The 72,089-nt window shown below is 36.9% G+C and overlaps 1 long non-coding RNA gene, 2 other non-coding genes and 3 pseudogenes across 5 annotated transcripts; 2 read left to right on the top strand and 4 right to left on the bottom strand.

Annotated features, from left to right (window-relative positions):
• Positions 1–25,465: 25,465 nt before the first annotated feature.
• Positions 25,466–25,572, top strand: LOC145096675 (small nucleolar RNA R71). The gene has a single exon (XR_013704046.1). It is a non-coding gene; the product is annotated as a small nucleolar RNA R71 (small nucleolar RNA).
• A 9,593-nt stretch (positions 25,573–35,165) lies between these two features.
• Positions 35,166–36,822, top strand: LOC145095987 (pentatricopeptide repeat-containing protein At2g25580 pseudogene; annotated as a pseudogene).
• Positions 36,823–38,619: 1,797 nt separating this feature from the next.
• Positions 38,620–39,111, bottom strand: LOC145093528 (pentatricopeptide repeat-containing protein At2g25580 pseudogene; annotated as a pseudogene).
• On the bottom strand, positions 39,108–40,036 carry LOC145095986 (pentatricopeptide repeat-containing protein At2g34370, mitochondrial-like; annotated as a pseudogene).
• Positions 40,037–40,466: 430 nt separating this feature from the next.
• On the bottom strand, positions 40,467–41,507 carry LOC145093529 (uncharacterized). Of its 3 annotated transcripts, none has more exons than XR_013702906.1 (2): positions 40,963–41,507; positions 40,467–40,894 (listed from the first exon to the last, which is right to left on the bottom strand). It is a non-coding gene; the product is annotated as an uncharacterized LOC145093529 (long non-coding RNA). The 3 variants fall into 3 exon arrangements; XR_013702905.1 differs by having other exon boundaries at positions 40,987–41,507; XR_013702908.1 differs by having other exon boundaries at positions 41,019–41,507.
• Positions 41,508–56,566: 15,059 nt separating this feature from the next.
• LOC145096583 (small nucleolar RNA R71) lies at positions 56,567–56,673 on the bottom strand. Its single transcript, XR_013703958.1, has one exon. It is a non-coding gene; the product is annotated as a small nucleolar RNA R71 (small nucleolar RNA).
• Between the last annotated feature and the right edge of the window lie 15,416 nt (positions 56,674–72,089).

Genomic DNA, 72,089 nt, shown 5'->3' with positions numbered 1-72,089 from the left:
GAAATATTTAAAGAAGTGGAAATGGGAGTTTTCACAAATTTTCAATCAGAGAATGAGAACTTATTGATCATATCAGCAATATAATTTCTTTGGTTTATAAAAATCCCTTTCGGAAACTGCTTGACTTGAAGGCCCAAAAAAGAAGATCAGTTCACCCATCATACTCATCTCGAACCTTTTGGACATGACATCAATGAAATACTTGATCAAATCTTCACCAGTTGATCCAACTATAATATCATCGATGTACACTTGAGCGAGAATGAGATCACTTCCAGATTCCTTGATGAACAATTTGCTGTCAATAGCTCATCTTTTGTACCTATTTTAATAAGATACAACGTCAGTGTATCATACCATACCAAGGGAGCATGTTGCAGACCATAGACAACTTTATCCAACCTATAAATGTGATGAGGCAATTCTTTGGTTTCAAAGAGGTTGTTTAAGAAAACCTTTATGCTTGAGATCTCCATGTAGAAAAGTAGTTTTAACATCCATCTAAAAAAATTTAAAATTCATGACGAGGCATGAGCTAGAAAGAGCCTAAGGGCTTCAAGACGTGCTACTGGGGAAAAAGTTTCATCATAATCCAGTCCCTCCGATTGGGTAAAACCTTGAGCAACAAGTCTAGATTTGTTTCTAGTAATGATGTCATCTTCATCCATCTTGTTACCAAATACCCAACATGTTCTGATAATTGTTTTTCCATGTGGATGAGGAACAAGAGTCCATACATTATGTCTTTTGAATTCATCTTGCAAAGTTCTAATCCAATCAACACCATTTAAAGCTTCACCAATCTTCTTGGGTTCCATTAGAGAAATAAATTTTATGAACTTAAAAGAGTTGGAGAATGCTTGACGACGAGTACGAACACTAGCAATAGGATCTCCAATGACTTAAGATATATATATATATATATATATATATATATATAGAGAGAGAGAGAGAGAGAGAGAGTGTGTGTGTGTGTGTGTATGTGTGTGTAACCATGGACACCATGAAGATTAAATTGATCAGATGAATGAGTGTTTCAGGGTGAGGAGAATCATCATCAACAAGAAATTCATAATTAGGACAAGGAGTAAAATATTATTTTAATCAGGGTTTAATGAAACAAATGGAATACAAGCAACTAAATCTTCAGAATCATGGGATTCGAGAGATGGGAAGGAGATAAGCTCATCCAAAATTGACTCAGAAGGATTGACAGAATCTTTAGAGAAGTTGCCTTCATCAAACTTAACATATATGGATTCTTCAACAATTTTCTTTTTTAAATTGAACACCCTGAAGGCCTTAAAAAATTATGAGCAACGTAAGAATATTCCTTTGTCATCTGTAGCTTGAAACAAACACAACCAAAAACATGAAAATAAGAAATGTTAGACTTTCTACCTTTAATTAGCTCGTATGAAGTTTTTCCATCACGCTTCACAATTATAGATTGATTCTAAGTGTAGCAAGTAGTATTAATAGCTTCAACCCAAAACGAAAGAGAATGACCAACATCAACAACCATAGTTCTCCCAACTTTAATAAGAGTCATGTTGGGCGTTCAATACTCCATTTTGTTCGACAGTTGTAATAACAAAGAAGTTTTGAACAATTCATTTATCTTCATAAAAACTTTCAAGAGTTGCATTTCACAACTCAATTCGATGATCACTCCTGAGTTTCTTGACTTTGAGATCATATTAGCAACATCACTTTTGTTGTGTAAAAACATAACCCATGTAAACCTTGAAAACTCATCAACAATGATTAATGAGTATATTTTACCAGCACATGACTCACTTGGAACAAGACCACATAAATCGATATGCAAAAGATGAAATAGATCATTTATAGAGGAACATAACTTTAGCTTGAAAGAAGACATGGTTTGTTTCCCTTTTCACATGAAACACAAATTTTATATTTGATGGATATTATCTTAGGCAAACCTCTCACAAGCTGATCATTAGAAATCTTAGACATATATTTGAAGTTAAGGTTCGTCTATCGTGTCGCAACATGTTTATATGAGATTGTGAACGAGAAAATGCAGTGCCAAAGAGATTTATCAGTAGTGGATATGTCCATGATTTGGATGTCACTACGACGATTCGTTGATAGAGAAGTAACCTTTTTTTATTCAATAACCTTTCCTTCATGCTTGTTGAAATGAACTTCATAGTCAACATCACATAACTGACTGATTGAGATGATATTGTGATTTAAACCCTTTACATATAATACATTTGATAACTAAACAAACCTTCACTTGATTATACCAAAAAAAAATTTTATTCCTTTGTCATTGTCTCCAAGACTACAAGTCCATCTTTCTTCACATAATCCTCTAGAAGAGACTTAATTCCTGTCATATGTAGAGAGCATCCACTATCGAGATACCTTATATGCTCTTGACCATACACCACTTACAAATAGTTAACTCACTTTATTTACCCATTTTACAACGAGTTTAACAATGGAGGACTTAGAAGAACTAAAGATGTTATTTAACAAGAAGACAATTTAAGGAATTTTCTTTCTTCAACCATTTTTTGTTACCGATTAAAATATTGTCACCCCTTATTGTGTTTTCCTCAAATGAACATTTTTCAACTTTATGAGATGGATCACCACATCTATAACATTTTCTTATTCCAAAATAGTTTTTCTTTTGAAAATATGGTTTTCATTTTTCAAAAGATTTAGATTTCAATATAGAAGAAACATTTTCATTTAAAAACTCTTTCTTTTGTTCGAGAAACATGAGAGGGATTACTGTTACAAGATATGGTTCTAGTGGTATGATCCCCCTAAAGATGAACATTCAAAATCATCAATTTTAGAAGTCACTAATTGGTCATGAGTATCATAGTCACTGGTGGCGCATTCAGGAATTTCACAAAGAATATCCTTGACAGTATGAATGTGACCATTATAATAGTAGAAGTGTTAGGACTTTCGTAAACATGATCAAGGGGTTTAACAAAAGGTTCAATAGTAGTTAGAGGAGACACACATGAGGTATGATCATCAGGGTTAGTAACACAATGTTTGTCTACTACGTCTTGATGGTTTATAATGTCGCTACTTATAAATTTAGTTTTGTATTCATGAATAAGTTCATATTTTGAAGGAACAAATTTATCAAGGTTTCCTCCAATGATCTTTTCACACTGATTAGGAATTGATCATTCATAATCTTAATGGTTGAAATGAGAAAGAGCCTAGTTTTTAGTAATACTTTGGAATTTTTGAGCAAGTTGAATTGCAAAGTCCTTCTCGCTGATGAATCATGATTTATAAGAGATACATTATGAAATTGTAAGCTCATCAGTGAAAAGGACTTTTCATTGTTGGATAACTTAGTTTTTAAAGATTCAATCTGATTTCGTAGTTTAAAAATTTCTTGATCAGATTTTAAAGATTAAGACGCAGATACTCAAACACTATGGATTTTTCATTTTCGGAATAAGTTACTGATGTGCACAAAAGTACTCACTAATTTTAATATTTATAACCTAACAAACTTAACTAACTATGCACTTATAGGCAGTGTACCTAGTCAGATTACAGTATAGCTTGGGTAAGTCGGGTGTCGATTACAGGGAACGGTGTTACTAATTAATTTACTTACTATTAAATTAACCTAATTATTAACAAGTTTAAAAGGGGTTTTACTTGATTTTACAAGATCAGATGAACTTAAATTCAAATTCACTAATTAAAAACACACTCTTGTTTAGTTTGAATCCACTTCTCACTTATGGCTAGCTAATGATTACGGATTATTAAGTTGGTTTTTAGTTGTATTAGTAATTTAGTTCTAACTTTACCAATAATTAACTAATTCATGTCAAACCATGTATGTTCACACATAATTAAACACAGAACTAATTATGAATGTAAATATGCTATGTAAGATTTGTTATATAAATGCAATTATGATCACAATACACGTTCTCTAGCACAGCTAAGCTTATTTATTCTAATTACTAACTAAGATTGGTCAATCCTAGCTCTAACAATTCAATGTTCACTAAATCATTAGGTAAACAAGTTCATTCAATTTAATGGTCACTAAGCTACACAGAACATGCAATCAAGCAATTAGATAAACAAACAGTAGCATGCTAGGTTATACAAATCAAACACAAGCAATTTTTACCAACTAAAAATTAATCCATAAACATTGAACTATTCATAAGTTTAAAGCTTCATCTAGCTAAACAAGAGTAGCTAGATTCAGCTGCTCATCATAGCAACTAAACCAACACAGCTAAAAATAATGAAAGACATATTCTTATTTAACTACAATATAGACCTTTATTCTTTTCGATGTTGAAAACCTTCTTCCAGAACCTTTCTTTCGCTCCAAATCGTCTTCTGAAACACCTTCCTTCTGCCCAAGGGTGCCTCTATTCGTAATGGTCAAGGATTTATATAGTTGCTGATATCCATAAATTCACGTCGTGAATAGTAAGAAATTCACGTCGTGAGTTGTAGATAACCGTGCCCGTCAAGGATTCCTTCACCCGCGTACATATCTTCTAGAACCAACGATTCACGTCGTGAATCCTTTAAGTCTCACGTCGTGAATAATCTTTTTCCAGATTTTCTTCACTTTTACTCTTTTAATTCCCAAAGTTTCTTTCTTTAACGCTTTCAGTCCCCTTTTCTTCAAAATGTCTTCTTTTTGGCTGTAAATAACATTTAAGCTCATAAGTACCATTATTCTAAACAAATTACCAACTTTTTAATAAAAATGTACTTAAATATTGCCTAGAAATAGGTATAAATATGGCAATATCAAAATACCCCACACTTAGACTTTGCTTGCCCTCAAGCAAATTTAAACTTAACCCTTGATTACTAACATCACATGGAACAATCCGACTCTAGCTCAGCCATTATGTCAAGACCTCAACGCATGCATTTGTGTCTAAAATTTTCCTAAAGTCCCCCCATACTTTAAATACTCACAATCTTCATAAACACTCGCCTACTTTTTCCGAACAATGCTCATTTTATGCAACCCTCCGAATCCATCCGCAGAAAACCTCCTTATCCTCAAGGTATTTTTAGTTGAGCAACCTAAGCATACATAATCTAGAATTACAATCATTGATACCACTATGGAGCTCTTTAGGAATTCTTCACTTTCTTTGACATTTGATCTTTGATTTCTTTGAATTCACCACCTTATTTGATTTGATTTCTGGTATCTTCAACTTTTTGAATTTCTTGGAATTTTTGATCTTTTGATCTTCATTTTATTTGCTCCAAAACTCCTCAAACTTTACTCGTAATTCTCTCTTTTTTATTATTTTTTTAACATGTACCTCTCTTTTTTCACTCAAAACCTACATGCTTAAGCAGAGGCGCTCAACCTCAACCTTTATTGGTTAATGATAATAATTTTCCTGGATACATTTCAGGTTTAGGCTGCTAAACATATTGCATCCCTCAAACCAAGCGGGGTTATGTTTTTGTTCCATGATTTCACTAAAATAAGGGAGGCCACAAATGCACTATAACGTGTATTGACTCAACTAAACATTTGAACTTTCATCGGATCATCCCACATAACACTAGCAATTATAACTCAACTTATTATTACTAGATTTAATTATTAAATATTTCAATTTCAAAATTTTCAATTTTTACTATCAAATTCTATAATTCTATGATTTTCTAGCAATTTACTTTTTCTATCCCTACCCCACACTTATTTCATACAATGCCCTCATTGTATGCATCAAATTTAAAGAAACTTAAAGAAAAGGGAGAAAAAGGAACAGAATCCCCTGGGATAGTGGCGTGAACATCTCCAAAAGTGTGGAAAACGTGCATCTTGAATATGGACTCCAAAAATAGAAACTTGGTTCTTGAACTCACGAAATAAGGAGTGTATCGGCAAAACACGAAATCGAGCCTTCAATCGTCTTCAAATATGGTGTAAGTATCCAAAAGTAGAATGACCAATGTGGGAAAGCATACGCCACATTGCATGGTGGTAAAAATGAGCCAAAATAATCTTGAATATATTGACAAGAAGAATAGCATTAACCCATAGAAGACTAAAATGTCAAGGGCCTTGAATCTTGTAAAAATCTAATATTCACGACGTGAGTGTGAAACAATTCACGACGTGAGATCGAAACTGAGCGTATTCTAAGAATCTCCGGATAACTGACTCACGACGTGAATAATAAAAGTTCACGTCGTGAAAACTAGACAAGCAGAAAACATTGCCCAATTCTTCTTCTAATGTTTTAATGTATTAAGACTCTTCCAAAGTCATCAGTTTATGACTCTTTCGCTGACGCTCCACTCTCTTAACTTACCCCACACTTATTTTGAAAATATGGGTCTCGACTCTCGGCATTAAACACTCCCGGCTAAAAACGTACACATTCATAACTCGCTATCCTTTCTAGGCGCTCCTTAGCAATTTTTGAGAAACAATCAACAACGAAGAATAAAGGTAACATAATATTCAAAGTAGTTCTTACAATTCCATAAAAACAAACTAAAAACAAATCAAACAAAATAAATAACGATCAATCATCCTCCTCATTATCATGCGCTCCACTGGTACCAGCTCCATTACCTCCACGACCACCATACTCCGACCATCGTGGGCAAATCAGGTAATGATACCCTAAATGAGGCGGCTGCTCCACCCCAAGATGTCGAACAACATTCTCCATCGTGCCGCCTATCCAATTCACACTCAACGATAACTGGTCAAAGTAACCAGCCATATCACCCCCAAAAGGCGCACCAGCCATGGAAGCATATGGGTGTATCGGCTGCCCGCGGTCTCCCCTTCCTCTCACGTTCCTGCGCCTCGGTCTTGGCTCTGGCGCAGGTTGGTCGACTGGCTGATCATCCTCATCATCACCCTCAACATCTGATGGAACTATGCCCCAATGCGATCCAAAATTTCTGACCACCCGCATAGTTTCCAAATATCCCATACCAAATTCATGCTCGTCCACACACGTCATGGATCTAGTAATATCGGGAACAACCAAATGATAAGAACGGGCCAAACGAGTAACAAAATGCCCCCCACAAATGGGGCTCCCAAGGCGCGAACTCGCGGCAGACCCGGCCAGAAAACGGGCTAGAAAATACGGGATGTTGCAACAGACACTAGGCTGTAAGATGCACCATAAGAAAAATAAGTTTTGCTGAGTCACTTTGTCGCCATGCCTCTTATAGTTGATGGAAAAGGTGATGAACCGGTGGAGTAAACGATGGATCGGGGACCGAATACTGCTCTTGGGAGATACTCCGGAATTAAACATCCCGGAGGCAATGTTATGCCAAAAAGAATACCCCGTGACACCCTCCAAATATCCTCTAGCAGCCCCACTCAAAAACATGCCAAACTCGGGAGTCATGGCCTCCTGTCGATCATACAGTCCTACTCTCCAAGCAAACTCAACCAGGCTGCACTCCCGGTGTCACACCCCCAAACCAAGGATGGCGGAAACGTCCGGGGGTGGCAGACTTCATGTATAGTATCACAACAACGAGTATAATAGTGCTCAAAGTAAATACAACCAATCATATATATATATATATATATATATATATATATATATATATTTGAAAGAGTTACATCATTGTATGAATTACATGTTCTAAATCAGTTACAATATGTAGACAATAAGTATGAAATGTTTGACGCCTTAACGTCCCATCCTCAAAAGCACTTGGTTACCTGTTTAATGATTTCCTAAGAATACAAATAGTTTTGAATAAGTTTCAACACAAAGGTTGGTGAGTTCATAAGCTTTTGATGGTAAGAGTTTGAAAATTTATCTTTGTAAAGCGAGGTATGTTACCAAGAAAATCCAATATTTTCCTTATAAAAGTTATGTAGTCCTAAGTACCGGGACCGGAAATGAACAAGTATTTGTCATACTTAAAGATATAAAGTGGTTTTAAATTGGCGTAAAAAAACCCTTCTAAAATTGAGAAAAACCCGTAATGAATGATGTGTAGTCTTAAATACCAAGACCGAAAGTATACCACAATATCTGTAATTAATGATATAGAAAGTGATTTTAAATCGACATAAAATCCCTTTTTGATTTATACAAAAAGAAAAATCCCGTAAACTTTATGTGTTGTTAACTCCCTATGTGAGCTCTATAATCATACAATGACTAATGAACCTGCCACGACGTTTCTCAGGCGTCGCAAAGCTGATATGACATTTGTCACCCGTAGACCTGCAGGTCCCACTGTAGCTAGCAGCAAGGTGTGGGGTGTCAAACCCAATATAGATCTATACACAATTATCACGTTCTCCCTACAAGAGACTCTGATTATAACTACCAGGAATTCTAACCCGTACTCTAGGAGTACTGAGAAGGATAACTCACAATTTAAGTTAACAAGTTTACGTGTGGTGTGCGTGAGTGTAAAACCTTTTTCTATGGGAATAAAACCTTCCGAAATGTATTTGTTGTGTTAATGGAAAACATAAACCATACCTATTATAGTTTATCCGAAACGTTTGTAATGATGATGTACGTAAACTATATTCAATGTAGTTTATTCAATTGTTTGAGTAAAATGGATGTACCTTGATTTAAAACGAATGTGTTATCCTTTATATTTCAGATGTATTTCAATATATCAAATCCATTTATTAACTGATGCATGTTTATAAACTAAGGCAAAATGTCATTTATTTGCAATAACACACATTCATATAAAGATATACACCTTGCTCAACATGTTACAAGGTGATAAGAAATTGTTAGCATTTTTCTGTTATTACTACTTTCGATCGTTATTATTAGAACATTTATAAAAACTTCTTAACAGGTCCAAATCAGAATCCGTAAATTCCGGGAGTTTGGAAAATGAGTCTAGTTTATTCATAAATTTTTCCATGATTTTTAGTGACCTTTAACTTGTGTGAACAAGTCCATAATCAGAGACTGGTCCGGATTGATGTTTGAAATGATAGACAGTTTTGTAAAAATCACCATAAATTGTAGAAATATCGTATGGAGATGCGCAAGTAGTCATTTTAAATCTAAAAAATTGAACTACATGAACCTAAAACAATTTTAAAAACAAAAATGTTTAAGTTGACCAAAACAGTCCGTGAATGGAGTCCAACTTTTCTGATGAAAGCTGTTAGAAAATTTTAGTTATGTTCTTGGTGTTTTAACTTGTATTCCCCCCCCCCCCCCCCCTTAAAACTTAAGAAAACATGATAATAGAGGGGTATGAACTCACCTTGAGTGATTTTAGAAGAGGATTGGTGAATAATGGAAGTAAACAACTCTAGAACACTTGAAGACGCCTTGAAGATTTTCGAGAATCTAACATCAAAGTGATGGAGTTTGTGTAAGCAATCAATGGTTTGAGTAGAATGAAGAGCAATAATCACAAGGAGGGTGAATTATACTTACCAAGAATGTGAGAAAGCTTGATACTCAGCCTTGAATCTCGAATTTTGATGGAGAAAGTTTGAGAGAAAAGTGGAGATGGATCCTTGGTGAAATGAGAGCAAATGAGAGAAGTGAGGAGAGAGGATGGTTTGTTCCAGTTCTAAAACATGGGAAAGGGTGATAATTGAGTAGAAAGGACATTGAAGTGACCTAGGTAAGGTGGGGATGTGTGGCTGGTCATAGAGTGGGTGTGGGGGTGGTTGCTTGTGTCATAAGGTAAAGCAAAGTCAACACTCCACCTTAATTATTCACCCACTAGATTTTATTATTTAAATAAGGATTTTCATGAAAATATGATTAAATTATGAATATCTAGGGTTTATTATGTTAAAATATGATTTTAGGTGAAAATCTCGCGTTAAAATAATTAAAAACGGGCTTAAAATGTTAAAAATATCGAAAATGGGTGAAAAGTGTCGAATTTCCGAAATCTGGCCGAAGTCTGGGCTTCTGATGTTTGGAACCGAGACTAGAGTGAAGACCGAGAGGAGGAGGGGAGAGACCGAGAGTGCGAGGGAAGGGACCGAGAGTGCGAAGGAGGAGGAACCGAGAGGAGAGGCTCGGTCTCGCGAGTTTCGGCCCGAGAGATCTCGCTTCCTAGTTTCAGCCCGAGAGGCTTCTGATTCGGCTGCTGAGTCTCGGCTGCTTAAGGTTTCGGTCCTAAGAGGACTTTCGGTCCCTAAGAGGACTTTCGGGCCCTTAAGCCTATTTTGCTCGATTTTACCCCGATTCAAGCCGTTTTTGACCCGGTTAAGGGTCGGAATGATCCGAATGACTCCAAAAAGTTACGAAAACTTTTGAGAGAGATTTGGGAGAGATTTCACATACTTGGAGAGATTTGGGAGAGATTTGACATTCTTGGAGAAATTTCTCATACAAAGAGATATTTGGGAGAGATTACACATACTTGGAGAGATTTGGGACAGATTTAACATTCTTGGAGAGATTTCTCATACAAAGAGATATTTGAGAGAGATTACACATACTTGGAGAGATTTGGGAGAGATTTGACATTCTTGGAGAGATTTCTCATACAAAGAGATATTTGAGAGAGATTACACATACTTGGAGAGATTTGGGAAAGATTTGACATTCTTGGAGAGATTTCTCATAGAGAGAAATAGAGTGAAAACAATTGAGAGAGGTTTCATTTGTGAACTTTTTGAGTACCCGGCTTCGCAATGCAAGGTCCGTAAACCTTGGTAAGCCTTGTTTAAGGATCTTTCACACTCCTGATGAGTATGCAACATTGTTTTATCGGTTTGGCTCGCCACGTACCATGGTTTTAGGTTAAGGAGATCTAGATGTACGCACTTTTCGATTTATGATCTTTCATTAGAATAGCGAGTTGTATAGAAATTACATAATGTAAATTCTAGTACCCACGGGCAAAATGAGTCGAACGGTTTGACTTGTTGACTTCGGTGGACTTTGACTTGGCCGGAAATTGACGGTTGTCACATCATCCCGCCGTTAGAGGGAATTTCGTCCTGAAATTTGAATTTAGGTAAGGAGTAGGCATGAACAATCGAGTCAAGAAGTGGGGATACTTCCTAATCGACCGATTCTCGTGCTCCCAAGTGACTTCAGGTTCTTGGTTAGTACTCCAGCGAACCTTCACTAATGGGAAGCGGCGTTGCTTCGTCCGTTTGACCTCTCGGTCCATGGTCACTACGGTTCTTCCATGAAGGTGAGGCTCTTTGTGGAACTCGATCTCGTCGAGGGGGATTACAAGAGTCTCGTCAGATAGATACTTCTGCAAGTTTGGGACGGGTCGGGTAGAATGTACCTTACCAAGCTCGCGGGAGTAGATTGAAGTTGCGAGTTACAAGGTTGATTCTGACAAGTATCTTGAAAGGCCTAAATATTTGGGGTTTTAGCTTTCCACGCCTTCTGAAGCGTACTAAGCCTTCCCAGAGTGAGGCTTCCAAAGGAATTTGGTCTCTTATTCTGGAGTCCTAAAGGTTTCTCCCTCTTGCTTCTCTTCCCTATCAAGGGTTGCTCCCTTCAGGGTCAGAGTCATAAGGGGGTTCTGAAATTTACGAGAAGTTCCAAAGGAACTAAGGCGGTAAGTCAGCGAGACCTGGACCTTTGGCATATTCTTGTTGACGCCTTTGGTGCTGACTGTTTCTCAACGGTTTTTTATCAATTGAAAAGGATCCTTAAGAATTTCCACATTATTAATGATGTGCCTTAGGAATTTGACCCCTAAATTCCAAAACTCGTATCTAGAGGACTTCAGGTGAGGTTTATTTGATCATATTGTTTTTGCGGTTCGTTGCAGCTGTTCTCTTTGGTTTCCTTCTTATTACGAGGGTAGATAAGCAAGTCATTTACAATGACAATGACGAACTGATCTTAGTAAGAATGGCATTTCCTATTCATTAAGTTCATAAATATTGCGAGCAGGTTGGTCCTGTCCGAGGGATATCACTACGGACTTGCGGTGTCCATATCGAATTTGGAGGATTGTCCTTGGACATCCTTCTCCAACACTCGCGACTGGTGATATTCAGACCTCGGGTCCAATTTCTGAAGGGTACCTCGTTCCTTGCGTTGGGTCTGCCTATTCGACTATGTGAGGTAGATAGTAAAGGTTTCTATTGGGGATATTGTCGGGGCCTCTGACGTCGATGGAACTACGAGAAATTTGCCTTTCTATTTGAAAAATAAGACCGAAGCCTTCCAGGGTGAGAAGCTTGGTTCATTAATTTCATTGTTGAGTAGCTCGACATGTTTGACCTGACAGTTCTTGTAGCTCGGTAAGAGGCATGTGGGTTTGGTTTACGCGACTAGGCCTTTTCGGATGGTAGAACATTTACTCGTCCCTCTGGGCAACCTTGGCCCGAAGTTCATGGAAGGACTCGCACCTAGTCCATCTATCATTAACTTGCGCATATAGGTCGTATGTGTTTAAGATTGGTAAGACAGTTGGATGGGTGACTCTGCCCCAAATCCACAACCAGACATGGAACAGGAAATAGGGCGGAAGCACACATCCAATGTCTGTGGAATCTTAATTATACACTATCCTCGCGTATACATGTAGTAGTGGTAGACTAACCGTATCCGTCCCAAGCTTCTGTGCTTGAACCTTGCCTGCTACATGCGTGACATTCCCGAAAGTCTCCTGTACATACTTGTGGTAGGTTTTCAGGAAGTATAACACTCCTCTGGTGCGTGTTTTAGGGTCTCACCACGAGAGATGACCCGGAGGTCCGTGCTGGGTTCTTATGAGAGAAGAAGGTTACGACATTCGGAGGGTTAGGTGAAGAGCCCTTTTGTAACCATTAAATCGAGAAGATGAGGATTATACTAATTGAAACTGAATGGAGACAACCGAATCTTTTTAGATAACATGAGCCAAGCTGTACTCATAAGAAGGGATCACTAAAGTGATGAAGTATCTTGTGTTTCTTTTCCATATTCCGTTTTGTTTGATGTTATTATTACTGTAGATGATTTATACCACAATGTCTAGCACTGGTAGTGGGTGTGTTTCGATAATCAGTAATGATACTTGACTTCGTGATCCCTGACAGGTCTCCCTATGATCGAACGGTATATGAACGTCGTATGTGAGTTGATGTTGGTGAGATCGTCGAGTGGGTGGCCCCACTTAATTCTTACTGCTAGACATGGAATAGGAGTCAGGATGGAATTATTTGTTTCATGACTTCGGTAATTTGATTATAACTAACCCCGATGTATGTACAAGTCATCACATCTTACAGGTAATGATCCTAAGATCATATATGGATGTCTTTGGTTTGATTTGAACGAGGGAGTATTTTAACTACCTTTAGAAAGACATGGATTTTAGCAAGCATATAAAATTCATTACAAACATATGATACTTAAACGTTTTTGTCGTTGGGAAACATTACAAAAGTCCTAATATGGTTTCCTATTACCCTTGCTGGTTTGTTTGTCATACTCCTCCGGTTTCCCCATCATTCCCCTCAGTTGGACAGTTTCTCTTGAAGTGTCCCGTTTCGCCACATAGGAAGCACACTGGAATTACTTTGGTAATGGGGGTTGAAGTGATGTACTGAGTCGGGGTCCTACAAAAACGGGCGGTATGCCCTTTCCTGTTGTAGTTTTTACAGTGCATCTCTCGGCAAGCCCCATTGTGATGGAAGCCACATCGGTTACACTTTGGGAGTGATCTGTTATATGGTCTGACTGGCGTTTGGGCGGCAGACCCCGAGGCTAGTGTCGCGGCGTTCGTCGTGACTGCTGTTGTAACGACAGGTGTAGCTACAGATTGCTTTCTTCCAGCAAGTTTTTGAGGTAGGTTACACTTCTTTTGGCCAAGAACTTTCGCTTCTTGCTCGTAGGTTTGTGGCCTGAGGTATTTTCGCTGGCAGACCCCTGTTGGTGCTCCTGATTGTTACCACAATCTGTATTGTCAGTACCACTTCCACCCCTACTAGCGTTGTTAGCATTGAATTGCGCCATGATGGCTGTCACGACTGCCGTGACTGCAGCCTGAAAAGTAGCAGCGTCTATCTGCAGTGTTGGCGCCTTGCTAGTTGGTTGGTTGTCTCTTGGTGAAGACATAGCTCTGTTTCACGACGAAAAACGACTTCGTTAATGAAAATGATTATCTTAAGTGCATCTTTACGATTTATATATATACGCATATAAATTTTGTACATTACTGTACTATTCCTAGTGTTTTCTGCTAATGTTCTTGAGATGGAGTTATGGCAGTGGGTAGGAATAGGTTTCATACGGGCGTTAAGCTTTACTCATCTTAGAATCATGTTTGTCCGAACACACTCGGCTGAGGAGTTTTGATGGGACCCGGTGCATTAGTTCTGGTATGATCGCACCCCATAGGTCTATGAAGAAGGCATCCCCTCAATCATAAGGGTTAAGGAGAGAGACGACAATGAGTCTTTAAAATGACTATACGTCGCGAGTTTTCTAACTGAGTTTATCGATCTTAGTTCATTTTGTTGTGTATTTCGGTTGTTTTATGGTGTTCTGAAAACATTTCATAACGAGAGCCTGTAAATGGTAGACTTATGAAATTTTTTAGTAGTTATGTATTCAAGTGTGTAACGCCCGTAGATCCGGGCTAGTCAATTTAGAGATAATAGGGGTCGAAAACGACTTTTCGACAAAAGATTATCTAGAATAAATGATTTGAACCAAGTTGTAGTATATGTCACAGGGTTTCCATACATATAAAGAACGCCGAAATCCGAGTTATAACGAAGAAGTTATGACCCGTCGAAGTTTCGCGACGGAACCGGCACGGTACCGGGAAGCGTGAATAGTGAATTTATGATAGAGCAAGAATTAGCCTTAGCGATCTAAACAAAAGTCGTAGAATATGTTAAACTAAGAACATCGATAAAAAGAACGCCCAAATCTGACTTCGTATGAAGAAGTTATGATTTTTCGAAGTTTCGGACTAGCAGTGTACAACCCGAAATTCGAATATTAGATCGAGCGGTTTTTAGCCGACATGACCTGAACGAGAATCGAAGATCTCGTTAAGAGTAGAGTAACGAGAAAAAGATGGGCGAAAACGGACATCGGATGAAGAAGTTATGAGGATTTAACGGACCAATCCTGTCCCGGCCTGTTAATAATATAAAATTTAAAATCGAGCCAAAATTAGCCGACAGATTCTAAACAAAAGTTGTAGAGTACGTTCCCACCTTCGCGTGGATATAAATAACGTCGAAAACGGATCTCGTACGCGAAAGTTACGAATTTTTAAAGTTTATGATCGAATTTGCGAAGGCTGATAAGTAATTGATGACGTGGCGCGTTGTGGGCCGTCCATCGCTGATCAGATCTCGCTTCGGATCATGCCACGAAGCCTCGCTATTACGCCCCGTGTAACTTTGGTCTGATCCATCCGATGAGTGCAAGACAGCTGGGTCTGAGTTGGTGTTCTTATCCGAGGAGTACGCCCAGCGTACCCTCGGTACGCCCAGCGTAATGACCGAAGCCTGGCCCTATAAATAGATGTGTGAGGCTGCCATTGTTCTTCACTCCAAATCCACTTCTTTCTCTCACTAGTTTCTCTCTCTAGCTCATCTAAACCCCCCTAAGCCCTAGTTAAACCCCTTAGCACCCGAGGGAAGCCCCGAGGCTCCCGGAGTCCCGAGAAAAAGAGCCTTTCGGTTTCGAAACGCTGCTCCAATTAAGTTCCGATTTTCGATAAAATTCGTTGTAAGTGTGCTACGCTTACGCAATTTTTAATATAGCTTTCAAATAATTATAGGAATGTTATTAGGTCCTTAAAATAATTATTTGGGCTATTATTATGAGTTATATTGAGTGTTATTAACGCTTAATAATAGTCAGACTAATTAATTTGTCGCGGTTATCGTTAGACTAAACCCTAGTGGTATTGGTACTAGGTTTTATCGAAGGAAATTGTTTTGAGAGTATCGAAGCGCTGTCCGAGTGCTGAGTCACCACCTTTCAGGTGAGTGCATAGTCCCTTTCATCTTACACATAGATATGAAGTATTTTATATAAACTACGTGCTATGTGTGCATATTATCTGAATACTTGCTGTCTATGCTGGTTGAACGTTTTATACATGTTTTAAATGATTTAAACTGTATACGTATTTTATATATACGAATATGTTGGGTATGACATGGGTAGATGAATGATGAGAGATATAAGATGATGAGAGTATACATTGGTAGCTATAGACTTAGTGCCTATTGGACAAACACCGTTAGCTATAGATTTAGTACCTGTTAGGAATTGGTAGCTATGGATTTAGTACCTGTTAGGAGCTGGTAGCTATGGATTTAGTACCTGATAGGAACTGGTAGCTATGGATTTAGTACCTGTTAGGAGCTGGTAGCTATGGATTTAGTACCTGATAGGAACTGGTAGCTATGGATTTAGTACCTGTTAGGAGCTGGTAGCTATGGATTTAGTACTTGTTAGGAGCTGGTAGCTATGGATTTAGTACCTGTTAGACGCTGGTAGCTATGGATTTAGTACCTGTTAGGAATTGGTAGCTATGGACTTAGTACCTATTAGATGAACACTGGTAGCTATGGATTTAGTACCCGATGAGTAGACTATAGCAGCTATGGAATTAGTGCTTTACGAACGAACATTGGCTGCTATGGACTTAGTGTCAGTCCTATGACCCTAGAAATAAGGGACTTTGGAATAAATGAATGCAGGATAGATGACTCTTAGGTTAAATCCTTAAGAGTAAAGAAGATGATGCGGAATGGGTATTTGGCTGATTGTTTGATTGTTTAAACATAATAATTATATTATTGTGGGTTGAAAACCCTATGTACTCACCAGGTTTTCCAACCTGACCCACTCAGTTTATTTATATCACAGGTGTTGATACGAAGTCACATTACACTGAGAGATTAAAGAGATATAGATCACTAGTGTAAATAGTTGTAAGTTCTGTTTATGCTTATGTTTGTGTATTAACGATGACATCCCAAACGTTTTAAAATGAAATAAATATGTTTCTTCAAAAATGTTTTAATAACATATTTACCATGTTTTTCTAGGAACAAATTCCGCAACCTTTTTATGAAATGAAGTACTCTGATTTTTATAAAGCATAAACAAAATCGGTCTTTTCTAGCCGTGAAAATTGGGGATGTCACAAAGTGGAACCTTGTAATTTGGTCCAAGCAAGGCTCTTATGGTGACCAAATGATGTATGCTTAGTTATATTAGTTAAGGCTAGATAAACCTTCGAGTCTATTAGGTATGTCCTAAGCCCATCTTGTTAATATGACCCTAATAATTTTGGTTTCGGCAAAAATTCTTGGCCTAGATGAAGGTTTACCTCACATCCGTGCAAGGAAAAGTTTTGATAGCAACTAGGTCTCCTGATTCGTATAATCCCTTAAATCGCAGTGTTGTGCTGACACCTAGAATAGAGTAGCACTAACGTTCATTCATGATCTTTATTTACAGGGTCTCGTGAGTGGTATGGATTCACTTACGACGGTCCGTCCCTTGTGATGTCTGAGGAAAAGTCGATGCACCTAACAGCCTTGCCACTCGATGCTTGGTTGCGATCATCCTCTCTTTGAATGTCGTGTGTCTACCGTGTCACTCTCTTTCCTCTTTACGAGCGACGATAAGGTCCTAAAAAGAGAGTTGGCCTCCAAAATAGTAGTATCTTTCTGAGTTTCGAGTAAGCGAGACAGTAGGGTCTGTAGTAGCGCGCAGTTTCCGAATTGTAGTCAACCTGTTTTAATCCCCGATGTTCGCGATCGGCCGGTTCTTCACCGGGAGGGCTCTGTCAGTCGGTCCCCCGTGGTTGAGGTCATAGCACCCTCGTTGGTCTCCACATGCTGGTTGTTGTCATTGCTATCGACATTCAACCCTCGATCACGATTGCCCAACGGGGCACAGGTTCGATGTAGTCGAAACGGTTCGCGGAAACCCTTGCTATGCGTGGAGGATTGATTACCTCCGGTTCCACTTCTGATTCTCCTCATAACCATCCACCATTTCTCTGATTGCAAAAGTAGGGGTTGTCCGGTAAGTAGGATCTTACTATGTTGTACGTGCGAGAATAGGAGTAAGAAGATAATTATTGGACAACTATTTAGATATTTATTAGATGATCTTTATCAGTTATATCAATACTTAGGTAGTGTGTACTAGTTATATGAAATCAAGGCAGGATAGTCTTTCGAATAGGTGACTCTAACTTCAAATCCACAATCAAACAAGAACAGGAAGTAAAGTAATGGTCATAGATTTTGAGTCTATAATGCCTAAATTTCATATAACCTGAGCGTATCCACTTAACAACTATTGACCTACTTGATAGAGACATGTTTAGTTCTCATGTAAGCAATTATAGTAATACAAAATACTCCCATAGTATTTTAAACTCATATTTTGTTCTAATGTTCTCATTGTGGTAGTGTCGGTAAGTTTTTAGACTTGTCGCCATATCACAAACATTTTTGGGCATGTGCTAATCACTCTTCGGACCAGCATAGTTGATCAGGCTATGCCACTCCCAAGACAGACCATACATCCCCGAGCTTACCTGTGATATTCAACAATCATTACTTTTGTTTTGTTCTAGAATGATGCTGACCTTAGTATGTATGCATGCATGTATACTTTTAATAAGAAACTATTTATTCCTAAAAGTATAGTTGTTTTGAAAACTTTAAATCAAAGACTTTAGTCCCAATGCATTTATAGTTTGTATATCTTATGTGGTTCGATATACTGAGTTCACTATAAACAATGCTCTGATACCAATCTGTCACACCCCTAAACCAAGAATGGCGGAAACGTCCGGGGGTGGCGGACTTCATGTATAGTATCACAACAACGAGTATAATAGTGCTCAAAGTAAATACAACCAATCATATATATATATATATATATATATATATATATTTGAAAGAGTTACATCATTGTATGACTTACATGTTCTAAATCAGTTACAATATGTAGACAATAAGTATGAAATGTTTGACGCCTTAACGTCCCATCCTCAAAAGCACTTGGTTACTTGTTTAATGATTTCCTGAGAATACAAGTAGTTTTGAAAAAGTGTCAGCACAAAGGTTGGTGAGTTCATAAGCTTTTGATGGTAAGAGTTTGAAAATTTATCTTTGTAAAGCAAGGTATGTTACCAAGAAAATCCAATATTTTCCTTATAAAAGTTATGTAGTCCTAAGTACCGGGACCGGAAATGAACAAGTATTTGTCATACTTAAAGATATAAAGTGGTTTTAAATTGGCGTAAAAAAACCCTTCTAAAATTGAGAAAAACCCGTAATGAATGATGTGTAGTCTTAAATACCAAGACCGAAAGTATACCACAATATCTGTAATTAATGATATAGAAAGTGATTTTAAATCGACATAAAATCCCTTTTTGATTTATACAAAAAGAAAAATCCCGTAAACTTTATGTGTTGTTAACTCCCTATGTGAGCTCTATAATCATACAATGACTAATGAACCTGCCACGACGTTTCTCAGGCGTCGCAAAGCTGATATGACATTTGTCACCCGTAGACCTGCAGGTCCCACTGTAGCTAGCAGCAAGGTGTGGGGTGTCAAACCCAATATAGATCTATACACAATTATCACGTTCTCCCTACAAGAGACTCTGATTATAACTACCAGGAATTCTAACCCGTACTCTAGGAGTACTGAGAAGGATAACTCACAATTTAAGTTAACAAGTTTACGTGTGGTGTGCGTGAGTGTAAAACCTTTTTCTATGGGAATAAAACCTTCCGAAATGTATTTGTTGTGTTAATGGAAAACATAAACCATACCTATTATAGTTTATCCGAAACGTTTGTAATGATGATGTACGTAAACTATATTCAATGTAGTTTATTCAATTGTTTGAGTAAAATGGATGTACCTTGATTTAAAACGAATGTGTTATCCTTTATATTTCAGATGTATTTCAATATATCAAATCCATTTATTAACTGATGCATGTTTATAAACTAAGGCAAAATGTCATTTATTTGCAATAACACACATTCATATAAAGATATACACCTTGCTCAACATGTTACAAGGTGATAAGAAATTGTTAGCATTTTTCTGTTATTACTACTTTCGATCGTTATTATTAGAACATTTATAAAAACTTCTTAATAGGTCCAAATCAGAATCCGTAAATTCCGGGAGTTTGGAAAATGAGTCTAGTTTATTCATAAATTTTTCCATGATTTTTAGTGTACCTTTAACTTGTGTGAACAAGTCCATAATCACAGACTGGTCCGGATTGATGTTTGAAATGATAGACAGTTTTGTAAAAATCACCATAAATTGTAGAAATATCGTATGGAGATGTGCAAGTAGTCATTTTAAATCTAAAAACTTGAAATACATGCACCTAAAACAATTTTAAAAACAAAAATTTTTAAGTTGACCAAAACAGTCCGTGAATGGAGTCCAACTTTTCTGATGAAAGCTGTTAGAAAATTTTAGTTATGTTCTTGGTGTTTTAACTTGTATTCTCCCCCTTAAAACTTAAGAAAACATGATAATAGAGGGGTATGAACTCACCTTGAGTGATTTCAGAAGAGGATTGGTGAATAATGGAAATAAACAACTCAAGAACACTTGAAGACGCCTTGAAGATTTTCGAGAATCTAACATCAAAGTGATGGAGTTTGTGTAAGCAATCAATGGTTTGAGTAGAATGAAGAGCAATAATCACAAGGAGGGTGAATTATACTTACCAAGAATGTGAGAAAGCTTGATACTCAGCCTTGAATCTCGAATTTTGATGGAGAAAGTTTGAGAGAAAAGTGGAGATGGATCCTTGGTGAAATGAGAGCAAATGAGAGAAGTGAGGAGAGAGGATGGTTTATTCCAGTTCTAAAACGTGGGAAAGGGTGATAATTGAGTAGAAAGGACATTGAAGTGACCTAGGTAAGGTGGGGAGGTGTGGCTGGTCATAGAGTGGGTGTGGGGGTGGTTGCTTATGTCATAAGGTAAAGCAAAGTCAACACTCCACCTTAATTATTCACCCACTAGATTTTATTATTTAAATAAGGATTTTCATGAAAATATGATTAAATTATGAATATCTAGGGTTTATTATGTTAAAATATGATTTTGGGTGAAAATCCCGCGTTAAAATAATTAAAAATGGGATTAAAATGTTAAAAATATCGAAAATGGGTGAAAAGTGTCGAATTTCCGAAATCTGGCCGAAGTCTCCGCTTCTGATGTTTGGAACCGGGACTAGAGTGAAGACCGAGAGGAGGAGGGGAGGCACCGAGAGTGCGAGGGAAGGGACCGAGAGTGCGAAGCAGGAGGAACCGAGAGGAGAGGCTCGGTCTCGCGAGTTTCGGCCCGAGAGGTCTCGCTTCCTAGTTTCGGCTCGAGAGGCTTCTGATTCGGCTGCTTAAGGTTTCGGTCCTAAGAGGACTTTCGGTCCCTAAGAGGACTTTCGGGCCCTGAAGCCTATTTTGCTCGATTTTACCCCGATTCAAGCCGTTTTTGACCCGGTTAAGGGTCGGAATGACCCGAATGACTCCCAAAAGTTACAGAAACTTTTGAGAGAGATTTAGGAGAGATTTCACATACTTTGAGAGATTTGGGAGAGATTTGACATTCTTGGAGAGATTTCTCATACAAAGAGATATTTGGGAGAGATTTGACATTCTTGGAGAGATTTCTAATACAAAGAGATATTTGAGAGAGATTACACATACTTGGAGAGATTTGGGAGAGATTTGACATTCTTGGAGAGATTTCTCATACAAAGAGATATTTGAGAGAGATTACACATACTTGGAGAGATTTGGGAAAGATTTGACATTCTTGGAGAGATTTCTCATAGAGAGAAATAGAGTGAAAACAATTGAGAGAGGTTTCATTTGTGACCTTTTTGAGTACCCGGCTTCACAATGCAAGGTCTGTAAACCTTGGTAAGCCTTGTTTAAGGATCTTTCACACTCCTGATGAGTATGCAACATTGTTTTATCGGTTTGGCTCGCCACGTACCATGGTTTTAGGTTAAGGAGATCTAGATGTACGCACTTTTCGATTTATGATCTTTCATTAGAATAGCGAGTTGTATAGAAATTACATAATGTAAATTCTAGTACCCACGGGCAAAATGAGTCGAACGGTTTGACTTGTTGACTTCGGTGGACTTTGACTTGGCCAGAAATTGACGTTTGTCACACCCGGTACTCACCCCCCAATCGAAATACCAACGCCTGTGGCCAATGTGGATCTTGGACCGTTTCCTGAAATGTCACCGTTGCGAAAAACTCGACACAAAACTCCTTGTAGACCCGCTCTTGCACCCGGAACAGATTCTGCCAACCAGAACAGGTAAACAAATACCCATCTCCAATGAATATCTTTCTCAAGAACGGGCCCACACGGTCTACAAGCCCTACTTCCCTCAATCTTTTCCAATTGACTGTTGGAGCAACTGCAATTTCCCTGTTGTAAAGCCACCCCAATGTGTTGTTCCAACGGGTCAAAACATCATGGGTCGTTGTTGCGGGAAAATTGTAAAAGGGGTGCAAACCCGCAACCCCAGCTGGAACCTCTCTTCTTGGAGCCATTCCTGCAAAAACACGGAAAAAAAAAACAGCCAAAACAAATATCCACAAATTAAACATAGAGGAAAATGAATTCTGTTCAGCCCCAGAATTCACGTTGTGAATCATGTAAGATTCACGTCGTGAGTTCGCAACCGCAGAAGGTAGAATCGTACCCATCGGAAAAAAATACAGTCAAAATATCCATGGGTTTTACTCCTATACTACTTCCAAATACTTAGTATGAACATTCAAAGGTTATTTTAACGAATTAATCTCGTCATTTCACTCAATTAACAAACCCTAACCCTAAGTTCATCTATTAGGTCAGAAATTAAACTTTATAAGCAATAATTATTACCTTTGTTGGAAGTATTACGTAAGCACAAGGAAGATTAGTGGATTTTTCGGCTAAAATCGCAGCAATGGGGACCAAGGGGGGACCAATTTCTGCTTCCACTTTGTGATGAATAAAGAATTGAAGGGTGAACTGGTTTCTAGGGGTTTATTCTGTGGTCCCATACTTTTGAAAATTCACGTCGTGAATTCGGTAAGATTCACGTTGTGAATAGTGTTTGGGCTTAAATTTGGGCCATGTACTCACGGACTGATCTTAGGCTTACTAGTTCAATGGGCTAAGCCATATCATGGATTATGTGTCCGGTTCATTCACAATTCACGTCGTGAACGGCTAACTATTCACGTCGTGAATTAAGAGAAAAATCAATTTTTGACTTTGAACTAAGTTCTCAATTATTACTACTTCCATTTTAAGGTCCCTACATTTTCTTCTAATAGAGTTGGATGACTTGATCTAAGTTTTTTTTTAAACTAAAATGCAAAAAGAAAAAGAAAAAATGTTTGCAAACCAAACTCGGGTTGCCTCCCGAGAAACGCTTCTTTTTCTTGGAGTCTTGAGCCGGACTCCGTGCCTCCTACGTTGAGTCCTCGGAAGAATACACCACTAGGATCTTTTGTTCCTTGAATCGCCTCTTGTAAGCTTGAACTCGCCTTTTGTATGCCTTCTTTGAATTTTCTTTTTTAACTTTCTCCTCTTCTTCAAGCTTGCGTTTTGTGCCCTTAGTTTCTTCCTTGCACCTCATCGCATCCTCCTCCTCTTTCACCACCGGCTTTGTCACTCTTGAAGTGACCTCCTCTTCATCACTTGTCATCTCATCCTCTTTGCTCACCCAAGAAGGTGGACTTTTGTAAGCTATGACTTCAACCAAAAATGGAACAGATGCTCTAGGTTTTGTTCTTTTGACTTGATGAACTGCCTTGATCTCTTCTTCCATAAGCTTCTCCAGTTCTTCTAGTTCATTGTCTTTGTTAATTGTGAACACATCTTCTTGAACATGTTCCTTTGGGAAGCCATCTTCTATCCCAAAAACTTCTTTTTCATCTCCAACTCTCAAGGTGAGCTTAGACTCGCGGATATCAACAAGAGCTCCAGCAGTGTTAAGCAATGGCCGGCCAAGGATAATTGGAACATCGGGATCTTCCTTCATATCCATTACTACAAAATCTATTGGAAAAACAAATTTTCCAATTTTTACCAAAATATCCTCCACTATGCCCCGGGGTTGTGTCATTGAACGGTTCGCCATGTGAATCGTCATTTTTGTAGCCTTCATCTTCTGAATTTCCAATTTTTTATAAAATGAAAAATGCATCAAATTAATGCTAGCCCCAGAATCGGCTAAAGCATTAACCTTCAATTTATTACCAAACTCACACGGAAGAGTGAGACGTCTAGGATCCCCCATCTTCTCTGGTGTCTCCCCCAGCACAGCTTTTGAGCTTTGTTCACTTAGAACCACCTTAGACTGCTTCTTTAATTGCTTGCCAGTGTTTATCAAATCTTGTAGTAATTTTTTATGCTCGGGAGTTTTGGATAAGGACTCGACAAAGGGAGTATTAATCGGGATCCCCTTCACATGCTTGACAAACTCTCTATGCTCTCTCTCTCCAGTGGACTAAGGGTAGCTTGGGAAGGAAAAGGCAAAGGCAGCTAATAAACCGAACCAACTACATAATTTTTCTATTCATGATGGTCCCACGTCGTGAACATATTAGGTTCACGTCGTGAATTCTGGAACTCAGCAGCTTCATGATTTTCGAGCTTGATCTTCTTCATCTTTGGATCGGGCTGCTGTGGTTCTTCTTCCAATGCCTCTAGGAACTCAGAGATGGCTTCTTCTTCGGTGTCTATGGCCATTAAATGAGATTGGGTCTTCGTTTCGGTATTTTTCGGGGATAACTTCTCATGAACTAGAGTGGCTAGTTGACCAAATTGTACTTCAAGGTTATGGATGGAGGCTTACTGATTCTTTATCAAAGTTTGTTGTTCCAGAATGGCAGAATCAGTGGCATCGTATCTCTTTTCCGAAGCTTCCATAAACTTCATTAAAATGGTCTCTAGGTCGGGTTTCTTCTCGGCTGGTGGCTGCTCCTTTTGATAAAGGCCTCGACCTGTCTGCCTATACTTCTCTTCTTTTTTGCTTCTTATACTCCTCATATGGCAGTCACTCCTTCTTCGGTTTCCTCCAGTCCTCATCAAACTTATCCCCACTAGAGTAGCACACTTGAACCTTTCTGTTCCCATATTCATCTACATTGTAGTCCTTGGTCAAGTGTGGACCACTACATCTCTCGCAACCCACTCTTATGGCATGTATCGACTGGTCCATCTGTGTTATCCTGCGGTCCATATTATTCAGCATGGCCATGACTGCTGCTATTTCTTCAGTTTGGGCCCCTCCTCCGCCTTTGATTCCTTCTTGCCTCGGGTTGTGGTATTTGCGAGAATGCTTCGCGAATTCTTCAATTAGCTCCTTGACCTCCCTTGGATTTTTCTTTGTCAAAGGTCCTTGAGAATCAAGGAGTTGTCTTGTCATCACGTTGACCCCATCATAAAAGATTGACATCTCTTGTTGCACATTTAGGTCATGCGGAAGGCAATTTCTGAGCAAGCCCTTGTACCGCTCCCATGCTTCGTATAGTGACTCCCCCGGCTGTTGCTCAAAGTTGGCTATTGCCTTCTTGAGTTTGGCTATCTTGGATGGCGGGCAAAACTGGTCTAGGAATTGCTCACGCATTTGAGCCCAAGTGGTGATTGTACCCGGTGGGAGTGCTTTTAACCACTCCTTAGCAGCTCCTTTGAAAGTGATGGGAAGCATCCTAAGCAAGACTGTGTTTCTGTTGACATTTGGGACATTGAAGTAGTCCGCAATGTCATTGACTTCATCTAGATGCTTAAAAGCATCCTCATGATCTTTCCCGAAAAATGGGATGTCCTTCAGGGCAGTCAATATGTGTCCCTTCAGCTCGAATGTGGCAGTGGCAGGTATTGCGGGTTGGACTAAACCGGGACCCACATCTTCTCGGATCCGCTTCTTATAAGCTCCCATGGACATTTCTTCAATTGCTGCCATCTCGTTCCTTGGCTCGTTCTCGGGTTCGCTCGTGTGTTCTTCAAATTCCGGCTCGGTATCGTATTCGGACTCGGTTTGGACGGGTGTCTGATCCAAGTGCTCAATATTGCTCTTGTGCCTCACGGATGAACTTGACTCTCCTGTCTTCTTTCCCGGCTTCCTTGAAAAAGCTGACTTCAATTCTTGCAAGGGCGTCTTTTTCTTGTGAATTGTAGACTCGGGATCTTCAAGTGGTGGCACCAAGGGTGTGTTTGAGCCTCTGGTCATGAACTCCTGCAACTTGCTAAACTAAAAACGTAAAACTAGACTAAAATAATAAAAACTAAAAACTGAAATCTCAGCTTTCACGTCGTGAGTTTATTAAAACTCACGTCGTGAACTCTATGACAGAGACAGAAGAAAAAAAATTAACTAAGCTAAGCTAGCAAAAATAAATAACCAATTATCCTTTTTGCAGATTTTATTCCACAAAAAGGGGTCAATTAATGCAACTAAATAAACTAATAATCTAAGCCGTTCCCCGGCAACGGCGCCAAAAACTTGATGTGCACAAAAGTACTCACTAATTTTAATATTTATAACCTAACAAACTTAACTAACTATGCACTTATAGGCAGTGTACCTAGTCAGATTATAGTATAGTTTGGGTAAGTCGGGTGTCAATCACAGGGAACGGTGTTACTAATTAATTTACTTACTATTAAATTAACCTAATTATTAACAAGTTTAAAAGGGGTTTTACCTGATTTTACAAGATCAGATGAACTTAAATTCAAGTTCACTAATTAAAAACACACTCTTGTTTAGTTTGAATCCACTTCTCACTTATGGCTAGCTAATGATTACGGATTATTAAGTTGGTTTTTAGTTGTATTAGTAATTTAGTTCTAACTTTACCAATAATTAACTAATTCATGTCAAACCATGTATGTTCACACATAATTAAACACAGAACTAATTATGAATGTAAATATGCTATGTAAGATTTGTTATATAAACGCAATTATGATCACAATACACGTTCTCTAGCACAGCTAAGCTTATTTATTCTAATTACTAACTAAGATTGGTCAATCCTAGCTCTAACAATTCAATGTTCACTAAATCATTAGGTAAACAAGTTCATTCAGTTTAATGGTCACTAAGCTACACAGAACATGCAATCAAGCAATTAGATAAACAAACAATAGCATGCTAGGTTATACAAATCAAACACAAGCAATTTTTACCAACTAAAAATTAATCCATAAACATTGAACTATTCATAAGTTTAAAGCTTCATCTAGCTAAACAAGAGTAGCTAGATTCAGTTGCTCATCATAGCAACTAAACCAACACAGCTAAAAATAATGAAAGACATATTCTTATTTAACTACAATATAGACCTTTATTCTTTTCGATGTTGAAAACCTTCTTCCAGAACCTTTCTTTCGCTCCAAATCGTCTTCTGAAACGCCTTCCTTCTGCCCAAGGGTGCCTCTATTCGTAATAGACAAGGATTTATATAGTTGCTGATATCCATAAATTCACGTCGTGAATAGTAAGAAATTCACGTCGTGAGTTGTAGATAACCGTGCCCGTCAAGGATTCCTTCACCCGCGTACATATCTTCTAGAACCAACGATTCACGTCGTGAATCCTTTAAGTCTCACGTCGTGAATAATCTTTTTCCAGATTTTCTTCACTTTTACTCTTTTAATTCCCAAAGTTTCTTTCTTTAACGCTTTCAGTCCCCTTTTCTTCAAAATGTCTTCTTTTTGGCTGTAAATAACATTTAAGCTCATAAGTACCATTATTCTAAACAAATTACCAACTTTTTAATAAAAATGTACTTAAATATTGCCTAAAAATAGGTATATCAGTTACAAAATAATTAACATGATACAATGTGGAAGTATCCCAATTCTGAAATTTAGAGTCACTAGTAGCTTTAGCGAGATCGGATTCAAAAGTACTCAAGCTTCCACTTGCTTCATCAATAATAAAATTGTTGGAAATAGCCATCAAACACACATCCTTTTTTCTTCTTCATCAATGACTCCTCTTTATCAACCCATTGTTTACCTTCAGCACAAGAGCTGTGGACTCCAAAAAAAGTTTCTTCAAAGAATCCACCAATTTCTTGTACTTAGTATCATAAGACTATTCCTTTGGACTATACCTTTTGACTTTCCGATCACAAGCAAAATGATTAGCTCATCCACAATTGAAACATTTACCTTCATCATTCTTAAGATTTCCAAAATCACTCCTTTTAGACATTGATAGTCTATCAAACCTTTAGACACTGATGAGCCATAATTTGTATGAAACCTTCTAGGTCCTCCAAACTTCTTATTTTTTGACTTCTCATAATGCTTCACAATCATTGCAACGCTTGAATAAAGTTGATCATGATATTCTTCTTTTAAATAAGCTCAATCTGATTTGTCACTATCACTTTTAGCGACAAAGCTTGGATTTCTTGAGAAATGAGTTAAATATGTTTCCTTAAAGTTGTCTCTCATAATCTCTTTTCTCAGAACCTTGGTTTCTTCAAAAAAAAAAAAAATAGATTTACATACAAGTTGTGAAGATCTATGGAGTGAATTTTCTCATTGTTTTTTAGAACATCCACATTATGTTCCTACTTATCATCAAGAGAATCTAAAAACTTCAAAACCAAAACATATTTATGTTTGTAAATATCAAACATTCTCATGTCATTAATCAAACAATTAAAAAAATCAAAAGCTTGAGTAAGAGATTCATTCCTTTGAGCAAAGAAGTGTTCATATTTTTGGTTGAGATATTTTTCCCTGGTTGCCTCAACTTCTTTGGTTCCTTTGTATGCTACAGTCAGCGTGTCAATCATATCCTTGGTTGAAACATAGAACAAGATGGTAGGTGTCATAAGGAAGAGAGTTACCAATAGCAAGGAAGAGAGTCACCAATAGCAGCACGAGCACCAACATCAAGATTAAACAATTGATTCTCTTCTTTAGTAATTGATGTTTTCGAGTCTTCTAGTGTAAAAACCAATCTCACGTCATAACACTCCCTGTATCACATCGTGATCCACGTCTGATGCTAAATCCTAATGTCTTAAGTCCTTAATCCATTAAGTCATCCATTCCAACTTTTCAGAGGGCTTTCATACATCTAAAGCAACATAAAAATCTTTGCTTTATGGACATGCATGTCCAATGCATGTCTTGAAATTGATTAGGTCAAAATGGTGAAAATGAGATCCAAATCTCATTCATGGGACCAAACTCAACCAAACCATAGATTTAGCACACCAAACCTCAAATGGACCTCATGGATCCATAAAGTTGCCAACTTTATGGAATCTAACCACTCAAACCACCTCCAACATGAAGAAAAAGGCACAAAATTCTAGATCTTAGAAGATTAACACATAAAGGTTGGAACTTGAGGACTTACCATGGTCCAAGGTATGATCTTTAAGGTGGTGAGGGAACTTGCTTGCTAGATCTAAGCACCAAGAACTTCTTTTTCTTCTTCTTCTTCAAAGCACCAAAATCTCCATAAATGGATGGAAGAGGGGAGAGGAGGCTCAAAATGGTGAAAGGGAGGCTAGGGTTTCTCTCAAGATGATCTAGATACAATGGAGGCTTATAAAATGCCCCGAAAATACAGAACCAACCCTTATATATGATGAAAACCCTAAAAACTCGTGGGCTTAGGCTGCATAGTTCTCATGTCGTGAGCCCTTAATGCTAGTGTCGTTAGCACGGTTTAAATCAACATTTTCAATTAATCGCTTCTCATGTCCTGAGCTTTAACTGCTCATGCCGTGAGCTCAGTTTTTCCCCAAATTCTTCTCAACTTTGAACAGTCATAACTTGTTCGCTTCAACTCCGATTTTACGATCATTATATCCAAGAAAAGGTAATGAGAAGCTCTAAACTTCTATCAACTCCCCCTTGCCATAAAACTTTCCAAATTAAAATCGAAAATTCATAAAAGGCCTGAACTGCCACTTTACCGATATATAATTGGGCTCCAAAACACAAACCGAACTCCCAGATCATCTAAACCACATTACCCACACTCAAAGGGGGTCTAGGCCTCTTTCCCAAAGGCCTTAAGCCTTATGATAACCGGTCCTCGGGTCACGTCCCCGAATCACAAAACGATTCGGAAGAGGGCATTACATAAGGTGTTTAGGATATATTTTGATACTCAAAAGGACTTTTAGTCGAAATAGCTTATTTATTTATAGTGTTAGAAAAATAAGTTTTTAAAAAATTGTTTGGATTTTTTTTTTGGGGGAAAAGTCAAGTCAATAAGTTTTTTATCAAAAAAACTGTGTTTGACTTGTTTAAAGGGTATTTTAAGATAATATTAACTTTAAAGACTAACAAATCAATAAAAGATTTAGAAAAATTACAAATTTTAATTTTTTAAAATCTTATTTTTGAATGTTAAGAAGAAATTGTTTTAAAAATCTTTTTCCTTTTGCCAAACTTTTATTTATTTATTTATTTTAAAAAGTAAATAATGTATTTTAATTTATTTTGATTTTTAAGATAAAATCCAAATTCCCATTTCTCGACGTCTACTTCCTGAAAATGTCGTCTGCTGGTCAACAAGCAACAGGTGCCTGACTGCTTTCCGGTCATCCTTGCCTCTAGCTGACGCAGGAGCTTGGGGTTTCATCTTTGCCGGCGGTTCCCCCAAAGCTGCATGCCACCTCATGAATCCTCTTTTACCACCACGTCTTGGTTGATTACTCTTGAGTCATACTATCGGACTTCCTATTCACAACAATCGCATCCATCCATTGTGTGCAATTTGTTCCTATTGATTAAGAGACGAGAGAAGCTGGAAAAATCGAGAGTGATGAGGGTTTATGATTAAAGCGCTCTGTGGGTTGATTCGGTATGAGCAGCTGGCGTCGCCGCCTGTGGGGACAGCTGACATCTCCGCCTTACCTTTTGGTTTGCCAGTTTTTTGGCTGTCGATTATATGTACGTTGGTTTGAGGTATCTGGGTTTATGAAGCTGCTATCAGTTTGGATACGTTAAGGGTGATCGATGAAATGCCTGTTGGGGGTAGGTATTGATTTCCAATGTATTTTCTTTAGTTGTTTCTTTCTTGGTTTCAAATATTAGGTAGATGCAACTATGCATCAGGAAAGAAGCAAAGATATAAAATAGACAAACAGATCACCTATGTCGTTACAATTTTTTGTAGTTTATACCGGGTTATTTATATAAAATGTGCTCAAAAAGAGATGCTTATTGTTAATTTATTCATCAGTGGATTATTAATCGTAATAGATTCTTGTGGGTAATACATGCCACGCAACTCTATTATGATTTGTGAAGATCTTGTATATAGCATGCTACTTGTTTGATGAAAATCCTCAACGAATAAATGGAATGACAGTGTATTCGTGTTTTGTAACTTGTAAGCATGTTGGTGTTATGGGTAAAATATTTAACTCTTTGCTATTATGGATAAAAGTAATGTGTATTGTTGTAAGTTGTAAGTATGTTGGTATTATGGGTAAAATATTTAACTCTGCTATTATGGATAAAAGTTAAAGTGCATTGCCCATATCAGTGAAAAAGGCAAAGCATGTTGGTATCTTATTTTGGAAAATATATATGGGATAAAACCCATTATTGACTATGTATTTCAAATCTATTAGATGAAAACAAATTAGCAAATATAGAAAGGTAAGGAATGGTATTTTTACCAGGAAGTCATAACATTTTAAGGGCTTTCGTATTATTAAATAAATATTTAACATTATTTATTTAGATAATACTTTACCCATTTGACATTTAATCCCCTGTTGCATCTTCATGTTGGTGCATAAGTTCCTTTCCCTTTTTGGTGGTTGTGAACAAGAAGCTGCTCAAAAATTCCAAGAGCTAAAAAAAAAAAGTGAACTGACTTTTTACTATCATAATTAATTGTCTCCCAAGATTGGCATACTCAGATGATTTGTTAAGCTGTTGTATATATTAATTATTTTTCATTGTTTAAACACTATACTTTTGGCCTGGCATAGAAAAAGACGGAAAACAGTAGAAAAAGTCGAGAGATAAAAAGGTAGTTTATGGTTATTTCTATTGTCAAAATATATTAATTACAAATGATATAATCATGTCTAAATGAGTAAATGTGTATAGTGGGAAACTCTGTCCTATTTGAATTAGAATAATGTTGTGCCTTTGCATGAATTTTCACCACATCTGTTGATAATATTTAGTTTTCTGATACAGCATACAACCAAAAAATAAACATTAAAACCTTATTGGAGTTTTACATATGTAATCGTTTGAGAAAGTTTAAGCAATCATGAACTTTGCTAAAAAAAATTGTTTTAGACTTGTTATATATTGTAAACCGAACTCTTTCGGAAATGAAGGAATTGAATCGGTGTTTTATTTGCCATATAACTGTTAAAGCACTGGACTTATGCAAGTTTGAACCATTGAATAAGGTCCATCCAAATTGTAATCGAGTTTATAATAACATATCACATGAATAAAAATCAACCTGGTATGATTGGTTCATAGTACAATATGCACATATACATTAATCAACATTAGTCAGAGCTTTAAAGTGTTTCCTTACACCTGAACAGTATCCTGTCCAACATCTTTTCCAATCAACTATATATCTGCACTTTGTCCATATTTTTAAGCATACATTATAATTTATACATGTAGAAGCACGTGACGTGGATTGTATGTTGCATATGGATTCACGAGGGTAAGGCTTGTTGTCAATTTTTTCCTTTCTGAAAATTATTGCTTTAGTAGTGGTAGTCAATTTTTTGATTTTTTGGAGGCAGGGACTTTTGTTTTAACTTCATGATTTCAACTTGGCTACAAGAAAAAGCCCAAGAACAGGTACCTTCTGGTATCAATTTTGTTTCATCAAATCAATCCTATGTCAGTTTCTTTTTTAATTATTGAGATTTTTCCACATTCATTTGAAGGCAGAAATGTGTTGTGTTCTTGACTGAAGGTTGCTAAAGTTGTTTAGATGTTATTGTGTTGTGCACGGTTTTTTGATTGAACATGAATTGTCTGTAATTATGACGCTTCAGTTCATCAACTATGTCCATTTGTTTCGGTTTAAGGTTTTGGAAGACTTAATGTAGAATGAAGTGGTTAATATAAAAAAGTTGCAGGTTTCCAAATGGTCTAATGTCATAAAAACCCTCAAAATTTCAAGAAATTTTCGGTTATATCCTAAGTCCATTTTTATGTCCACGAAAACCGCACATTTGGAAAAAAAAAATTGTCATAATTGCCCTCTTTTCCGATTTTACCCTTCTATGGCATTAGGGGGTGTTTGGTTACAGATAGACACATGTTAGGGGATGTTTGGCATCAGGGATAATCCGGCGACCTGCAACTTCCGGTGACCCTTTGTGGTCCTTCTCTCGTCGTCGGCAACCACCAATCGAGGGGAAAAGGAAGCAGCGACAGGGTGGATCGGGAAATTATATTCGAAGAAGAAGAAGAAGAACCGTGCTCCTAACGATCACCTCCTCCTCCTTCCTGCTAAAAGAACCGATTCAACGACCACACCTCAAACTCATATTCAAATCTGAAATCTAACCTTAAAATTATATTCAAACATGAAATCAAACAGTAATCAAACCTCAAAACCAAACATAAAAGTAAAAAACACTTAAATCCAATGATTGTGTGCATTTCCAGTTAGCCCAAGGAAATCACAAACAAGTAATGGAATAGGGGTGAAAAGATTAGGGCATTTTCTTCGTTAGCTATCACGCCACCATCATCTCCTCTGTTATGTTTTTGTCAACATTGTGCAAGAACAACCATGGCATTTTAAAGATCATCAGGTCTTCTTATCTATCTGGTCATCATCTGAAATCATCCTCTTGACCAAAGAAAAGAGGATTCCTAATGCCCTTCGTTTAATTTCGATTTTGGATTTCCTCATATTTGAAACCAAATACAGCTTCAACACAAACCCAGGAAAAAAAAAACCCAAATTTGAAACTTTAATAATCAAATGAAATCAGATTTGCATATGGCTATCAAACCCTAATCAAGCTCACCAACAGATACGGGGATTGAGTAGAGAGAATAAGAGCTACAAAATTGGCCAATGGTAGCAAACCTGATTGTTCTCCGCTGATTTCTTTGAAGCAGCGAGCACTGGAGGTGCTTTCCCAAACATCCCCTAATGCCAAACATCCTTTAACATGTGTTGATTTGTAACCAAACACCCCCTAATGTCATAGAGGGTAAAATCGGAAAAAAGTGCAATTATAACAATTTTTGCTTAAATGTGCGGTTTTTGTTGACATAAAAATGGACTTAGGATATAACCAAACATTTTTCGAAAATTTGAGGGTTTTTATGGCATTAGCCCTTTCCAAATTCCAACCTTTTACGTATTAATTTTAGCAGAGTGACATTGGATCAAGGAAGCATTTAATGATTATAAGTGTATTGTGATTGAATTTGTTATAGGATGGCATAACATCTCAAATCATTCTTCCATAAATTCAACTAATGCGGATCCCTTCACATATCTTGTTATATTAAAGCTGATGATATCAATTAGTATATGTTTTGCCTTTATAATAATAAAGTTTATTTGTGTTGTAGGAACAACCGAGTGCAAAATCAGGGTGCATGTTTCGATTTAGTTGACTGCACTTGAAACCAAATCTTCTAAAGGGTCTATGGAGGTTGACCAATGTGGGTCAAAATTTTCCGGTGTTGGAAGCTTTTCCTAGAGAGGGTGTATCATTTGGTTCTGATTACTCTGAGGGCCTCGGTTCTCAGCTTCATGGCAATTACCAAGTTTTTTATCTTTGTGTCTTTAAATCCCTTTTCTTTAAATACCCAAATTTCTTTTCCTTATTTAAAAAAAATAATAATAATAATAAATAAACAAATAAATAAAAACGTGAATTATGCCTTTTGTCCTTCACTACAACTATTTTGTCAATTTTGGTCCCAAAAGTGAAGTCATATTTTACTTCGGACAAAGACCAAAAAGCCACATAAACCTCAAATGATAACTAAAATTGTGTAGACCTTTTTTTGTTGGTTGAAATTGATACCATTGGATATATAGGTTCAGGTGGAAAGTACAAGATATTAATAAAATGAGATGCATATTTAGAAAACCCTCATCTCAAAAAATGTAATTGTTAAATGTGTTATTGTAAAACTTGAAACATATTTGAAATAATGGCAAAAAAAAAAAATGAAGGTACCAATATTTTCATGGATCTGGAATGAACTTCTTTCTGTTTTTGAGTCCTAACATGTTTCATTTTCCTTTTTTGCAGATGCTGCTAAGTTTTTCATTAAAAGGGCCCTTTATCCTAGGCACTTAGACAGTTAGACTAGACAGTTACATATGGTTGTTTCTCTTTCACTTAATACGAATAAAGGAGCCTATTTAGGCAATGTACTTTGAAAATTCTAACCATTTATAGTGTTGCACTTTATACTTGGTAGAAAGATTAAAAAGTACATATATTATTTTATATCCGATTTATCGTTTGAACATCATTTTTAAAATTCCAAAAGTACCCTCTACGGGCCGTGCTCAGCACGGTCCTCTCAAATTCACTAGTATATATATATATATATATATATATATATATATATATATATATATATATATATATATATATATATATATATATATATCGGGGCACTATTGAAGAGCTTGATGCTCTCTACAAGGATGGAAAGTTAAAAGAAGCCTAGAGGTTTGGATTTAGTCGGGGCAGAAAAACATGTGTTGACATGCCTAGGTTGTTATTGTTGATGAAGAATGCGGAGATTCTCAGACACTTAAAGAGACAAAGAAGTTCATGAATACCTTAAACGGTCAGTATTAAGATCTCATTGTGATATTTATATTTACAACCAAATCTTGGAAATATATTCCAAATGTGGTTCCATGGAAGAGGCATATATGGTGTTTAATGAAAAGACTCAAAAAAACTATCACTTCTTGGAACACAATGATAACATAGCTTGCTAAAAACGGCCACGAAGAAGACGCAATTGAAATATTTAAGAGGTTCAAAAGGTGGGATTAAAGCCTGATAATTAAATGTTTCTTGGTGTCCTCACTGCATGTAATGTTGTAGGAGACATCAGAGAAGGGCTATTGCACTTCGAGTCTATGATCAAGATTTACAATCTTGCTCCATCCATGGATAATTATGCAAGCGTGGTTGATATGCATGGGAGTGCAGGGTACTTAAATGAAGCATTAGAATTCATTGAAAAGATGTCAATCGAGCCAAGTGTCGAAATTTAGGAAAATATCATGAATCAACGTAGGGTTTACGGTGATTTGGAGCTCGGATACCATTGTTTTGAGATGGTTAACCTTCTACAGCCTTCTCGTTTAGATGAACAATCAAGGAAAGATTGATACCAAACAAAAAAAGAAAACAGAAAGAAAAAAAAAAAGAAATCATTAGAGTTTAATCTTGTAGGTGTTAAAACCAAAACTCATAAGTATAAGGCCGGTGATACTTCTCACCCTAATCATGAGAAGTTCTACTGTCATCTTCAACGTTTAAAACAACACATGATAGGTGTCGGGTATGTGGCCGAGACTGAATCAGTAGTTCATGATGTGAACACTGAAGCTAAAAAAGAATCTCTTTTAATATATAGTGAAAGACTTTATCTAGTGGAAGTTCTTTTGACTAGTCCAGTGTGTGCACGAGTATTAATATATAAAAATATTCATGTTTGTGCTGATTGCCATAAAGCACTCAAAATTATTTCGAAAGTGGTTGGAAGAGAGATAATTGCACGTGATGCAAACAGGTTTCATTATGCAAAAAATGAAGTATGTTCTTGTGGAGATTATTAGTGATAATTCAGCTTTTATAGTTAATCTGTTTTGGTAATTCTATAAATACTTAGTGTTTTGTTCACTGTGTATCTATCGATTATCTCAACGTTTTCTGAATGGAGTCATATTTTTATCACTAATAATCATTTTACAATTGTTTGCTTCTTTTCCCATTGAGTGTTGTATGGATAAATGATGTCTATTTGTTCTATAAACAAAGAATGTTTTTTTTTTGAAATAAACCATCTTAATGATTTTACCCTTATGTGTAGAAATGACACCCACTAAAAAAATGTCTCCCTAAGAACAATGGTTGGTTGGGGATAAAAGGCTGGGACCGAGAAAAAGAAACCCCCTGCCTATGGATGAATCCACAGGTAAAAAGTAATGTCCCCAATAAGTGCATCAAGCAAAAAAGAAATAGAACATTTGTCCGGTATATATATATATATATATATATATATATATATATATATATATATAAGTCAAATGATTTAGATAGGAATATTATGAGAATCATCATAATAAAGAGCATCTTATTAGTGGGAGGGGAATTTTGGGTTTTTTTATTAAATTTAGCATGTTGCAACAGATTATTATAAAATAGTAGTTGGAAGGAGAGATAATTATATTTTCTGAAATCTGGTCCTGCACCTTAGCAGAGAACTAGACTCTAGAAATTCCTGTAAGCATTAAGGTTTCTTGTGTTGTTTTTGAGTATTTTCAATCAAAATAAGAAGTTGTTGATTATTGTTGATTTCTACTTAAAAGTCAGGTTTATTGCACCTTCAAAAGCAATATATATATATATATATATATATATATATATATATATATATATATATATATATATATATATATATATGAAAATTTGTTGCTATTGCTCATGTTTCCTTTGATGGATTAATCATCTTTCAATATCCACTACCATATTTCGTTTTTAAAGGTACAATGAACCTAACTTTTAAGTAGAAATCAACAACAAAAAGCAATAATCAATAATTTCCTGTATTGACTGAAAATACTCAAAACAACACAAGAAACCCTAATGTTTACTGGAATTTCGAATGTCTAGTTCTCTCCCAAGGTGCTGGACCAGATTTCAAAAAAGATAATCTTCTCACCTTCCAACTACCTTCTTATAATAATCTGTTGCTACAAACTAAATATAATAAAAAGCCCAAAATTTCCGTCTTATTAATAAGATGCTCTTTATTATGATGATTTCCTATAATACTCCTATCTAAATCATTTGATTAATATCCAAAAGCAATACTATAAAGGCTTCTCAGGTGAATAAGAAAAAACACCAATATATATATATATATATATATATATATATATATATATATATATATATATATATATATATATATACATATATATATATATCATACTGGACAAAGGTGCTATTTTTTTTTTTTTTTGCTTATGCACTTAATAGGGAAATTGTTTTTTACATGTTCACTTTTATCAAGGTGAGACCCACAGGCAAGGGGTTTCTTTTTCCCGATCCCAATCATTGTTCTTAGGAAGACATTTTTAATGGGCATCATTTCTACACATAAGGGTAAAATCATTAAGATGGTTCATTTTATTTCAAAAAAGAAAACATTCTTTGTTTATAGAACAAATAGACATCATTTATCCATACAACACTCAATGGGAAAAGAAGCAAACAATTGTAAAATGATTATTAGTGATAAAAATATGACTCCATTCAGAAAACGTTGAGATAATCGATAGATACACAGTGAACAAAACACTAAGTATTTATAGAATTACCAAAACAGATTAACTATAAAAGCTGAATTATCACCAATAATCTCCACAAGAACATACTTCATTTTTTGCATAATAAAACCTGTTTGCATCACGTGCAATTATCTCTCTTCCAACCACTTTCGAAATAATTTTGAGTGCTTTATGGCAATCAGCACAAACATGAATATTTTTATATATTAATACTCGTGCACACACTGGACTAGTCAAAAGAACTTCCACTAGATAAAGTCTTTCACTATATATTAAAAGAGATTCTTTTTTAGCTTCAGTGTTCACATCATGAACTACTGATTCAGTCTCGGCCACATACCCGACACCTATCATGTGTTGTTTTAAACGTTGAAGATGACAGTAGAACTTCTCATGATTAGGGTGAGAAGTATCACCGGCCTTATACTTATGAGTTTTGGTTTTAACACCTACAAGATTAAACTCTAACGATTTCTTTTTTTCTTTCTGTTTTCTTTTTTTGTGTGGTATCAAACCTTTCCTTGATTGTTCATCTAAACGAGAAGGCTGTCACCGTAAACCTTGATCGCTGCATGTAGTGTTGTAAGCCTTTCCTTGATTGCTAAATTCTGATGATTTTTTTTTTGTTTCCGAGCTCCAAATCACCGTAAACCCTACATTTATTCATGATATTTTCCTAAATTTCGACACTTTGCTCGATTGACATCTTTTCAATGAATTCTAATGCTTCATTCTCTGAGTGCAATAGCCCTTCTCTGATGTCTCCTACAACACTACATGCAGTGAGGACACCAACAAACATTTGATTATCAGGCTTTAATCCCACCTTTTGAACCTCCTCAATATTTCAATTGCATCTTCTCGTGGCTGTTTTTAGCAAGCCATGTTATCATGGTGTCCCAAGAAGTGAGATTTCTTTGAGGCATTTCATTAAACACCATATATGTTTCTTCCATGGAACCACATTTGGAATACATTTCCAAGATTTGGTTGTAAATATAAACATCACGATGAGATCTTAATACTGATCGTTTAAGGTATTCATGAACGTCTTTGGCTTCTTTGAATACCTGAGAATCTTCGCATTCTTTCATCAACAATAACAACCTATGCATGTCAACACATATGTTTTTCTGCTCGACTAAATTCAAACCTCCACCGCTTCCTTTAACTTTCCATCCTTGCAGAGAGCATCAAGCTCCTTAATAGTGCCCCGATATTTTGCACTACAACAATAAATTCTCCTCGAGTTTTTTAGGAAACCAAAGCTCTCGTTGTTGGCCACAGGATTTAGAATGGTACATTTTTTAAATGAAGGGCTTTGAAAGAACTACCTGAGCAATAACTGTGTGAAGTACCCCTGCATACCTTATAGATATAATTGAGATATTTCATCGTCTTGGCCTTTGCTTGAGACATGCTTTAACTGTCGAAGTTAATGGCAACACACAGGGGCGGAGCCAAAGGGGTAGCCCATATTTTTTTTCTTTCGCCCATGCAAGGAATTGGAATTGAACTTCAGAAAGAAAGAACATCTGATAAATTAAAGACTTTCTTTGACAAAGCTTGCGTTACTTTTTTGTGATATAGTATTTCCAAAAAATGTTTGTTTTCTAAACTCTTGATAAATGTTCTTTTTTGAGTATTGCATCACTTATATGGTAAAGACTCAATCGCCGGTTCAGAACCTATCCAAACAAGACCAAAATCGGAAGATAAAAGAAAAAAACAAAGGAAGATATACATTTTTGGTGAAAAATCATCTTATGACACCCTTGTATCTTAGACTCTTACTTTAAGTATTAAGTGTTGTGTATATAATTAAATTTTAAGAGAATGGAAATGGACTATGACACTATTGAGATAAAACCAAGTTGATAGTTATCGCAAGACAACATCAAGTCAAGTGTAGAGATACAAAATCATCTATTAATATCAAGTTTATAAACATATTTTGTACAGAGCATTCAAATGTACAATACCAAATCACAGAAATCAAAATTACAAGAAACAGAAATCACAAGACAGAATGTCACTGAAGCATTTATGCAAACACTTTGTGTGCATATCAATGGTTTTACTAGTATTTAATTATGTAATTTTGTATGAATGGGGAAAAGAAAATAAGAGCATCATATACCAACATTACATACGACTCGTATAACTGATGCGTACCTTATTTATGAGTTTTTACTGTTTCATTTGTGAACCTGTTAGCATCGTGAGTTTCCGATCATACAGGTAAGCGGCCATCAACCAACCTCCCCTTCGTCTGGTGAGAATAGCCACCATAAGCCCCTAAAACCACCACTGATTAGCTGCACTGTAATCACACCTGCAAATCGGAAAAAAAGAAGAAGATAAATCCTCGTTTTCTATGTGAATCCCATAAAACCCACGCACCCTTCTCCATCTCGCTCATCAAACCTGCAACTCGATTAAAGGGAAATAGGTTGAACCTCGTGTTCTTTTGTGCGCGATTGAAGGGAAAACGAGAGAGACAGCTGGTGAAATTTGAATCACAACAGAAAGAAGACAGATGAGAAATTAATCGATTGTAAAGGGGGCTTGAAGAATAAAACGGCAAAAATGTGCATATCTCGGATGATTTTGAGGGGTATCCCGGGTGGGATCCGGATCCGCCACTGGCGACGCATCAAAAAACCTTAATTTATTAAGGATGATTAGCAAACTCAAACTATGTCTTTATATAGAAAGAAAAACATTTGTGTATTTTCACATCACCTCTCTTGTGTGACCTTAGTCTTCAGAAACAAAAGAAGTTGGTGAGCTTAGTGGTAAATTGTTGGTTGTCATGTATATATTCAAAAAATGAATTCAAACCCCTTTCAATTTGTTAATTTACTTGTTATGATGCTCTGTTATAATAATTCATGTTTTCATATTCACTATATCAAAACCCTGCGACCAGAGGCTTTCTTGTGAGGTTTAAAATCAGTGATATAACAATTTTTAGAGCTCTCATAGGTCATAACACAACATCTTAAGGACATAAATTGGCTTTCAAGATTTGTAGAAAGGGAATCACTTAAACAATATTAGTTTAAAATCATGCATTGCATATTTGATATTTGAGCCCTAAAAGCTAAAAGATGATCAAGCATAGATAATCCCTTTTATGCCCTTTGAAGTTTACCAAATTGCATGATATAAGATTCTCAATAATTTATTGTTTTCACCGGGATCCCAAATAAAGAGCCATGTCAATAATTACTCAACCCAAACGAATTTTCTCCATAGTATTGAATTTGAATAGCAACAAGAATATTCATTTGTATTCTAGTGTCACTACAAATGCTACCAAAGAGTCCATCATCTCATCTTCTTCTATCCTCAATGATCAGTCCACATCATCATCAACTCCACCGGAAACTACAGCTGCAGCCACCACAGGTGGTGGTGGACAAGGACAACCATGGAGTTTTCTCAAGTTTTCTTTAGTTATAGTAGTTACTGATGGTTTTGCCACTGCTGGTTATGCCACCTATGGTGAGTGTAATGGTAAATGGTATATTACCTTATTACCCTTCCTCTGTTTTCTTTATTTTGGAATTTTGCTTATGTGTTTGAGTTCTGTAATTAACAATAACATAGATTAAATCGGGCTTTAAATTATTGTAATCGTTTTTATTTAATATGAAGTGTGTGTCGTTATAAAAATAAAAAATAAATGTTTGTGTAATATTAAAAAAAGTTATTTATTAAAATAAACTAATTAAATTAAATTAGAAAAAGAAAATAAAAAATAGCGTGTCAGGAGTGTTACCACTCCTTACCAAATGTTAAGAGTATGTGTTAAATGAAGAAAAATGAGGTGACATTCAAAAAACTGAAGTGATAAGGTGTTAGGAGTGTTATCACTCCCTTTAGCCTAATTGGCGAAATTGATCTTCAACGGTATTTTCTTATTTTCATCTTACTTTCAAGACTTTTTTTTGTGAAAAGTCTCTCTATAACAATTATTTTATTTTGGCGTTATGGAAAACAGTTTTTAAAGAGCCTTGCTAAAAAAAATTAAAAGTTGTTCTTTTTATTAAAAAAATAGTTATGATTTTTCTAAAAATTAGATAAATTTTGTATTTACGATACATTTTAATTTTTATAGGATAAAAAAGGATAATAAGTAAGAAACCCATTAATTTCCAAGTAAGGTATTACGATATTAACAAAATTGTCTAGAGTTCTTATTTTTTTATTATTTTTTAGGACAATCTCATAAGTTATAACTTTATAGCCTTTCACTGATCGAAAATTTTAAACCGACCATTGACAATAAACAAATAATAATCAATGGTAAGATCTAAACCCTAATTCATATATTGATTTGATTATTGTATGCTAGATCTAGGGTTTATGAACTTTGGATGATTATTGCATGTTCATTATACAAACTAGATCCAAAGCATTAGGGTTTGGATGTACACTAAAGGATTGATGTTTTGCTCAAAGCCCATCAATGGGTAGCCCCACATGGTCTTACACCTATGTGTCATGGGCACCCCCCCCCCCCCATGGTCTTACTTGGAATGTCATGGGTACCCCCACATGGTCTTACAACCAAGTGTCATGGGCACCCCCATGGTCTTAACCTGGAATGTCATGGGCACCCCCACATGGTCTTCTAACCAAGTGTCATGGGCACCCCCCATGGTCTTTCCTGCAAATATCACAGAAGCAACTAACATATCACATAGCATATAACCAACTAGTATATCAAATATTACTACATCAACTAGTATATCACATGTTACTACATCAACTAGTATACCATATATCACAAAATGGGCCCGCCTTGGTGCCTTTGACTCATTGGTATGGTGAGGAGACTCATCTTAGTCTCCTGAATCCAAAAGTTGCACGTCTAACAGTCCGAAACCACCCACGCTGAACAATAATACCATTAACCTTAAATTAGGGTTTAAACACAATCTTAAATGTAGAACCCAATTACCTAAGCCTAATTCCTTTTACAATGGCCCAAAAGTCTCCCCTTACTAATGGGCCCAAAGTCCATGTCCAAAACTATTAATGGGCCATATGTCCCAATAAGTCCCAACCAAAACAACTATAGCCCCAAAACAAATAAATTGGACCTTCAACCCAAAACATGACCAGACCCAAGACTAATTAAGGCCCAAAGGGCATAAAAGCCCATACGAAGCCCAAAACCCATTTGAGTGCGTACGCCCAGCGTACCACTCTAGTACGCTCAGCGTACTAATGTCTTAGTCAGCATGTGTTGCGTACATGCTGCTACGCGCAGGGTACAAGTCAGTCATGCACACAACCCCTTATACTTCATTAAGACCTTTCCAAGGGTCTTAACCCATTCATGGAGTCAAAACACTCATCAAGATTGGATTTTTATGGTATGAAAGAGCTAAGGGACCTCATATCTATTCTTCCTAAGCTCTTGAGTTGCGCAAACTCCCAAGAGATGATCCATGAACAGAAATGGTACAATGTAACAAGCCATAGCCCAATCTAATGAATAAGATAGAAAGATTAAGGCTTTATACCTCCATAAGCTCCTCAAGGTGGTCTAGAAGCAGGATCTTGAAGCTCAATACCATACCAAGCTTGCTTACTAACTTCTTCTTCTTGAATACACCCCAAAATGGCCACAAATGCACTCTTTAGGCTCAAGAACACTCTCACAAGGAAACTCTGAGGTAAAAGGGCGAAATGAGGCTATGGAGGATGATTAGGGTTTAGTCCAAGAGGCTTAAGCGTGTTTAAATAGGTGTCAAGTATGAGGATTAGGGTTTTGCCCTCTGTTGTGTACGCTTCGCGTACTTCTTGGTATTCCCAGCGTACGATACCACCCTCCGCGATCACTTATCCTTAGTACACTAAGCGTATTTATGGAGTACGCCCTGCGCACTAAGGGATCATAATGTTACATTTGTCATTTCAAGGGTTCGAATGGTAATACCTGATTTGGAGTGTTACAATATATATATATATATATATATATATATATATATATATACACACACACATGTTATTTTAGGGACTAAACTATCAAACAGGAAAAAATATATATATATAGCAAAAATCTGAAACATATAAACTTTACTATTCCTAAAGCCATTGAGAATTAATTTTACACACACACACACACACACACACACATATATATATATATATATATAATATTACAAAAAAGTTTTATGTGTTTTTTTCATTTCAATAATCAAAACTAATTCAAAATCCGAAATGATAATTCGTGTTTGATCGAAACCAGGTCAAATATTTGAACCGTATAATCCGATCCAAATTTCTATGATTGTACAATTTATTACGGGTGTGTTCCGCATACAACTTTTGGGAGCTTCTAATTTCTAACTTTCAATTAAAAAAACTTGGGAAAAAAATTTCGTTCGGCAAGAGAAGCATTTATCTTTTAGATTAAGCAAAAAGTTTCAAATTCAAAAACTACTTCAACTAATGGTTAACAAAAAACCGTTTTAGATTTTAACAAATTGACTTAAATACCTTTTAAAATACATAAATTATATCCACACTTTTTGTAATTACCTTTTATGAATATATATATATATATATATATATATATATATATATATATATATATATATATATATATATATATATATATATATATATATGTTGGTAATTTGTTATCATCAATATTATTTAAGTGTAATGGGATTATTTTGTTGACAAAAAGTGATCTTGATAAATATTAAACAAGTAAGGAAGGTGTGGAGTACACACTTGTTTAATTTTAATCAAGTTTCAAAGCACACTGTCATTTAGGGGCTAAGCCCCTAAACGAACGGGGATCCGGGGGCAGTGCCCCTGGGAGCGGGGTCCAAGGGGCGGCAGCCTTATCCAAACTTCCGTTTTTATGTCAGTTTTTATAGTTTTCAAAGAATTGACCATTGTTTGACCCTTATCCAAACTTCCGTTTTTATGTCAGTTTTTATAATTTTATGACAGTTTGAAACTGGCATATGACTGTTTTCAGACAAAGATCATAAAGTCGGTTTTGGTCTCATTTATGGGACATACGAAACAATCATCAAAACATTCTAAGTACTTGTCTCTTTGGGTCTTATCCGATTAAAGAATATTGGGAGTACCACCCAAATGCTTTAATCTGAAAGTGTTTAACACAATTCTCAAAATTCCAAGCCTTTTTATACCCCAATTTTCTAACTATATATATATATATATATATATATATATATATATATATATATATATATATATATAGTTTAACATTTATGATGTCTTTATTTGAAACAACCATGCCAACAGATTTAATTTTTTTTTAATATTTATCTAACAACTAAATATTTATTATATGAATATATAAAGTAAAATTATCTTATGTTTGACGTACTAGCTGAAAGTCTAAAACACTATTTGCGAACTTATAATGTTATGTTTGTTGAGCCACATCTAGCTTATTTTTCGAGTTTTTTTAAGTTGTCATGTTTGGTAAACTAAAAAATAAATTAAAACCTAGCTATTTAAAAAGCTACTTAGACTAGTTTTTCAAAAGTTTTTTTTTATTTCAAATATACCCTTAATTAATTATAAACAACATATTTTTCTAAATGCTCTTTTTTATCTTTTTATATATTTCAGCTAGCTTATCAGGTAGTTTTTACTAAAAAATATTTTTTATCAGCTAGCAGCTATGTTTTTAGCTAGTACATCAAACAAGCCTAAGTTGACTAATAAAAAAAACGTTTGGTAAAAACTAACTGACAAATTATGAGAAGATATAAAATGTAATTTATGGTAATGAGTTTTCTCTAAAAAAAATTAAAATGATATATTTGGAATATCATAAAAAAACTTCTGAAATAATAAATTAGATGTGGCGTGCCAAACATAACCTCAATACCATATAATAATATTGTTTTTTTTAAAACGTCCAATCACTTATGATATGTAAAAAAAAATTGAATTGGATTTTTACGAAAATCATCATTACTAATATGCATAAAAAGTTTTTATCAATTAAGAAGCTTAATCGGAACACTTTGTATTAAAATTTGGATGATTTTTAACTTTTAATAATTACAGTTTAGAAAAATCAATTTAACTATCTGTCAATATGTTGTTCAATGAATGTGCTATGTATATATAAGACGGGTGGGAGTGGCCTCGTCGTCTCCCTCGCTATGCTTATGTGGCTTCCTCGCTATCACTTCTTACCCAGCCGGTAAGCTCATGCGCCAATATTGTCTCGTCAAGTGTTTGGGGAGATGAAAGAGAAGATGGAAATGAACACGGGCGGCAACCATCTGACCATTTCATTGTTTCAGCTTTAAATATTTGTAACTTCAACTTAACAACTTGTATCTTGTTAAAGTTTATATTAATTAAATATTTAAATAAACATTTATTTGATTTAATAAAAAAAAAGTTTTTACCTTTTAAACACATCATCATTCCATATCATCAAACTATACTTAGGTGTCCACAAAAATATGACGTGTTAATGATGTAGAACATGCTACCGCATGTTACCACTCCATGTAACCTAAGAATGTTTGAGCATTTATTATATGCAAACTTCTTATGCAAAAGGATCTTGTCTTCAAATCTAAGAATGTTTGAGCATCTATTATATGCAAACTCCTTATGCAAAAGGATCTTGTCTTTCAAATGTTCATATGTGAAGGTCAAGCAAAAAAATTTCCTTTAGAGATATTTCCCTTCAAATTTATGTTAAAGTATGAATTTTATGCATAAAAGTTCATTGTTGTGAGAAAAAAATAATAGTCTTAAAAACAATTTAACAGAAAAATCTTGATTATTTAATTACAGATTATGATATAAAATCAAATAATCGAGATTTTTCAATTCAAAAAAAAAATTAAGCCTATCAAAATTTTCCCAAAATAATGGACTTTTGTGCATAAAACCTATTGAAGTAGTTAAGCATGGGTTATTGACATGGAAGCACAATAATGTTTTCCATTTGGTTTTAAAAGGTACTTCAACTAATTTTCATACCTTTGACCCCACTAAAGTGACAAATTACCTGCTAAAATTAGGTTTTCTTCATTTTATTACCGGTTACCCAGTTAGTCAACGAAAGTCATATGTGATGTGGTCTATGGAATCCAGTTGGGTTTCAGTCAGCGTACTACATAAGCTTTGTAAGGGTTAAATAATCCACTATCACTATTTCCATACCATCCGACAAACACCAACCCTTTCGACAATGTCATCCTCCTCCGAATCCTATAACACTGTCGACATTTACCGTGTTGAAGTGAATCATCCCTTCTTGTGCCGCGATCAGCTTGTCTCGAAGCTCAGAGAAGCCTGGAAGCCTAACAACCCAAATTGTCGCTTCTACAATTACGCAAATTCAATGGTAAGTTATCCTTCGTTTACAGTCGATAACTTTTAACCCTAAAGTTTTGATTTTTCTACTGCAAACCCCCCATTCTGATCGACAACCCCCCCCCCCCCCTTTACAACAAGAAAACCTTAAATTATGAACAGTAAACCCCTTTTTCTGGTGTGTGGGTTTCTTTTGTAGATATCCAACGACAATTGCAACTTCTTCCAATGGCTTGACCTAGCATTACCAAAACACTACAATGATACATTATGGAACATTAAACTTAGGATCAACGACCTTTTGGTTAGGAATGGTCAATTTATTGAGCTGCATAAGAAGGTGGAAAAGCACAAGCTTCTTAGGAACGTTGAGAAGGAACTTGCTGAAGCTAGGATCCAAGAACTATTCATTGAGATTCAAAGTATGAAAAAGATGTTGAAAAAGGTTGTTTTGATTGCTCTAGTCTGCTTGTTGTTTGTGTTTATGTGCTTTAAGTTGGTCTAGGTGATGTAGGATGTTGGGTCATGGTGTATAAGTGGTTTTTGGGTCATGGTGCATATAGGGATGCTCTTTTGGGTGATTAGGTATTTGGAAATCAAGTTAAAGTTGTGCTAAGTGATGCAGGGTGTATAGGGTTGTTTAATGGTGTAATGGTGGTATATAGAATGATGATCCCTTTGACAATTTAGTATAGACATTGGTACTTTATCCCCATTACGTATGGTCATGTAACACCTTTTGTATGGAGTAATTATATAATAGAAAGCTTGGATTTTTGTTCTATTTTAACATTGCTTTATGAGTTCCTTGATAGTATATTGCATCAATTGTTATGGTCCCCAAAGAATGCAAGTTATATGGTCCACTAATTATATAATATCATGGATGAGTTATTATATGGTCCACAAACAATTTTTTAAGTAGCATGGTCTACATAACATTTCCAGGAGGGACAAGAAACAAGGGACCATCTAATGCATAAAAAGGACACAAAGGACATTGGATCCCACAAGAGAATATATTAATAACCAAAGTGAGTGCAACCCGTTACATAACAATTCCAACATAGAATCTTTAAAAGCAAACATCCTAACATGTTTTCACTACAAATTCCAGTACAAAGCATTACATAAAAAAGCCTACATAATAAAGGACACATCCCATGCAGTTCCCATGCAAAAACTACATTAAGCTGATAGGTTTTTCTGAAGTGTTCCCATCTCCATTCTTTCCTATAACTTGGGTTGCCAATTTTTTCTTGATGATCCTTTCACTCTTTTTCCTCCTCTTAACTGGGGAAGTACAACATTACCCCTCTCCCTTGTCACTTGTGTAGTCCCACTTTCCCTAGTACCTTGTGTATCCCCACCTTCTATTCCTGCCCTACTTTCACTTGCCATTTCTGCAGTCCTTTTCTTCACATTTTCACCCATACACAAATGATAAACACTTAAATGACACATATTTATAACAAATAAAAAATAATAATAAATAAGAAGTTATATTTACCTTTGTTTTCTTAGTCCTATTAACCATACTACCATGTGTATCCCCACATTTCATTCATGTGCCACTTCCACTTGCCACTTCTACAGTCATTTTCTCCACTTTTTTAGCAAGTTATAATCACATAATATACAGTTAAATAATACATACTTAATAATGAATAAAAAAGAAATGGGAAGTGGTAATTACCTTTGTAGTCTTAGTCTTGTTAGCCTAGTTGGTAACTTCCTTGGTCTTGGCCTATCAATAGTTGGACATGTCTTCTTATTATGTCTTTCCACTTTGCACAAACCATGTGATATCTTCTTACCCTTCTTAGAAACTATATGGTCTCTACCCTTTTCACTCATATCTCTAACTCTTTTTGTTTTTGGCCTACCAAACATCCTTCTATACTTCGGGGGGTAAAGGTGGAATGTAATTTGTTTCATGCCACATCTTGCTTCCATTCATTGGACAAATTTTGTAGTGGTAGGTCTTCATATACATTGCTCTACAAAAATAAGGATCCATGTATTTCTCCACATCTCTATTAAGGTAGCTAATGGCAGCCACATAATAAACACACCCATAACCATTAAGTTGCCACATCCTGCATGAACATGTCCTCTTATCTAAATCAGCTTCATATAACTCACTTCCTGACCTAGTCTCAAACTGGTTGAGTCCACTTGGCAATACCTCCTAAAACCTTTGATTAACCTTTAACTCGTTCAACCTCAGCCTTATCTCAGGTGAAACATCACTTGACCATCCATTAAGTTTTGTTGTGAACAATTTGTGCATCATGTACATTCTCAATTCTTCAAGCATTGGGATGATAGGTTTCTTCCCGGTTTCAACTATGACCGCATTGAACTTTCACATCCTCCATTCTCCATACTAGAACAACATCTACTAACTTGATAGTAAGCTCTTGACCATGTTCTAGGGTCCTTCTCCATCAAGTAGTTACTTGCCTCTCGACTCATAAGCTCAATATCCTTCACTATTTCCTTGAAATATTGTTCTGTTGTTGTATTGCATGCAGCCCAAAACAAATTAACAAATTGTTACCCTAGAAACTTTTTACTAAAGTTGGCCACAATGTGCCTAGCACATTGCCTATTCTCAGCTTGGGGTAACAATTATTTGACAGCTTCTATAAGACCCTATACCAACATACAAGTAGTTATAAATGCATTGGGTTAATATACTTTGCAAAAGAGAAGTAATAAAATGTTTTTCTTACCTTGTGTTGGTCTGACATAAGAGTGAAACCTTGTCCCATACCAAGATTGAGATCATCACTTAACAATGACGGAAACTGTGACAACCCGAATTTTTTTTTACTTTTGAAGCCCAGTCAATCAACTCAACTGAGTGTAAAACTCATTAGTACTAAGTTCTAGCCAGGTTAAAGGTCATTCTAAGGAGTTTTGAGCCTAATATACTTAAGGAATAAGTAGTAGAAAGTGCTAGAACCACAATGTAGCAAATCGAACCCTAACCCCATCTAAATGAGTTCACGACGACAAGACCATGAGTTTACGGCCGTAAACTCATGTGGCCGTAAACTCAAGAGCATATATAAGTCATTTGGTCATTTCTAGTCATTTCTCTCATTCCTTGGCCGATTTCTTCAAATCCTCTCAAGTATCATCAAGACTTTCTTCCTAGTTCTTCAAAAGATGTAAGTATTCTTCCTAGATTTGTTGATACACCTCTTAATCTAGTATCCTTACATGATTTCATCCATGGAAATAACTCTTTTCTTATATCTTCAAGTTCCACCAAGAACACACACTAGTGTTCTTGGCCAAAACTGACCATTTCAAGCTTCTAGGTCGCAAGTACTCTTCCCTATACTTCATATCCAGTTACGACTCATGCTTGGAGACTTGAAACACACATTTTCCCAAGAACATCATGAGTTTATGGCCCAAGATCTTTCTTGGACGTAAACTCAATATTAGGGCATGTTTTAAACCTAAACCCTATAAGATGCAAAGCTAGTGACCCAGAATCCTTCCTTGATGATTGTAAGACCTTAAACTTCACTCAAATCCATAAATGGTCATGAGTTTATGGCTGTAAACTCCTTTGGGCCGTAAACTCATCAAAAGCCTCAATGAAGGTGGTCTTTCCCATCCTAGTGTACAGCAAAAGTCCCTAAAACTTCCCAAGCCTTCAAACTTGCACTTATACATGAGTGACCATGAGTTTACGGCCGTAAACTCCCTTGGGTCGTAAACCCATGGTAGTAAACTCATTCTAGTGCCATTTCACATTCCTTGTTGAATCACATGTGATCCCAATACTTGGTCAAAGTGTTTCCTAGTCCAGGAAGGTGTTTCCTTTCACATAGTTGTTTATAAACACTATATTCATGCCAATATGTGTCATTATATGTCATTTAGGACCTATTGTGCATCGGGACTTCATTCGTGGAACTTCTCATCTATACACGCATACCCGTTTGAATCACCCACATCAGGTGAGTTCATACTCCGTAATGAATCTTTTAACTGTTTTAAATGCTTTTAGAGGGGGGGGGAATACAAGTTGAACACAATGATAATTGTGTAATTATTTGTTATAAACATCTTTCAAAATGTTGCTTATGTCTTCTATAAGTGGTCAAAACATTTCAAAAGCTATTTTATAGTTATGTTGCTTTATAGTTTAACAAAACTCCGTTTTTATAGCACAAGCATAACTTAGTAGTAAAATGAGTCTTTTCAATAACAGTTCAAGTAGAATGAATACTAGTAAACTATAATGGGTATAGTTTAGGGGTTCAGTGCATACTAGATACAATACACGATAACAGAGAGAAATACTATACACTAGTACATACTATTCATACATACTACACACTATACAACAGAACATACTATACAACAGAACATACTATACGAGAAACAGGACATACTATGATACTACAACAAAATGAACATACTAAGATGCTATAGCATGGCACTATTACAGGATCTAATTATACCAATGAATCACTAACGCATTGTTCTAAACAAAAGGTGATAGTTATATTGGGCATACATGATCACATAGTTTTAATGTGGATGTTCACGGCTTGCAATTGATTGCAGAGGTTACGTGTGGGTCCTAGAATCTTTCGACAGGAAGAGCGTTTAGTATGGGATCTAGCCATCACATTATACCTTAATAATCAATTTAAGGCATTTAGTACAACAGTAGTTACTATATACAATACTACAATACTTACATTCCTCATTACTTTCGTAAAGTGACAGTACCACTTGGAAGTTAATACAAACTATTTTCGAGTCAAGATAGTTACAAACTAGGTAAAAATTACATTTTACAAACGATAAACAGAACAGTCGGGTCTAGTACATTCAGTAGAAGGGTACCATAATGCTAACCTTATGATTCTTTAATGCATACATCAAGGGATATATATAATAATAGGATCCCACATGTAATTGGATGTGTGCTTTCTGCCTTACTTCCTGTTCCTTGTTTGGTTGTGGGCTTAGAGCAGATTCACCTAGCCTATTATCTATTCGATCTTAGTTATATATATGTTTCGTATACATTAAGTCATCATAAGGGGTACCAGATGTGGGTCAGGTCATAGGACATAGATTCAATGCACAGCTTTTCTAGTTCAAATCATACTTTTCAAATCAGAAATTTGGTATTCAAAACTAGAAACTTCCCAGTAAAGGGTTTAATCCATTTTATTAAACCAGTATAAATTTAAAGGACCTTAGGTGATTAAATCTATAATACATTAGCTTATACATCATGGTTATATATCATTAATACCCAATAGGTAGTTGGATGTGTGCTTTTTGCCTTACTTCCTGTTCCTTGTTTGGTTGTGGGCTTAGGGCAGATTCACTCAGTTAACTATCTACTCGAGATTAGATTATATATAGCCAGTGTAAACTAAGTAATTATAGAAGTAATCACAGTGGTCACCATTTTGTAATAAGAAATAAGGGTTTTCTTAAAGAATTTTTGCCATCAAATATAAAGGAACTATTACAATTAACTCCATGAGTAACAAGTGAATACATCAGGGTTATATACAATAATGATCAAACAAACAATAGGAGGTGTGTTTTCTGCCTTAGGGCAGATACGCACAATCAATTGTTTGTTTACTCTGAGTCTTATATAACTTGTATCCATTTAGTACTCATAGAAAGGATTGTAGAGTAATTTTTACTTATCTATTGATTAAAGTTGGAAATATAGGACTTTCTAGAGGAACAGGCAAACTTTTCTAAACAAAACTTACAACTCACTACATCTTTCAACTGCCTTTTACAACAACTTTCCACAACATACTTACATCACTAAAATCTTATGAACTCACCAGCTTAATTGCTTATAAACTCTTTCAAGTAATTTGTATTCTCAGGAAACTAGTAGACAGGTACTCACGCTGGGAATTCAGAAGATGGAGCAGTATAGCTTCAAGTCTTGTTCTGTTATTTGCTTATGTACTCTATGTTGTGTGAACATATACTTTGTAAACACTTTCTTTATAATGATATGGTTGTTCTTTACTTGCTTAATATGATACATGTCTTGTGATACTAAACATGATGTCCTCCACCCTCGAACGTTTCCACCGTTCCGATTTTGGGGTGTTACAGAAACCATTTCTAGTTTTCCTTGTTTTCAACACATACCACTGCCCAGGCAATTGGGTATATTTGGTCCCTAGCATCTTTCCCCACAGCACATAGCAACTCACCAGTAACATACCCTTTCAAGAAGTAACCATCAATTCCAATCACCTTCCTGCACCCTTCTAACCACCCCTTCTTTACACCATCAAAACAAACATAATACTTACTAAAGTGATTAGTTCCATCTTGCATTGTAAGTACGTCCATGTTGATTGTTGAATGATATTGCCATATTTATACTTATTTTTAGGCAGTATTTAAGTACATTTTTTATTAATAAATTGATAATATGTTTAGAATAATGATACTTATGAGTTTAAATTGTTATTTTTAGTCAATACAAAGGATTTTCGAAGAAAGGGACCAAAGGTGACAAAATGGGGAACATGGGAGGCTTAGAAGACAAGAAAATAATAAATTCACGATAAGAGCTAAATTCACGACGTGGCGGTGAAGCCCACGACATGGCATGGGTGTTCCAGAAGATAAACATCGCGACGCGGAGGATTTCCTTGAAGGATACGGATTGCTTGAAGCCCACGACGTGGCGCAACCTGGCCACGACGTGGCGCGAGTTTTCAAGGATTATATAAGTTCTCCTGATTATTACGAAAAGAGAGACTTTTGGCAGAAGAAAAAGAGTTCCAAGAGACGAATAAGAACGAAAGAAAGGTTCTGGAAGAGGGTTTTCAACACCAAAAGAAGTAAAGGTTTATTTTTAGAACATGTCTTTTATTAGTTTTAACTGTGTTAGTTTAATTACTATGATGAGCAGCCGAATCTAGCTACTCTTGTTTAGCTAGATGAAGCTTTAAACTTATGAATAGTTATATGATTATGGATTGAGCTTAGTTGGTAAAAATTTGCTTGTGTTTGATTTGTATGACCTAGCATGTTAAAATTTGTTATCTAATTGCTTAATTGCATGTTCTGTGTAGCTTAGTGACCATTAAACTGCATGAACTTGTTTACCTAATAATTTAGTGAACATTGAATTGTTAGAGCTAGGATTGACCAATCTTAGTTAATAATTAGAATAAATAAAGTTTAGTCGTGCTAGAGAACGTGAATTGTGATCATAATTGCGTTTACACAACAAATCTTACATAGTATATTTACATTTATAATTAGTTATGTGTTTAATTATGTGTGAACATACATGGTTTGACATGAATTAGTTAAGTATTGGTAAGATAGAACTAAATTACTAATATAATTAAAAACCAACTTAGTAATCCGTAATTGTTAGCTAGCTATAAGGGAGAAGTGGATTCAAACTAAACAAGAGTGTGTTTTTATTTATTGAATTTGATTTAAGTTCATCTGATCTTGTAAAACCAGATAAAACCCCTTATTAAATTTGTTAAATAAATTAGGTTAATTTAATAGTAAGTAAATTAATTAGAACACCGTTCCCTGTGATCGACACCCGACTTACCCAAGCTATACTGTAATCTGACTAGGTACACTGCCTATAAGTGCATAGATAGTTAAGTTTGTTAGGTTATAAATATTAAAATTAGTGGGTACTTTTGTGCACATCAAGTTTTTGGCGTCGTTGCCGGGGAACGACTTAGTTGTTAGGTTATTTATTTGCATTAAATTAATCGATCCTTCTTGTGGAGTCAAAGCCACAAAAAGTTAATTTTTCAGCAAAATAAATAAATAAAAATAATAATAAAAAAAAATTGTTAATCACAGAGTCCACGACGTGGTCAGATACTTGCCACGACGTGGACAGACAAGTTTTTTAAAAATTTTAGTTTGTAGTTAGTTTTTCTTATTTTAGTTCAGTTTTACGTTTTAGTATAGCAAGTTGCAGGAGTTCATGACCAGAAGCTCAAACACACACTTGGTGCCACCACTGGAAGACCCCGAGTCTGCACTTCACAAGAAAAAGACGCCCTTGCAAGAATTAAAGTCAGCCTTCTCTAGGAAATCAGGAAGGAAGACAGGAGAGTCAAGTTCATCAGCGAAGCACAAGAGCAATCTTGAGCATTTGGATCATACACCCGTGCAAACCGAGTCCGAATACGATACCGAGCCAGAATTTGAAGAACACACAAGTAAACCCGAGAACGAGCCAAAGAACGAGATGGCAGCAATTGAAGAAATGTCCATGGGAGCATACAAGAAGCGGATCCGAGAAGATATGGGTCCTGGTTTAGTCCAACCCGCAATTCCTGCCACTGCCACATTCGAGCTGAAGGGACACATATTGACAGCACTGAAGGACATCCCATTTTTCGGGAAGGATCATGAGGATGCTTTTAAGCATCTAGACGAAGTCAACGACATTGCGGATTACTTTAATGTCCCAAATGTCACCAGAAATACAGTCTTGCTTAGGATGCTTCCCATCACTTTCAAAGGAGCTGCTAAAGAGTGGTTAAAAGCACTCCCACCGGGTACAATCACCACTTGGGCTCAAATGCGTAAGCAATTCCTGGACCAGTTCTGCCCGCCATCCAAGATAGCCAAACTCAAGAAGGCGATAGCCAACTTTGAGCAACAACCGGGGGAGTCACTATATGAAGCATGGGAGCGGTACAAGGGCTTACTCAGAAATTGCCCTCAACATGACCTAAATGTGCAGCAAGAGATGTCAATCTTTTATGATGGGGTCAATGTGATGACAAGACAACTCCTTGATTCTCAAGGACCGTTGACAAAGAAAAATCCAAGGGAGGTCAAGGAGCTAATTGAAGAATTCGCGAAACACTCCCGCGAATACCATAACCCGAGGCAAGACGGAAGCAAAGGCGGTGGAGGGGCCCAAACGGAAGAAATTGTAGCTGTCATGGCCATGCTAAATAACATGGATCGCCGGATAACACAAATGGACCAGTCGATACATGCCATAAGAGTGAGGTGCGAGCGATGCAGCGGTCCACACTTGACCAAGGACTGCAATATGGATGAGTTTGGGAACAGAAGAGCTCAAGTGTGCTACTCTAGTGGGGATAAGTTTGATGACGACTGGAGGAAACCGAAGAAGGAGTGGCTGCCATATGAAGAGTATAAAAAGAAAAAGAAGAGAAGTATAGGCAGACAGGTCGAGGCTTTTACCAAAAGGAGCAGCCACCAATCGAGAAGAAACCCGACCTAGAGACCATTTTGATGAAGTTTATGGAGGCTTCGGAAAAGAGACATGATGCCACGGATTCCACTATCATGGAACAACAAACATTGATAAAGAACCAGCAAGCCTCCATCCATAACCTTGAAGTACAATTTGGTCAACTAGCCACTTTAGTTCATGAAAAATTGTCCCCGAAGAATCCCGAAGTAAAAGCCCAATCTCACGTAATGGCCATCGATACTGAAGAAGATACAATATCTGAGTTCCTGGAGGCGTTGGAAGAAGAACCGCAGCAGCCCAAGAAATCAAGGATCGAAAATGGAGAAAATGCTGAACCAGGCTCGCCACGACGTGGCACGCCTCTGACCACGACGTGGCGCAAGTCTGAGCAAAAACCTTTTGATGCTATTCCAGATTATCATCCACCTATGCCATTTCCCACCCGCACAACACTTAGTCAACTGGAGAAGGAGCATTTAGAGTTTGTGAAGCATGTAAAAGGGATTCCAATTAATACTCCCTTTGTTGAGTCCTTATCCAAAGCTCCTGAGAACCAGAAATTACTGCAAGACTTGATAGATATGCGAAGGCAATTAAAGAAGCAATCTACAGTAATTCTAAGTGAACAAACTTCAAAAGCTGTGTTGGGAGAAACACCAGAAAAGATGGGGGATCCTGGACGCCTCACTCTTCCATGCGAGTTTGGGAATAAAATGAAGGTTAATGCTTTAGCCGATTCCGGGGCTAGCATTAATCTAATGCCTTTTTCATTTTATAAAAAATTGGAGATTCAGAAGATGAAGGCTACAAAAATGAAGATTCACATGGCGAACCGTTCGGTGACACAACCCCGAGGCATAGTGGAGGATATTTTAGTGAAAATTGGAAAATTTGTTTTTCCAATAGAATTTGTAGTCTTGGACATGAAAGAAGATCCGGATGTTCCAATAATCCTTGGTCGGCCATTGCTTAACATTGCTGGTGCCCTTGTTGATATCCGTGAGTCCAAGCTCACTTTGAGGGTTGGGGATGAACAAGAAGTCTTCGGAATAAGAGATGACTTTCAAGAAGATAAAGAAGAGGTGTTCACGATTAATGAGGATAATGAACTAGAAGAGTTGGAAAAGCTTATGGAAGAAGAGATAAAAGCAGTTCATCAAGACAAGAGGACAAAACCAAGGGCATCTGTTCCGTATTTGATTGAAGTCATAGCTTACAAGAACCCGCCTTCTTGGGTGAGCAAAGAGGACGAGGAAATGACAAGTGATGAAGAGGAAGTCACTTCAGAAGTAACAAGGCCGGTGGTGAAAGAAGAGGAGAATGCTATGGAGTGCAAGGAACAAACAAAGGGCACAAAACGCAAGCATGAAGAAGATGGAAAAGCAAAAAAGGAAAATTCAAAGAAGGCGTATAAAAGAAGAGTTCAAGCTTATAAACGGCGGTTCAAGGAACAAAAGATCGTGGTGGTAGACTCTTCCGAAGAGTCAACGTAGAAGGCACGGAGTCCAGCTCAAGACTCCAAGAAAAAGAAGCGCTTCTCGGGAGGCAACCCGAGTTTGGTTTGCAATTTCTTTTTAAAATTTTCTTTTCTTTTCTTTATTTTTAATTAGGAAAGACATCAATTCATCATCTAAAAACCGGTAATAAGTAGAGAATTAGCTGTAGGGAACTTTAAATAATGAATGATATGCAAAGAAATTAGTTAATATGATGAATATTATTAAAATTTGGCATCTGACAGTTTCCACGACGTGGGAATAGCCCAGCCACGTCGTGGGTTAAAATATAATGCGCGATCTTAAGAAAAATATAAGGTCCACGACGTGGGCATAGCCCGCCACGTCGTGGCCGTTAAAAATCAGGGGGGGGGGGGACCAATTGCTTAAAATCCTTTGACCGAGAAACCTTATCCCCCACTTGGAGACTGCCGCACTCACGGGAACATCACAACCCCATAGCCAATTTCTTATTATACTTCCAATTTCCTTGCAAGATCTTGCTAATTAATCCATTCGGTATGTGTTTTATTCATTATTTTGTAATTATTTCTTCCAATTTCAAGATTTCGTGATTAGGGTTTGAATGATTCACGAAATTGGTTGAATCTAGTGGCTGATTTTAGATTGCATGTTATTTAAACGTCCATAGGAACAAACCCCAAGCACTATTTTTGTGAAAATCGCATGTAAACAGGACCAATTCAGATTCTGGGTTCGATGCGGCCCACGATGTGGCGCAGCCTGGCCACGTCGTGACTTCTGGCAGACCAATTTTATATGTTTTAATGTGTTATTTGTTTGCTGCTTTGGTTTGCTTTCGTTTGCAGAAATGGGACCACGACGAGCTGTTCAGCAGGAAGAGGACCCGATAGATGTAGCAAGCATACATCCTCTATACCAGTTTCCTCAAAACATTCCCTGACCGTTGCTAACAACCTACGAGAATCGGCTTGGATGGTTATACAATAGGGAGTTTGCAATAGCCCCAATTATTGATTGGGGATGGCTTGGTAGAGTGGGAATGGTAGTAGAGTTGGAACGTTATTGGTCGAAGACTTATGTTGGAGATCAATTTTCGTTCACTTGTCACGGGTGGAGGAATTTATTCGCCATTCAAGAACCCGTGTACCGGGAATTGTCGGTAGAATTTTTCTCTACCGTATGTTTCGAAGAGCGCACCCTTGATGTCACCTACAATAGGGCACTTGTGTTTCGTTTGGGTGGTGTATATCGTGAGTGTAGTCTTCGGGAGTTTGCTTGGCGTATGGGGCTCTATACGGAAGTGGAGACGCAATCTCCGTTTTTTTATCCCTTTCTTGCTTGGATGTGTGCGGGATTTTGCTCCGGGTACTTTGGATGTGCAGTTTTGGCGGGGCATTTCTAACCATGAGTACAACACTCGTGACTCGAGTGAGTCACAAATTCGGAATCCTGTTTTCCGATTTTTGCACCGCCTTATCACGTTTTCAATCAATCACAAGCATCATGGTGATAAGGTCCCCATCCAGAATCTATTTTATTTATGGACACTTATTACCCCGGGGGTTTGCTGTGATTTGCCTTATATGTTGGCGAGGTTTATGGGGAAGAAAGCGGCCAATTCTAGGTCTGGGAGCCCGATTACTGGGGGGCATTTGGTTACTCGCCTGGCTAGGTCATATCATATTTTGACCCATGACTTTGTGAGGAATCTTACTCGATTTCCGGACACAGACTTGACCATTCAAGTCTTGGGTGTGATGCGAGCGATGGTGAATATCGGGGGTCGTTTTGTTATACCACCGATAGATGACGAGCAGGAAGAGGTGCAGCCGGGACAGCAACCACCAGCCAGGCCGAGGCGTCGGAATGTGCGGGCTAGAGGAGAGGTTGAACGAGAGCGTGCTGCTTCGCAGTATGTGCAGGGAGTGCCCACCGAACCTTTTCAGAGTCGGGTGGGAACGTATTTGGATAATCTAAGAGGTCATGCTATTTACCATACCCAGCTTACTGAGGGTATTTATTCACATTTGGGTGTGACCCGACCACCTTCTATGCCACCACAGTATCCCTATTTTCCGACATGGGAGGAGCTATGGCGTCCGCAAGATGATGGAGCAGGGCCAAGTGGAGCACAAGATCAAGATGATGATTGATTTTATTTTTTGTTTTGTTTTTGAGTAGTTTTTTTTTATGTTAATTTTGGTGTGTGATGTAAAACTTTATTGAGACTATTATGTTACTTTTTGTTTCTTTTGGGTTGATCTAATTTTTCAGATTAGCGTTGCAATTCTAAGGAGCATAAAAGGTTAACTTTCGAGTCGTGTTTGTCTAGTCAAGGAAGCTTAGAGTCGTGAGTCGGAAACCACAATTCAAGATAAGTGTGGGGTCTATTAGGAGAGAGGTTATAGTTGGGAAATATATTTGCATAGAAGCGTCGGAAACCAGTTAGCCATTGGTCAAAGCTGCTAGAGTAAATAAAGCAAACAAGTCATTTTCTGCTGAGGTTCAGTTTCCACGACGTGGACTCCTTGTGCCACGTCGTGGCGCTCTTGCAGTTTGTAGTAGTTTAGCTTTTTGGTGTTCGCGGTCTCAAGCCATATCACGACGTGTCCAGATATATGTCACGACGTGATCTAGTTTATCATTGCCACATTTTTCCTTACAAATACCCACTTTGACGAATTGAAGTTTCAAGTCCTGTTCGTGGTTTATTTACGTATTCAACCAGTTCTACACCGAGTTTCTATTTTTGGAAGTCCAATTGTACAATGTCCACGCTTTTGGAGATGCTCACGCCACTATCCCAGGGGAGTCTGTTCCTTTTTCTCCCTTTTCTTTAATTTTGATTTGTTTTTATACATACAATGAGGGCATTGTATGAAATAAGTGTGGGGTAGGGGTAGAAAAAGTAAATTGCTAGAAAATTTTGAAAATTTAAATTTTGATTAATTGAATCTAGTAGTAATAATTTGAGCTATAATTGCTAGTATTATGCGGGATGATCCGATGAAAGTTCAAATGTTTAGTTGAGCCAATATACGTTATAGTGCATTTGTGGCCTCCCTTATTTTAGTGAAATCATGGAACAAAAACATAACCCCGCTTGGTTTGAGGGATGCAATATGTTTAGCAGCCTAAACCTGAAATGTATCCAGGAAAATTATTATCATTAACCAATAAAGGTTGAGGTTGAGCGCCTCTGCTTAAGCACGTAGGTTTTGAGTGAAAAAAAAAGAGAGAGAGAGAAAGAATTACGGAAAAAAAAAAGTGTGAAGAATTTTGGAGCAAATAAAGTGAAGATCAAAAGATCAAAATTCTCAAGAAATTTAAAAAGTTGAAGATACCAGAAATCAAATCAACAATGGTGGTGAATTCAAAGAAATTAAAGATCAAACGTCAAAGAATTGAAGAATTCCAAAAAGAGCTCCATAGTGGTATCGAAAAATTGTAATTCTAGTTTATGTATGCTTAGGTTGCTCAACTAAAAATACCTTGAGGTTAGGAGGTTTTCTGAGGATGGATTCGGAGGGTTGCATAAAATGAGCATTGTTCGGAAAAAGTGGGCGAGTGTTTATGAAGATTGTGAGTATTTAAAGTATGGGGGGTACTTTAGGAGAATTTTAGACACAAATGCTGATGGGTTTTGAGCATTCTAACACTTCCTAAGTGTACATGCAACCCTAATAACCTTGGATCTATGTTTGTCTAATTATCATGCAAAGTTGAATTCCAAGGTTATATTCCTATCTAGCATACATGGGGAACAATTTTAACTTGAATCATAGATAGAATAACTTACCTTGTTGTTGCTTGTGTTCCTTGAAACCTTGTGAGCCTAGCACCCCAAGTGTGATGCCTCAAATGCTTCACACAACACCAAATGCTCTTGGAAAGACTCTTGAGATAACACACACTTCTCAAAATCGGCCAAGCCCTCTAGTTTCTTAGTGTAGCCGATTTTGGTGGAGAATATGATTCTTATATAGTGTTGACACATCTAGGGTTACACCATGTAAACCCTAATGTGTCATGACTCTTCATTTCCATGACCCATGGGTTTGTAACTCCCATGGAGCATCCATGGAGCATCCTATGGGTAGAACCCAACTTGATAATCCATGGAGCCTCTTAGCCCACTATACAAGATATGGATGATTTACATAATCAACCCATATATTTAATTAGTTATCCTTTGATCACTTAATTAATTCCAAATTAATTCTTTGATCAACTAATCAAATAATATTATTAATATATTAGAACTTATAATATATTAATAATCTCCAAGTGTTATTTCTCTCATTTAGTCTATCCAATTGCATGGTGCCATGCAACCCAAATGGACCATGCCGGGTCGGGTCAAGTACAAGCCCGAAATAGTTATGGACTTAGACACCTTATCCAACAGTCTCCCACTTGGATAAGTCTAATAACTATATCTCTAGTACTTCAGGAACCGATCGACAATCGTAGCTCTTTCAAGGTCTCTCGGAACTGAGAAGATGATGATACGCCATTTAAGATAAGTGATCATATAATCCTCCGTTCTAGATATCAGCCGGACAAATACATGGAACATTGTCTTGCTTATTGTCCAGCATTTGTTTCCCGATTTCCGATTTGTTTGACATAGAACTTAATTGAACACATCAACTTAGTTCTGACCGGGCCCGGTACATGGGTCAAAACAAAATCATCGAGGGGCCCAGATATCAGCTTCTAATCCAAGAAGGAACAGATAAACTTCGACTCATATGTTTGTTCTACCACTCATTGAATTACACACAAAAGTACGTTTTGTAACATCGAGTTACCAATGCGGTTTCGTACAGTCAATGCATAACCAACTTGTAAGTAACAAATCATATCTCTATGTTTGAAGACTTATATGATATTACCGTCTCACGATCACTCGAGATAGAATTCCATGAAGTGATTCCAGTGAGCGTGGGTTGAGTCCAATGCTCAGAACTTATGAGCACTCATGATTGTTGTAGCCTTGTCCAAGACCTCTACAACCAAACATGACAGTCTTGATTCATATCTACTTCCAACATATGACCGACTGTGGAGGTTTGAATAATATGTTATACCAAACAAAATTATTCTGGAAGTCAAAACATGCAAAAGAAATATAGTAAACGATTGACAAGAGATAGCAACACTTTACTCATAAATAAAACATCTTTTATTCATCATCTAATGTCAATTACACTTTACAAATTTCGAGATTATCTAACTACTAAATCTAATATCATCCTTCAGCCCTATGCTCCGAGCATGCTGAAGATGCTTAACCCGAGTCAATCCTTTTGTGAGGGGATCTGCCGGATTCTCATCTGATGATACCCTCTTTGCCACGAGGTGTCCTTCTTCGATCCGATGTCTAATGAAATGGTATTTTCTGTCGATGTGTCTGGATCTCCCGTGATCCCTTGGTTCCTTGGCTAAGGCAACAGCACTTTCACTATCACAGAAAATTTCCATTGGCTCTTTAATAGCTGGTACAACTCCAAGGTCTCCAATGAAGTTCTTCAGCCATATCGCCTCCTTTGCTGCCTCGCTAGCTGCAATATACTCTGATTCACAAGTAGAATCTGCCACTGTCTCTTGCTTGGAACTCTTCCAAGAAATTGATCCTCCGTTTAGGGTAAAGACCCAGCCCGACTGAGAGCGGAAATTATCCCTATCAGTCTGGAAGCCAGCATCACTATACCCTACAACTCTCAAGTCATCACTCCCACCGAGGGTAAGAACCCAGTCCTTAGTCCTCCGTAGGTACTTGAGGATATTCTTTACCGCAGTCCAGTGTGCCTTGCCAGGGTTCGCCTGATACCTGCTAACCATGCTCAAGGCAAAAGCTACATCGGGTCGAGTACACGTCATAGCATACATGATCGATCCTACAGCCGAAGCGTAAGGTGTTCGACTCATTTCTGCTATCTCAGCCTCAGTGCTAGGGCTTTGTGTCTTACTCAATCTGGTGTTACTCTGGATGGGTAACTCTCCTTTCTTGGAATCCTGCATGCTGAATCTCTTCAGCACCTTATCCAAGTAGGTACTCTGACTAAGTCCAATTAGTCTTTTACTCCGATCTCTCAAGATCCTTATCCCTAAAATATAGGCAGCTTCACCAAGGTCCTTCATAGCGAAACACTTCCCAAGCCAGGACTTTACTTCCTGCAAGGTTGGAATGTGGTTTCCTATGAGTAGTATGTCATCCACATACAATACCAAAAAGCTAACTATACTCCCACTAGCCTTGACATACACACAAGATTCATCTTCACTCCTAGAAAAGCCAAATTCCTTGACCTTTTCATCAAAGCAAAGATTCCATCTGCGAGGTGCTTGCTTCAATCCATAAATGGATTTCTCAAGCTTACACACTCTATTAGGGTACTCGTTGCTGACAAAACCCTCTGGCTGACTCATGTAAACATCTTCAGCCAACTTTCCATTAAGGAAAGCGGTTTTGACATCCATCTGCCATATTTCATAGTCATGAAATGCAGCTATGGCTAACAGAACCCGAATAGACTTAATCTTGGCTACCGGAGAAAAGGTCTCATCATAATCCACTCCAGGAATTTGAGAGAAGCCCTTTGCAACCAGTCTAGCCTTATAAGTGTGTACTTTACCATCCATGTCGGTCTTCTTCTTGAAGACCCATTTGCACCCTACTGTCTTACGACCTGGTACATTTTCAACCAATTTCCAAACTTGATTGTCATACATGGATTGTATCTCGCTATCCATAGCCTCTTTCCATTTAGCAGACTCGGGGCCTGCCATGGCTTCCTCGTAGCTGTTAGGGTCATCTTGACTTACTAGTGTCCCATCACTAATAAGTGTCTCACCTTCTGCAGTAATATGAAATCCATAGTAATGCTCAGGTGCACTCCTAACTCTCATGGAACGTCTCAGAGGTACAGATTTGTCAATTGGCTCAACAGGAGTTTCCTCCTCAAGTTGAGGGCTAGAGTTTGAAGTTCCTTCACCGCTTGATTCTTGAATTTCTTCAAGATCAATTTGCCTCCCACTGTCTCCTTGGCTTATAAACTCTCTTTCTCGAAAGACTCCTCTTCTTGCTACAAAGACCACATTGTCACTAGGTCTGTAGAAGAGGTAACCAAAGGATCGTTGTGGGTAACCGATGAAAATACACCTCTCGCTTCGAGGTTCGAGCTTATCATGAGTCTCGCGTCTCACGAAAGCCTCGCAACCCCAAATCTTGATGTGGTCTAGTTTAGGTACTTTACCAGTCCACATCTCGTGAGGAGTTTTGGCAACTTTCTTTGTAGGGACTAGATTAAGAATATGGGCAGCAGTCTCTAAGGCATACCCCCAGAATGAGATTGGTAGCGTAGCTCGACTCATCATGGAACGAACCATATCTAACAAGGTTCGATTACGCCTCTCAGCCACACCATTCAACTGTGGTGTCCTGGGAGGTGTCAATTGTGAGACTATCCCACATTCCCTTAGATAGTCGAGGAACTCTGAACTAAGATACTCACCACCACGATCGGATCGAAGCATCTTAATGTTCCTGCCCAATTGATTCTCGACTTCCTGTTTAAATTCCTTAAACCTCTCGAAAGTATCTGACTTATGCTTGATCAAGTAGACATATCCATATCTACTATAATCATCAGTAAAAGTCAAATAATAACGATTAGCATCCCTTGTGGCATGTTTGAATGGTCCACACACATCCGTGTGTATAAGGTCCAACAAACTTTCACCCCTCTCACACGAACCTGTGAAGGGTGACTTTGTCATTTTTCCAAGTAAGCATGATTCGCAACTATCATCTGACTTTAGGTCAAACGACTCCAAGACTCCATCCTTTTGGAGTTGGCCTATGCGCTTCTTGCTTATATGTCCAAGATGACAATGCCATAATGATGCTTTATCCAAGTTATTATTAGTAGAATCAATACACAAAACATTATTTCCTAAGTTATCTACAACAGATACAGCTTCATACACACCATCACAAGGTAATGCTTTAAAATAAAGAACATTATTAAAGAAAGCATCAATAGAACCAACTTCATTATTAAATGAAAAGGTAAACCCTTGTTTGTACAAAGCATGAAAGGAAATAATATTTCTTGCCATTCCTGGCGAGTAACAACATTTATTCAAATCTAAACTAAACCCACTACTTAGCGATAAAGTATAAACTCCAATCTTGGTAACAGGTATAGCTTTCCTATTCCCCATGATCAAGTTTATCCTTCCTTGCTCCACATCCTCACTTCTTTTTAGTCCCTGCAAGTCACAACAAATATGAATACCACACCCGGTATCAAGGACCCAAGAATTAGAATGGGGTGAGTTATTAGAAATGATAGTGTAAATACCTGCATGGTTGGGTTTAACTTTCCCATCCTTCACATCTTGCTGGTATTTTGGGCAGTTCCGCTTCCAATGAGATTTTTCATGGCAATAGAAGCATTCAGCCTCTTTTGGGTCAGAAGAAGGAGTAATGAAACCTTTCTTGGTTCCACTTGAAGAAGAGCCATCAAGGGTCCGAACCTTGGTACCCTTAGAAGAGCTCTTTCTCTTCCTCCCTCGACTTTTCCCGATTGCCAAAACCGGAGTAGAGTTTTGAGTAGGAGTGATAGCAACCGACTTCCCCTTAAGACCTGATTCTGCGGTCTTGAGAAGTCCCTGAAGTTTGCTGAGGGTGACTTCTTCCTTGTTCATGTGATATGTCATGCGGAATTGATCATAGCACGATGGTAAGGAATGCAAAATAATATCTATTGCAAGATCCTCCGGGAAGTTCACATTAAGCTTCAGCAAACGATCCACATACCTTTGCATTTTCTGCATGTGGCTCGTGACGGATTCCCCGTCCTTCATCATGGTTGTTATCATGGAGCAGATGATCTCATACCTCTCTTGTCGTGCACTTTGATGGTATCTTTCCATCAAATCTTGGTGCATGTCATAAGGGTAGAAATCCTCATAAGACTTTTGGAGTTCCGCTGTCATCGTGGCCATCATGATGCAAGCCACTTTCGTAGCATCCCTTTCATGTGCCCGAAATTCAGCGATCTCCTGAGGAGTTGCAGTGGACTCATCAATCTCCTTAAGCTCCTTGTCAAGGACATATTCTTTGTCCTCGTAGCGGGTAATCATCCTGATGTTTCTGATCCACTCATTGAAGTTGGATCCATCAAAGGTGACTTTCCCACATAAGTTCATAAGGGTAAAGGAGCCATTAGGATTAGAGCCAGAAGCATTGTTGAAAGACATCTGAAGAAAAGAGGACAAGATTAGTTTAGATATAAGAGAGTCCTTAATAAAACACCCAAATGTAATATTAAGGCTAGGATCCAATCACAATAGAATATAACTTAGAAGAGGTATGCCGTAATCTAAGCTATACCATATTTGAAAGGTAGGTGAATGACGATTCACCAATTTCCACCACGAAAACCGCAATATTTAAGTATTAGGTTTTTTGAATGGTTCTTAGAAATTCCTAGATTCTTTGAGATTCAATGAACTTTTCAAAGGCATGTTTCAATCTCGAGTGTGCCCTCCAAGTTTTGTGACTGGGATACCGAGGATCACAAAACGAGGTGTGAAGTAACCATGCAAATCACTTGGTACCCTTAAAGTTTATCACTCAATCGATGTGCCGGTAAACCACACACGCTCCATCGATACTATAATAAACCCTAAGTCACCCTTTACCTACCTTGTTAAGTCCAAGTTAGTGTGTCGGTTAACCACACACGCTCCACCAACGACTTAATCAAAGTGTAAAGTGTAATTTCATGGAATAGCACCTTATTCACATTTTTCCTAAAGTAACTAAGATTGGGAATTTAATAAAACATTTAGTTACTTTATAATATTCATCATACTTTGAATGAGAATTAATAAGTCCTTGTCTTACCCGTTCGGCTAACGACCCTCCACCGGTCAAGCAAGCGGTGGGTGAGATTGGACACCCATTAAGTCACCATTTTATAGGCAACAACCTTATACCCACCTTATAGACCGGCTTCGTGAATGAGGCGTACTAGCGGTAAGACGACTTTGTTCTTATACATATATATATATATATATATATATATATATATATATATATATATATATATATATATATATATAATTATTAAATCATAATAATATAAGTATAAGGGTTGAATTTTAACTTTTAAAATTCTAGGGGTTGGAACTAAAGTTTTAACTTAACTTTACTTGTTCCAAAACTTGAGGGCAAGTTTTGTAAACTTTCAAAACTTTTCATTTCTTGTAACTTATGAGTTTAATAGAGTAATAAAATGAGGACTTTTCATTTTTCCTAACTCTTGTGTTCTTTTAATGGTTTTTAATCCAAGAGACTTTTGGTTTTCCATAACTTGAGGACAAGTTATGGACTCCATTAAAACACATTATGATCATGAATTAATCTACCACATAGGTTACAAATAATTCCTATGATCATCTAAACATCATAAGAACAAGAATATGAATATGAACACTTTCAAGAATCAAAATCACATTTAATCTTTGTAATTTTGATAACTAGTTGTTGTAAATGAGTTAGAAAAGACATTACACCTTCTAAAACAAGTTTTCAAGTACCAAAACATTTTAGGGTAATGATTCTAATCCATTTCCAGCAACTCAAGTCGAAATTCTGCACTCTGTCGACCCTACTCGCCGAGTGCATAAACCTACTCGCCGAGTAGGTTGAAGATACACATGAACTCGACGAGTCCTCCCCATGGACTCGCCGAGTCCATCAGTCAGACAGCAGAAATTTCGACTTTCTTCAACTTTTAAGCACAAATAACAAACAAACAAGCCTAGGCTCTGATACCACTGATGGGTTTTGAGCATTCTAACACTTCCTAAGTGTACATGCAACCCTAATAACCTTGTATCTATGTTTGTCTAATTATCATGCAAAGTTGAATTCCAAGGTTATATTCCTATCTTGCATACATGGGGAACAATTTTAACTTGAATCATAGATAGAATAACTTACCTTGTTGTTGCTTGTGTTCCTTGAAACCTTGTGAGCCTAGCACCCCAAGTGTGATGCCTCAAATGCTTCACACAACACCAAATGCTCTTGGAAAGACTCTTGAGATAACACACACTTCTCAAAATCGGCCAAGCCCTCTAGTTTCTTAGTGTAGCCGATTTTGGTGGAGAATATGATTCTTATATAGTGTTGACACATCTAGGGTTACACCATGTAAACCCTAATGTGTCATGACTCTTCATTTCCATGACCCATGGGTTTGTAACTCCCATGGAGCATCCATGGAGCATCCTATGGGTAGAACCCAACTTGATAATCCATGGAGCCTCTTAGCCCACTATACAAGATATGGATGATTTACATAATCAACCCATATATTTAATTAGTTATCCTTTGATCACTTAATTAATTCCAAATTAATTCTTTGATCAACTAATCAAATAATATTATTAATATATTAGAACTTATAATATATTAATAATCTCCAAGTGTTATTTCTCTCATTTAGTCTATCCAATTGCATGGTGCCATGCAACCCAAATGGACCATGCCGGGTCGGGTCAAGTACAAGCCCGAAATAGTTATGGACTTAGACACCTTATCCAACAAATGCATGCGTTGAGGTTTTGGCATAATGGCTGAACTAGAGTCGGATTGTTCTGTGTAGTTTTAGTAATTAAGAATTAAGTTTAAATTTGCTTTAGGGCAAGCAAAGCCTAAGTGTGGGGTATTTTGATATTGCCATATTTATACTTATTTTTAGGCAGTATTTAAGTACATTTTTATTAATAAATTGATAATATGTTTAGAATAATGATACTTATGAGTTTAAATTGTTATTTTTAGTCAATACAAAGGATTTTCAAAGAAAGGGACCAAAGGTGACAAAATGGGGAACATGGGAGGCTTAGAAGACAAGAAAATAATAAATTCACGATAAGAGCTAAATTCACGACGTGGCGATGAAGCCCACGACGTGGCATGTGTGTTCCAGAAGATAAACATCGCGACGCGGAGGATTTCCTTGAAGGATACGGATTGCTTGAAGCCCACGACGTGGCGCAACCTGGCCACGACGTGGAGCGAGTTTTCAAGGATTATATAAGTTCTCCTGATTATTACGAAAAGAGAGACTTTTGGCAGAAGAAAAAGAGTTCCAGGAGACGAATAAGAACGAAAGAAAGGTTCTGGAAGAGGGTTTTCAACACCAAAAGAAGTAAAGGTTTATTTTTAGAACATGTCTTTTATTAGTTTTAGCTGTGTTAGTTTAATTACTATGATGAGCAGCCGAATCTAGCTACTCTTGTTTAGCTAGATGAAGCTTTAAACTTATGAATAGTTATATGATTATGGATTGAGCTTAGTTGGTAAAAATTTGCTTGTGTTTGATTTGTATGACCTAGCATGTTAAAATTTGTTATCTAATTGCTTAATTGCATGTTCTGTGTAGCTTAGTGACCATTAAACTGCATGAACTTGTTTACCTAATAATTTAGTGAACATTGAATTGTTAGAGCTATGATTGACCAATCTTAGTTAATAATTAGAATAAATAAAGTTTAGCCGTGCTAGAGAACGTGAATTGTGATCATAATTGCGTTTACACAACAAATCTTACATAGTATATTTACATTTATAATTAGTTCTGTGTTTAATTATGTGTGAACATACATGGTTTGACATGAATTAGTTAAGTATTGGTAAGATAGAACTAAATTACTAATATAATTAAAAACCAACTTAGTAATCCGTAATTGTTAGCTAGCTATAAGGGAGAAGTGGATTCAAACTAAACAAGAGTGTGTTTTTATTTATTGAATTTGATTTAAGTTCATCTGATCTTGTAAAACCAGATAAAACCCCTTATTAAATTTGTTAAATAAATTAGGTTAATTTAATAGTAAGTAAATTAATTAGAACACCGTTCCCTGTTATCGACACCCGACTTACCCAAGCTATACTGTAATCTGACTAGGTATACTGCCTATAAGTGCATAGATAATTAAGTTTGTTAGGTTATAAATATTAAAATTAGTGGGTACTTTTGTGCACATCATTGAACCAGGGTTGGATCTTCTAATTTCCTCTCCATAAGACCAGACCTTAGCATAATGCTCAATCAAGGTACCTTCAATAATATTCATAGCATACTGTTTGGCTCTTCTGCATTAGCTAATACTGCATTCAATACCAAATTTCTTGATGACCTCCAATCTTAGTTGCCTAATTGTCAGTTTTTGTCTATGCAAAATCTCCTTGGTGTAGTGGCTACCAATCCATCGGTAATTGACATTTGAACCCAGTTTGTAGTTCCTAGCACATTGATGCTCGCTTTTTAGAGATTTGATTTGAAAACTATGTTTTGTACTCATCCAACTTTCCCACAGCCTAAAAAAACAAGCACCTTTACAACACA

Source organism: Lactuca serriola, chromosome 3 (assembly GCF_051521515.1).
Source record: "Lactuca serriola cultivar US96UC23 chromosome 3, Lser_US96UC23_V15, whole genome shotgun sequence".
Classification (NCBI taxonomy): Eukaryota; Viridiplantae; Streptophyta; class Magnoliopsida; order Asterales; family Asteraceae; genus Lactuca; species Lactuca serriola.
Note: the sequence above shows the minus strand (reverse complement) of the source record. Positions and strands in the feature narration are given on the sequence as shown.